The sequence below is a fragment of the Canis aureus genome, chromosome 23 (assembly GCF_053574225.1).
Source record: "Canis aureus isolate CA01 chromosome 23, VMU_Caureus_v.1.0, whole genome shotgun sequence".
NCBI classification, from domain to species: Eukaryota; Metazoa; Chordata; class Mammalia; order Carnivora; family Canidae; genus Canis; species Canis aureus.
Window position 1 is genome coordinate 560070 of NC_135633.1, and position 72089 is coordinate 632158.

The 72089-nt window shown below is 46.9% G+C and overlaps 1 long non-coding RNA gene across 1 annotated transcript; it reads left to right on the plus strand.

Moving 5' to 3' along the window:
* The first annotated feature begins 38836 nt into the window (after positions 1-38836).
* Positions 38837-55591, plus strand: LOC144294487 (uncharacterized). The gene is made up of 3 exons (XR_013361847.1): positions 38837-40389; positions 41832-44806; positions 52204-55591. It is a non-coding gene; the product is annotated as an uncharacterized LOC144294487 (long non-coding RNA).
* The last annotated feature ends 16498 nt before the right edge of the window (positions 55592-72089 follow it).

The window sequence follows — 72089 nt, forward strand, 5'->3', positions numbered from 1 at the left end:
GTGCAGGCAGCCGACAGGGAAGGGGCGTGGTGAGGGGAGCAGCGCGCAGGGGCCCGTGCGTGGAGCCCCGTCCTGGGCTTGCACACCCCGCCCTGGGCTTGCACATCCCGTCCTGGGCTTGCACACCCTGCCCTGGGCTTGCACATCCCTTCCTGGGCTTGCACATCTAGCCCTGGGCTTGTACACCCTGCCCTGGCCTTGCACACCCTGCCCTGGGCTCGCACATCCCATCCTGGGCTTGCACAACCCGCCCTGGGCTTGCACACCCTGCCCTGGGCTTGCACACCCCGCCCTGGGCTTGCACACTGCATCTTGGGTGGGCTTGGCGTCCCCCTGGTTTTGGCCTTCGTCCCTACCAGTCGCGGTTGCGGCAGCACAGGTCCTGCGGCTCCTCTGAGGGTCATCCTTTCAGGCGCCCACATTTGGGCCCAGGCACTCACGGCGCACGACACTCTCTGAGCCGCGGGTCCCGCATCCCTACGGGGGCTGAAGCAAGCAGGCACGGGAGGACGCATCGCCCCGGAGCCCAGGGCACCACCCGTCCCCCGCCTGCGCACCTGGGGGGCTCCTCCACGTCGGGGCACCTCGCAGACATGCTGTCAACTTGTTTGCCGACAGCGGGAGTGATGCTAAGTGTGCGTGTGTCGGAGGAATGCACACAACTCTGCGAGATTCTTATGGTGTCACCGGGGGTTCAATGTCTACACAGCCTCCGGCAGGGACGGTGAGTTCTGTGCACCCACCGTCTGTAGGCTGCGCGTCGGGTGGGACCGGGTCCAGGAGGCCTCGGGTCACCAAGGGGACTGCTCCCCCACCTCGGGTCGGGGGTCGGGGCACGGGAGCTGTTGGGCACCGCAGCCATCGGGCACCGAGGGGGCTCCTTAGTGCCCCCCGCGGGTGTCCTCCAGGGGCTGAGGGGACCCAGGGCCACACCGCAGCCACTTGGCACCGCTTGCTCAAGGCCACTCCTCAGTGTGAGCCCTTAAGACCCCAGTAGGGATCCTTTGCAATGGGCCAGTGTTTGATGAGTTAATTTGATGAGTTTATTGTTTTTTAAGATTTTATGTATGTATCCATGAGCGTCACAGAGAGAGGCAGAGGGAGCAGCAGGCTCCACGCAGGGAGCCCGATGCGGGACTCGATCCCGGGACCCCGGGGTCACGCCCTGGGCTGAAGGCGGCGCTAACCGCTGAGCCCCCTGGGCTGCCCGGGCAGCAGGAATCTGGAGGAGAGGAAGCGGTGACCACAGACCCGCCGGTCCCCCTGCCGTGTGCTTCCCCGAGAGGGCGCGGCGGTGGGCTCCAGGACGGCGGGGTTCCCGGCGCCCCGGTCATTCTCCTGCTGGACTTAGTGGCGGAAAAGAGCAGTCACGCCGCTCACTGCATCCTGTGGATCCGGGATGTAAAAGGCGCGTGGAACTAGGTTGCTTCTGGCCCGAGATGTCTGGAGCCCCCCCCCGCCAAGGGCCCCAAGCCTCAAGGGAGCCCGACGGCTGGGGCTGTCTGCGTGGCCTCTGGCAGGTCCGGGGACCTGGGCCTCGGCGGGGCCCTCGGGTGCAGCGCTGGCCTGGTGGGTGCCCGGCCTCCCCCGAGCGCCCGGCCTCTGTCCCGTCAGCACGGTCAGACGACATTAGAACCAGAAGGGAGGCCCACAGTGCACGGCGGCGGCCTCGTGTCTAAAAGACGCGGCACAGCCTGGACCGAGGACCTCCACTCACAGCAAGTTGTCGCCTTGTTTGTAAGGAGCTTTCCGGTCCGTCGGGGGGCACGTTGGTAGGAACGTCAGTACAGATCCGGGGACCGTGCTGGGGCGTCGGGGCCGGCGGCTCTCAGAGGCCTGAGAAGCGTGACCTGAGCTTAGAAAGATGAGAGCGGCTCCGGGGGCAGGAGCGGGGAGGCCCTGCGGCTGGAGGCTGCGCCCCCCTCCCCGTGTACTGCGGGGCACTTTATTTCCTCAGTATTCTCTAAAATACGCCTACAGCGGAGCAGCTACGACACGATGATGTTGCTTAGGAAGCGCGGCGGCGGCTCCAACCTCGTCGCGCTGGGACATCTTCGACGTGAAGAACCACGAACGATGTCGACAGACTCTCGTCGCCCTTTGCAAAAGAAAATGCAAACAAAACACCCAGATTTCCTGCTTTGAGGACTTATTTTGGTTCTAGGTTCTGGCGGCTTTGATTGCACCGGTTTGGTTTTTGAGGCAAATTGATCAAAAACTGTTGTTTCTGCTTTGTTAACCTAGATTGTGCTTCGCCTAAGGAATTTCCGTCCCGACTGATCGACGGGCTGTCGCGGGGCCGCTGCGGGGGAGGATCGGCCAGGTGGGAGCACACCCAGGAGACCCCAGCACGCCTCCGCCCCTGCCCCTGGAGGAGGTGGAAGGAAGGGAACTGGTCTCTGCCTTGGACATACGTGGCCTATTTACGACTCCTCGCCTCCGCGTCTGTGGCTAGTGTCGCAAGGGTCCCAGACGTGGCCCCAAATCCATCTTAAAGCCCCACCAGCCCCCGGTCATGGTAGTGCGCCCGGTGTTCATGCCACCAAGGCGACGTCTTCCGTAGGCCCCTAGCAAAGTACCTGGGAGAACACCCTAATGTCTGCTTCCACTCACACACGAGTGACAGCTGTTTTCAGCTTTGCTGGAGGTCACCGATGGGCCATCAGAGAGCGATTTGGAGCGAACTTGCCCGAACCTCGCGCCCGTTCCCGTGGATGCTTTCGCCAAACGCTTAGAGAGAGACGACGGCATCGAGCTAATGCATTTTCCGGGAAACGAGCTGGGATCGTACTTGGTCATAAGACCCCCGAGTCCCGGTAAGCGCGAGTGAAAGACTGAGCTACCCGGCTACGACACAGCTGATTGGGAAGGATGTCCAGCTCCGCCGGAAGTCCAACAACCCCATAATCCGAGCCCCGGACAGGTGAGGGCGAGGCTTGCCGGGTGTTTCGGAGCCAAGGTCCCGCGAGTGGCTCATTGCGCAAACGGATGCCTTTCCAGAGCCTGCTCTGCGGGAAGGAAGCCTCGCCCCAGCCTGTGTCACGTAGGGGCCGCCCGGGGATGAGGGTCCGCATCACGGAATTTTGGAGAATGTGTGGTTAAGTTCAAGTCAACTGGTTTCTGTGTTGCGAGACAGGGACAGGCCCCAAGGTGCGCTAACGCGCGTCCTAACTCTACAGAGCAGCGTTTCCCATTTCCCAAACCTCCTGAACCATAACCCCCCTCTCCCTGCCGGGTGACGTCCCGCCCATGTGGCTCCCCGGGGACCGCTGACCCGTTACTCAGCTGACTCAGGTCACGCTTAGCTGACGGCGGGCGTCGTGCACCCCTTGCCGCGCTCTCCCCACTGAAAGCCCACAGGATGGTAGAGGACACCCCCCCCCCCCGTTACACGCCTTAGGCTCGCTCGGTAGGGGGCCCTCAGGGGTACTTGCTCGGAACCGGGCTCGGAACCCCCCTGGGCGGGGAGACCGGGTCGGGGAAGGCGAGCAGCTGGCCTGGGGCAGCGGGAGGGCCACCTCCAGGGTGAACACACGCTCCTGCCACGGCTGCCAAGGGGCTTCTGGTGCTTTCCATGCTGAGAGCTCCCTGAGCCACCCTTGGAAACCCCAGGGGAACTGGCCTCGCTCGCGCCAAGCTCACGTCGGTCCGCTTGGAGGGGGCTACGAAACTGCCGGGGCCGGCGGCTCCTGACACCTGCCACAGAGCGGCCGGACCCACCGGGCTCGGGGGACACGACCAATACTCCCGGGCGTGGAGAAGAGGGAGCAGCAGCTCTGGGAGGCGTTGATCGCCGCCCACAGGCTCCCGGGGAGCCCCGGCCCAGCTGGCCACGAGCCGCCCCCAGAACCCAAGGGCCCCCCAAGGGCGCGGGTCACTGCGGGGAGCAGCAGGGCCACCTGGTGTCAGCCCGCGGGCTCCCCGACGGCACTCCCTGTCCGAAACACTGAGGCCACCGCGGCCCGGGCGCTGGCAGGCAGCCCGAGAGTTCAGGACCCTTGGGAGGCGTCAAGATCCAGGAGGATTTAGCAGATCCTTGACTATAATGAAAAATGTTTGGAAAAAGGTCCGTGTCCACCATCCGGTTACAGGAATCACAGTAAAGAAATCAGCCCGGAAAACACTTTGCGGTCAACGAAAAAGACACAGAAGGAGGGGGTGTTCTCTTACAGAAGGGAAAGCCCTATTAAATCCCAGGGCGCGTGGCCACTGGACCCTTGAAACACGGCCACGGGACGGTGAAACGAGAGCTTTAGTCTAATGTGATCGTAAGTAATTTGAATTCACGGTAAACGCGAGTGGCTGCGAAGGGCAAGTGTCTGCGTGGACGGAGGGCGGAGGAGTGAGGCTTGCCTTCCCCTCGGCGCAGGTCCTGGTGGCTTCACCCTACACTGAAATCCTAAGGAGCAAGTGCTGGCTCCCTCGAGGTGGGAACGTGCAGTCCCACGGGGGCAGGAGGGAGAAACAGGGCTTGCAAGGTCGGGGGGGGGGGTCGGGGAGCGGCGCCCCAGGACCTGGGGACACCTGAGGCTGCCCCAGCAAATCGCCCACCGCGGCCGAGTTCTGAACCGGATGAGAAACCGGGACAAAGATGAAGTGATTAGCAGCAAAGCATCCCGGGCCTCAGCACCTTCCTCCCCGGTGAGCTGCCGCCGCCAGGTGTGCCGAGCATCCTGGGGACACGGGCCAGTCACGGCGGTGCCCCCGTCCTCGTTCTCGGGGCGGGTGACCTCGGGGTGGGGGAGGGTGACCATGGGCTCAGGGCAGGTGACCTCAGGGTCGGGGCAGGTGATCTCGGGGTCGGGGAGGGTGACCTCGGGGTCAGGGAGGGTGACCTTGGGGTCGGGGTGGGTGACCTCAGGGTGGGCGAGGTGACCTCGGGGTCGGGGAGAGTGACCTCGCAGTCGGGGCAGGTGACCATGGGGTCGGGGTGGGTGACCTCGGGGTCAGGGAGGGTGACCGCAGGGTGGGGGCAGGTGACCTCAGGGTTGGGGCAGGTGATCTCGGGGTTGGGAAGAGTGACCTCGGGGTCAGGGAGGGTGACCACAGGGTGGGGGCAGGTGACCTCGGGTTGGGGCAGGTGATCTCGGGGTTGGGAAGGGTGACCTCGGGGTCAAGGAGGGTGACCTCGGGGTCAGGGAGGGTGACCGCGGGGTTGGGGAGGGTGACCTCGGGGTGGGGGGATGACCTTGGGGTTGGGGCGGGTGACCTCGGGGTTGGGAAAGGTGACCTTGGGGTGGGGGCGGGTGACCTCAGGGTCAGGGAGGGTGACCGTGGGGTGGGGGTGGGTGACCTTGAGGTGGGGGAGGTGACCAAGGGGTGGGGGCGGGTGACCTCGGGCCTAGGGCGGGTGACTGCGTGCTCAGGGAGGGTGACTGCAGGGTTGGGGCCGGTGACCGTGGGTGACCTCCCACAGCAGGGAGGACATATGCTCTGCAGGTGGCCCCCAGGAAGGGTGAGGCTGGGGCAGCTCCACAATCGTGCAAACAGATGCCTGTGTCCTCCGGGGGGGAGTAAGTCTAGTTCGTAGGTGGCTGCAGGCCCTCCAGGCCCAGCTCCCCCCAGGACACAGCAGGTGGTGGCCGTGACTGTCGTCGAGCCACCAGCTGATGACGCCTCGGGCCCCGCGGTCGCTGCTCTCTCTGGAGCCCTGGCAGCCGTCTCTCTGCTACGTCCTGCTCGTTCTTCTTACGGGTTGTGTTTATTTTTTGGTGAGCGACAGAGAGGACCGAGGGGGGCACCGAGGCAGGGGCAGGAGGGGGGGGAGGAGCAGGCTCCCCGCGGCCCATGCGGGGCTCGATCCGACCCGGGTCACGCCCTGGGCCGCAGGCAGACGCTCCAGCGCCGAGCCCCCGTGTCCCTGGGCTGCGCCCTTCTTCCCACTCGTTCCAAACCTGCTCGTGGGACTTCCCGCCCGTTGGTGCACCGGGTCTTCCCCAGAGTCCGCCCCATGCCAGCCACGTGCCTCTGGGGCCCCCCAGCACGTGCTCGTCCATGTGAGCAGCTCAGCAGGGTCGTGTCCTCAGCGCGGAGGCAGGTGCACTCGGCGGGGCGCTGCCGGGGCCCACCCCACGGCCTGGGAGTGGGGGCCTCCGTCCAGGCGGCCTCGCCCACTCTCAGCCTCGGCCTCCGCTTGCCCACAGCCTGGACCTGGATTCCACGGGACACGATTCCCTGAGACGCGGCTGGAAAAGCCTGGATGCCACGGGCACGGCGTCTGCTGGCCGGGTGACAGTGCTGCCCAGGCTCGGGCAGGCGGGAGGCAGCCGTCCTGTTGGGGGGAGCCCTGCGCGCCCTTGGGTCCGGGACCCGGGACCACGACATCTCCATCAACCCAGCAGAGCCCTTGTCACAGCGCTTGGCCCCAGCGTCGCGGACACCACGCCGCGTGTTCCGGTGTCCGATGTTTGTCCGGCGCCCTGTCCCCGGGCGGTGAGTGGCCGCGGACAAGTCCCCGTGGGCCCCCGGGCACTGCAGGATCGCCCACGTGAGCACTGCATCGTGCAGCACGACAGCCCACGGCCTGCTGGAGAAAGAAAACAGCGTATTTTCCTTTTCTCTGCTCCTCGCCTGCCTCTAATACTGTATAAAAGCAAAACGTTTAAAGATCACCCGACGTACCAGCTCCCGTAGTGCAGACGTGGGCAGCTTGGCTCCTGGCTGTCCTGCGGGCGTCGCGGAGGCGAGCAGATCTTCTCTGCGTGGCTCACGGGCCTCTGGTGTGGGGACCGTGGACATCTGTCCCTGGATGCTGAGACCTGGTTCTCCCGTCGGTTCCCCTGAGCTCGGAACGGTGTCCGGCACACCAAGGGCCGTGAGGTACGCCGGGGTCTCTGGGGGGTGGGCTCCCGGGTGAAGAGGGGTTTACAGGAGCCTTTAGTTCTGGTAACACCGTTTTATGTCGCGTGTTTCCTTGGTGGCCCGGCCGAGGAGCCGCCCCAGGACGCGCACCTCAAGTCCTTCGTTCCCATCAGAGCCTCTTTCCCGGATCCGACGTCTGAGCAGCTGGGCACGAGTGTGCTTCATGGTCCCGGGCCGAGCGATGCAGGGGCTTCCGTGCGGCCACCACGGCACAGGCCTGGGCCACCGCGTTCACCCAGAGGGCGGGTTAAGGTCGCGGCCACCGCCTGCCCCCCTCCCTGACTCCAAGCTCTTAGGCCTGGTGCGGGTTCGGGCCGCCGGCTCCCATGAAGGGACAGAGCGGAGTCTCCGCAGGCGGCCCGGCAGGTGCGGCTACTGTTCACATGCGTGTGTGGCTGTCGCCCAGAGCATGGACACATGTGCCCGGGCACGCCCGCGTCACTGGGGAGCACCTGGTCGACACTCGGAGCACCTCCTGTCGGGCCGGGACTGCGAGCCCTGGGCTCCCGGCATCTGTTTCTGTGAGTTCATTTTTGTCTTGTATTTGTTATTTTTAGATTCCACATATGAGTGAGATCCTGCAGCATTTGCCTTTCTCTGTCTGACTCGGCTTGGTCGATCATGGAGGATCCACATTGTCACAAATGGCAGGATTTCCTCTCTTTTTATAATGGCTAATATTCCATTGTATCTCTCTCTCTCTCTCTCTCTCTATCTGTATTTCTCTATCTCTATGTCTCTCTATCTCTCTATCTATCTCTGTCTATCTCTGTCTCTCTCTCTATGACTATCTCTATCTCTCTATCTCTATCTCTCTATCTCTATCTCTATCTCTCTATCTCTATCATCTCTCTATCTCCATCTCTATCTCTATCTCTATCTCTCTCTATCTCTATCTCTCTATCTCTATTATCTCTATCTCTCTCTCTCTCTCTATCTCTATGTCTATCTCTCTATCCCTATATCTAGCTCTATCTTTCTATCTCTCTCTCTCTATCTCTGTTTCTCTATCTCTGTCTGTCTCTCTCTCTCCATCTCTATCTCTATATCTATCTCTCTATCTCTATCTCTCTCTCTATGTCTATCTCTATCTCTCTATCTCTATCATCTCTATCTCTATCTCTCTATCTCTATCTCTATCTCCTCTATGTCTATCTCTATCTCTCTATCTCTATGTCTATCTCTCTATCCCTATATCTAGCTCTATCTCTCTATCTCTCTCTCTATCTCTGTTTCTCTATCTCTGTCTATCTCTCTCTCTCTCCATCTCTATCTCTATATCTATCTCTCTATCTCTCTCTATCTCTATTTCTCTATTTCTATCTCTATTTCTATGTCTATCTCTATCTCTCTATCTCTATGTCTATCTCTCTATCCCTATATCTAGCTCTATCTCTCTATCTCTCTCTCTATCTCTGTTTCTCTATCTCTGTCTATCTCTCTCTCTCTCCATCTCTATCTCTATATCTATCTCTCTATCTCTCTATCTCTATTTCTCTATTTCTATCTCTATCTCTCTCTATGTCTATCTCTATCTCTCTATATCATCTCTATCTCTATCTCTCTATCTCTATCTCTATCTCTCTCTCTATCTCTCTATGTCTATTTCTATCTGTCTATCTCTATGTCTATCTCTCTATCCCTATATCTAGCTCTATCTCTCTCTCTCTCTCTATCATCTTTATTTCTATCTCTATCTCTATCCCTATCTCTATCTCTCTATCTCTATCTCTATCTCTATCTCTATCTCTATCACTATCTCTATCTCTATCTCTATCACATTTTCTTTACCCCTTTATCCATTGACACACGCTTCCGTTGTCCGCACGTCCTGGCTATTGTGAGTAGCGCTACAGTGAACGTCGTTCGCATCACGAGCATAAACGCATCTTGGAGGCGGTGGACTTCTCTCCTTCCCATGTACGCCCAGAAGTGACATCGATGGATCACATGGTAGTTCAGTTTTATTTTTCAAGAGATCTTTATGTTGTTTTCCTTGTGGCCGCCGCAGTTTACATTCCCACCCGCAGGACACCACAGTCCGTGCATTCTCGCCAGCGCCTATCTCTTACCTGTTTGATAAGAGCCTTTCTAACAGGCGAGGGGATGTGTCATTGTGGTTTTGACTTGCATTTCTCTGACGGTGGGTGACTTTTCATCTCTTTATGTACCAGCTGGACATGTGTATGTCTTGTTTGGGAAAATGTCTATTTAGGTCCTTGGCTCATTTTTTTATTGGATAATTTAGGAGGATTTGTTATTTGTTTTTGCGTCAAGTTGTAGGAGTAAAATTTAGATGTTGATCCCTTATCAGATAAGTGGTCTGCAGATCCCTTCTCTGACTCTATAGGTTACTCCTGCATTCTACTGACCATTATTCTGTTGTGCAGAAGCTTTTTAGCTTCCTGTAGCCCCCACTTGTTTATTTTCTATTTTGTTGCTTGTGCTTTAGGTGTTATATTACAAAAAAAAATCATGACAAGACCAGTGTCAAGGACCAGACCCCGTATGTTTTCTTCTGGGAATTTTGTGATTTTAGGTCTTACATTTAAGTCTTTAGTTCATTTTGTGTCAGTCAGTTCTGGTGGGTGGTGTAGAATACAAGTCCAGGCTCATTCTTCTGCATGTGAATATCCAGTTTTTTCCAAAACTATTTATGGAAGAAACTAACTTTTCCCCTTGAGTATTCGCAGCTCCCTCATCCTTGACTGTATACATGTAAGTTTATTTCTGGGCTCTTGATTCTGTGTCTGTTTTTATGCTAGTATCATGCTGTTTTAGTCACTATAGTTTTGTGAAACAGTTGAAATTAGGAAGTGTGATGCTCTAGCTTTGTTTTTCTTTCTCAGGTTCCCTTTGGTTGTTCAGGGTCTTTCATGGTTCTATATGAATTTCAAATTTTTTTCTCTTGTTTTTTTTTTAAGACACCACTGAATTTTGATAGGGATTACATTGATAGTATGGACATTTTGACATTGATTCTTCTGATTCATGAACGTAGGGTATCTTTCCCTTTTTTCGTGTCTTCTTCGATTCCTTTCATAATGTCTTACTGTTTTCAGTGTACGGATCTTTTACCTCGTTGGTTAAATTTGTTCATAAGTATTTTATCATTTTTGATGCTATTGTGAATGAGATTATTTTCTTTGTTTCTTTTTCAGACAGTTTGTTTTAGTATATAGAAATGCAGCTGAGTTTTGTATGTTGATTTTATATCACGAAATTTTACTAAATTTGTTTATTCTAACAGTTTTAGGGTGAAGTCTTTAGGACTTTCTATATAAAAGATCATGTCATGTACAAAGAGAGAAAATTTTATTTCTTTTATTCTGATTTGGATTTTTTTTTTAAATTCCAGAGTAGTAAGCATTTGATTTGGATGATTTTTCAAAAATTATTTCTTGCCTGATTATTCTGGCCAGGATTTCCAGGACTATGTTCAATGAGAGGTGATAAAAGTACGTATCCTTGTCTGGTTCCTGATCTTAGAAAAAGAGCTTTCAGTTTTTTACCATTAATATGATGTAAACTGTGGGCTTGTCATATGTGACTTTTACTATGTCAATGTAAATTCCTTCTATATCCAATTAATTGAGAATTTTTAAATTTTATTTTATTTATTTTTTTGAGAATTTTTATCATGAAAAACTGTTGAGTTCTGTTAACGTTTTATCTGCATCTCCTGAGAAAAATATTTCTTGAGATCCATGTACTGGAAAATATATTAGCTCTAGTACATTTATTATTATAATTATTGTTGTTTTATTAAAGTATAGTTGACACACAATGTTATGTTGTTCCAGGTTATGCGTGCTAGTATTTAACTAGATCCCAAAGGTTATAAGGAAGACTTCTACTGAGTCTGAGTTGTAGAAAAATAAAGATATGTTAAGGGCTTTCTGAGAATAAATCAGTTTTAATGTAGACCGGGGGGGGGGGGGGAGGTGCAATAGAGATTTTTTAAGAAAATGACAACTGCCTACAATAACAGAAGGTTTTGTTGAAGCGATTTTGGTAGATATATTTTAGGGAGAAAAGACCACTAAAGTCCAGGAAAATTCTTTTTTTTTTTTCCAGGAAAATTCTTATTGATATTTCCAAGTGAGCAATGAGTGCAGGTAGTATTTACAGACACATGTGACTCCTAATACTGTGCCCACTGGTATTATAAAATATACATGCTTGTGTTATGAGTAAGTAGCTCAAGAATGTAGAAAATTCTGAAGTTGTACCTTTCGTAGATAACATGCAGTTCATAAAAGAGTTGGTATCTTTAAAAGTAATTTAAGGCATGAAGCACTTTCAGCGTGTACACTTTTGAAAGAAGTCATAGATTTGGGAGAACAGCTAGTCAAGGGAAAAAGCAGATGTAGGGAGGGCCTAGAAAATACCGCTATTCTCTCTGGGCTCCTAACTCTTTTTAAGAGAACTGTTTCTCTGAAAAGTCAATTGGCAAATAAGTTACTGGCCTGTCAGCAACCTCTTTGACATAGGATGTAGCAAGTCCTTACTAGCCAAGTCTCCGAGACAAGGGAAACAAAAGCTCAAATGAACTATTGGGGGCACCTGGGTGGTTCAGCGGTTGAGCATCTGCCTTCAGCCCAGGGCGTGATCCTGGAGACCTGGGATCAAGTCCCAGGTCGGGCTCCCTGCATGGAGCCTGCTTCTCCCTCTGCCTGTGTCTCTGCCTCTCTCTCTCTCTCTCTCTCTCTCTCTCATGAATAAATAAATAAAATCTTTAAAAAAAAGACAGGGACTTAATACTGCTTACTCTAATATTTGTTCTCTGAAGATCAGCTTCTAGGACCTTCTAGGTCCATAGGAAATGTGGACCTCATAAGGAAATTTATGGTACACCACTTTTCTGAACGATCATGGAAATGTGTAGAAAACACGACTGCCTCCTTCCTCCCCACAGCGGTCATATCCACGTGCTTAATATTTACAAAGCTCTAAAAACGGACTCTCTATGGCATAAAAGCATGCAAAGATAAAGGAAGAGAGAAGACACAACCTTGGAAATAGGAAGATTTTTTTGTACTTAATAATCTGAAGCTATGTTAATGACAGATAAAACCATATAACATCTGGGCTTAATTGCTCAGAAAAGTATTTCCAAGTACTCTTTCTTATGTATACTTAGAAGAGGAGTAAGAGTCGTAAGCTGAATTATTGCTACTTTGCCTAACACGGGAGGGGAGTCTCGTCTTAGATTCTGGACCATCCATTGCTTTTTAAGTTCCTCCTTGCCATTGCTTTAAATTCTATATATTGTTCTTATTCCAAATGTGTATGACACAGCTTCAATATCAGTACATTTCCTTCAAACCAAATATACTGCACTCTTGTGTTTGCCCGATGAGAAAATAATTGGCTTTAAGGGAGAAAAGGAGCTGCTGGTTAAGTCCTTTCCCGGGCTGGCCACCAGGTCTCTATCCCACCTAAGTGCGGTGAGCTAAGTTTCATTGATCAAATTCATTTAATATCAAATAAAGTACATTCATTAAAATGCAGCCACCTAAGGAGCCTCGGTGTCCACCGACATATGATAGATAAGGAAGCTGTGGTCTCTGTATACAATGGAATATTCCTCAGCCATCAGAAACGACAAATACCCACCATTTGCTTTGATGTGGATGGACCTGGAGGGTATGATGCTGAGTGAAGTAAGTCAATTGGAGAAGGACAAACATTATATGGTCTCATTCATTCAGGGAATATAAAAAATAGTGAAAGGGAATAAAAGGGAAAGGAGAGAAAATGAGTGGGAAATATCAGAAAGGGAGACAGCACATGAGAGACTCCTAACTCTGGGAAATGAACTAGGGGTGGTGGAAGGGGAGGTGGGCGGGGGGTGAGGGTGACTGGGTGACAGGCACTGAGGGGGGCACTTGATGGGTTGAGCACTGGGTGATATGCTATATGTTGGCAAATTGAACACCAGTAAAAAATAAATATATAAAAAATAAAAAAATAAAAAAATAAAATGCAGCCACCTTCAGTTTCACTTTATTGAACTCCCACACAGCCAAATGCAGCAGAAAAATGACAAAGAAGAAATAGTGTCCCTGGTACCCCGCCTTCTGTGAAGAAGCCGTGAGAATGCCCCTGTGCCTTGATTTTCTCAACACTATTAAGAATGGAGTAGATTTGCTGATTCCTTTTGGTTCTAGTCTACAGGGATTGATCATTCTCAGGATGCTTCCTGGCATTTGTATTAAAGGTAGACCAATAAAATAATTTTTTTTAATTGGCTGCTTGCATTTCTATTTGGTTTTAAAGACATGTTAGAACTATCCCTGTTACGGGGGTTGCCTTTTATTATTGCAATTGGCTTTTGGAGAGCATTGATTATATTCTGTGATTCAATATAGATATATATTCATGCGCGTGTTTATCTCTCCATAGGTGAATCTGGCAGAAAAATACTCTCTTAAAATGCAGAATCGGTACATTACTGCAGCATCATTTACATCAATCTGAGCTGTCCCAAATTTATCCAAATTAAATCTAAACCCAGACATTGAAATGATATCATGGTAACTAACCCTTAATCACAATGCAGACAATTTTGCTAAGGGAGTCATGGCTATTATTGAGAGAGAATATTGATATTGATAAATTGGGAATTAAGGAAGCCTGCCTTCTACAGACCTTCTGTACCCTCACTTGGTGTAGCAGTAGCCGGCACTCCAGGTGGCATTGACGCTTATGCAGAAGCGACACTCCTCCTTCTCCACCGTGATGGTGACGTTGGTCAGCTCACAGCCCACGCCGCAGGCCGCCCTCCAGCAGCAGAGGAGGAAGCAAAACCGGACCGACCTCACCCTGGACTGGGAAGCAGACAATTAGAAACTCAAAGTACTTTAACTGTCATAGACTTTGACCCAATCAGGTTGAACTAAAATAAACCTCCCCAGACTCCACAATCACATCCGAGTTTAGCAAGCCTGTTTTGGCAAAAGAAAAATATGTTACAGATGAGAACGCCTCATAGAATTCTTTAAGTGGAGGTGTATTTTTTAGGGATTATAATTCCACCAGGGGGATATAAAATCAATACACAGAACTCGGTTGAATTTCTATACAGCAACAATGAGACAGAAGAAAGAGATCCTATGTACAGTTGCAACCTAAACCGTAAGATACCCAGGAATAAGCCTAACCAAAGAGGCAAAGGACCCGTACTCAGAAAACTATAGAACATTCATGAAAGAAATTAAGGAAGACACAAAGAAATGAAAAAACATTCCATGCTTATGAATTAGAAGAACAAATACTGTTAAAATGTCTATGCTACCCAGAGCAATCTATCTCTACATTCAATGCAATTTCTATCGAAATATTATCAACTTTTTTCACCAGAGCTGGAACAAATAATCCTAAAATTTTTATGGAACTGAAAGAGACCCGGAAGAGACCCCGAATAGCCGAGGAAATGTTGAAAAAGAAAACCAAAGCTGGCGGCATCACAATTCTGGGCTTCAAGCTGTATTACAAAGCTGTGATCATCAAATGTGGTACAAAAACAGACACACAGATCAATGGAACTCAGAAATGGGCCCTCAACAATGTGGTCAACTAATCTTTGACAAAGTAGGAAAGACCATCCACTGGAAAAAAGACAATCCCCTCAACAAATGGTGTTGGGAAAATTGGGCAGCCGCGTGCAGAGGACTGACGCTGGACCATTCTCTTACACCAGACACAAAATAGACAAACTGGGTGACAGGCCTACATGTGAGAGAGCAATCCATCAAAATCCTAGAGGAGAACACAGGCAGCAGTCTCTGTGACCCCAGCCACAGCGACGTCTTGCTAGACACATCTCCAAAGGCAAAAAAAAAAACAAAACAAAAACAATTGGGACTTAAGATAAAAAGCTTTTGCACAGGAGCATCTGGGTGGCTCAGTCGGTTAAGCTTCTGCCTTTGGCTCTTGGAGTCCTAGGATTGAGCCCCTGTATCAGGATCCCTGCTCAGTGGGGAGTCTGCTTCTCCCCCTGCCCCTCCCTCTGCTCCTCTCTCTCTTGTTCACTCTCTCTCTCTCTCTCATTCTCAAGTAAATAAAATCTTTAAAAAGCTTCTGCACAGCAAAGGAAACAGTCGACAAAAGCAAAAGAGAGCCCACAGAATGGGAGAAGATATTTGCAAATGACCTATGAGATAAAGGGTTAGGATCCAAGATCTATAAAGACCTTATCAAACTCAACACCCAAAGAACAGATAATCCAACCAAGAAATGGGCAGAAGACATGAACAGACAGTTCTCCAAAGAAGACCTACATGTGGCCAACAAGCATATGAGAAAACATCCACATCACCTGCCATCAGGGAAACACAAATCAAAACCACAATGAGATCCCACCTCACACCAGGGAGAATAGGGAACATTAACAAGGCAGGAAACCACAAATGTTGGAGAGGATGCGGAGAAAGGGGAACCCTCCTGCACTGTTGGTGGGAATGTGACCTGGTGCAGCCACTCTGGAAAACTGTGTGGAGGTTCCTCAAAGAGTTAAAAATACGACCCAGCAATTGCACTGCTGGGGATTTACCCCAACGATTCAGATGCAATGAAACGCCGGGACACCTGCACCCGATGTTTCTAGCAGCAATGTCCACAATAGCCAAACTGTGGAAGGAGCCTCGGTGTCCATCGACAGATGATGGATAAAGAAGATGTGGTCTATGGATACAATGAAGTATTAGTCATGAAAAAAAATGATATCTTGCCATTTGCAATAACATGGGTGGAACTAGAGGGTATGATGCTGAGTGAAGGAAGTCCGTCAGAGAAAGAGAATTATCATACAGTCTCGCTCATATGTGGAATTTAAGAAACAAAACAGAGGGTAATAGGGGAAGGGAGGGAAAATAAAACAAGATGAAATCAGAGATGGAGACAAACCATAAGAGACTTTTAATCATAGGAAACAAGTTGAAGATTGCTAGAGGAGAGGTGGGTGGGGGATGGGTCCTGGGTGACGGGCATGAAGGAGGGCACGTGATGGCATGAGCACTGGGTGTTATATAAGACTGATGAATCACTGAGTTCTACCTCTGAAACTAATAATACTCTATATGTTAATTAATTGAATTTAAATTAAAAAGAGAAGAAAAAAATAAAATGCCACAGGAGATTACCTTAAAATGAAAATGATTAGTCTGGAACAAGGCAATTGTCATTGTTAATGGCCCCTTCATTCTCAGTTTTAAGGATCATTTTTATTTTAATGAAGCAAATTTTGTGCATGAGAACTCATTTTTTGATTTTTGAGTTAACCTAAATATGGGCATATGATTTTGTTCACTTTTGATTAGTAGAGGAATATTTCAAAGACCCAGTTAATTGGTGTATAAAATTAGTTTCTCGCTATTCCTGTTTGTAATAGATACATAAATTTTGAGAAACCAAAGTGTCATAACTAGACTCCCCACAAGGCAGTAATGGAAAGCTCTTCCTTAAGAGTCTCAATTTGTTTTTTAGATCTTGAAAATCAATTATTTAAAAAATAACTGTCTCCAATTAGTAACTCTTGAATCAGAGACCTGTAGTATTGTCTTGGTTAAGGAATGTCATATTCAGGGATCCCTGGGTGGCGCAGCGGTTTAGCGCCTGCCTTTGGCCCAGGGCGCGATCCTGGAGACCCGGGATCGAATCCCACGTCGGGCTCCCGTTGCATGGAGCCTGCTTCTCCCTCTGCCTGTGTCTCTGCCTCTCTCTCTCTCTCTGTGTGACTATCATAAATAAATAAAAATTAAAAAAAAAAAAAAAGGAATGTCATATTCAGGCAAATCCCAAATACACCATTTACACAAAACCATGGATACCTAATACCTGGTCAGTTTGTTGGGTATTAAAATGTTCCAGGGCTTAACTAGTGCTTAAAGTGAAGAAGTTTTGAATAGAGTGATCAAATCTTTTTAAAAACTGTCTAAACACAATATATTCGGGAGAAGAACATTAAAAGAGATAATTTTTCAGAATCAAATTCTGTATGACAGCTTATCTACTCCTTTACTTTGTTGGTTTAAGCATGACTATAAATTTTTCTTTGGCGTCTTTCATTTCGTGAACTCAGAATCTCTTCCAAGTGTTGACTTTGGCTATGATGAGAATGGCGGGTCAGAAAGATGAATAAAACATTCCTCGGGCACCTGGGTGGCTCAGTTGGTTAATCATCTATCTTCAGCTCAGAGCATGACCCCGGGTCCTGGGATTGAGTCTTACATCGGGCTCCCTGCATGGAGCCTGCTTCTCCCTCTGCCTGAGTCTCTGCCTCTCTCTCTCTCTCTCATGAATAAATAAATAGGATCTTAAGAAATTCTTCAAAGAGTAGATTGAAATTTCATGACCTACATCACCAACCTTATAACTCTTTGGGCTCTTGCCCCAACAGTCTCACTAATCCCAACCCCACTAACCAATTTAGTGACAGATCATTATTCTATCTTTAATTCCCTAAATGTGCCATTGATCCTTTTTCCCTCATATCTACCCTGGAGCCAAAACTAAAGAGAGGGAACAGTGTGCACAGATTCTTCATCCTTCGTGACCCGTGTCAGGTGCCGTTCCGTCTGTAACACTAACGAGAGCAGAGCAATGCTATAAAGGAGAGCCTCCTCCGCCTCCTCTCTGACTGCCTGGGCCTCTGGCCTACGCTCTGGTGCGAGTCGTTTCCTTGTCTGTCTCCATGGCCTGTCTGTGTGTCTCTCTCTTCAAATAATGCATTTAAAGGTAGGAGTCAAAACTTATTGATGCAGATTTCCTTAGCAGTTAGCAAAGGCTGTATGTAGTAGGCATATGATAAATGTTAGTTAATACATGAAAGTGAAACTATAAGTATTTAGTACGCCATGAGACGTGGACACAGATGGACATATATTACTAATGCACTATTCTAGTTTTCTAAATATATTTCTTAATTTAATTTTACTGGGTTTACTTTTCTCTCTTTTTTTCCAACTTTTTAATTTTTTATATTTTTTAAAGATTTTATTTATTTATTCATGAGAATATACAGAGAGGAGAGAAAGAGGCAGAGACACAGGCAGAGGGAGAAGCAGGCTCCACGCAGGGAACCCGATGTGGGACTCGACCCTGAGTCTCCAGGATCATGCTCTGGGCTGAAGGCAGCGCTAAACCACTGAGCCACCCAGGCTGCCCCCCAACTTTTTTAAAATGGAAGTTTAGATAATTTATCTTACACCTATTTTCTTTTATAATATAAGCATTTAAACCTGCAAAATTACTGTTAAGTCGCTTTGGATTCATTCTCAAATCTTAATTTATGTTGAGTTGTCATTATCATTCAATTAAAAGTATTTTCTAATTCTTCTCTTGTGTTATTCCTCAACCCATGGGTCATTTGAAAGCATGTTGTTGAATTTCCAAATTCTGGCTATTTTCAAAGATTTTTTTTGTTATGGATTACTTAATTCACTGTGTTTAGAACACATACTTTATATGATTTATATCATTTAAAATATTTTTGAGATATAGTTTTTAGCCCAGCCTATGCATTATTTTGTTGAACTTTTCTATGCATTTATAAAGAATGCACATTCTGCTCTTGTGGGGTGGAGTGTTCTACGAATGTTTGTTAACTTCATTGATAGTGTTGCTTGACTCTATATCCATTCTCACTTTCTGTCTGCTTGTTCTAGTGATTCCTGAGAGAAATGTTGAAATTTCCAACTATCGTTTTATCTGTTTATCTTTTGAGTGTATTCGGATTTTTTTTTTTGATTTTTTAAATATATTTTGAAGCTCCATTATTAGGTGCATGCATATTTTGGATTTTTATTTTTGATGAATTGACCATTTTATTTTATGCAGCGTTCCTCTTTGTGTATAGTGATGTTCCTTGTCTTGAGTTCTACTTCATCTGATATTAATGTGGTCACTCTAATTGTGTGATTAGCGTTTGCAAGATCTATCATTTTCCATCCTGTGTCTATTTATTTATTTATTTATTTATTTATTTATTTATTTATTTATTTATTTATTTATTTTTGTGTGTGTCCTTACATTTAAAGTGCATTTCATCCAGGCAGCATATAGTTCGGTCTTTCTTTTATTCATTTATTAGAGGGGGTGGGGCATGAACAGAAGGAGGAGCAGAGGGAGAGGAGGAAGCAGACTTCCCGCTGAGCAGGAAGCCCAACCACATGGGGCTGGATCCTGGAACTCCAGGATCATGACCTGAGCCAAAGGCAGACGGGTAACAGACTGAGCCACCCAGGTGCCCCTTGAGTCTTCCTTTTTAAAAAATAAACAACAAAAAACACATCTAATCAGATAATGTTTGCCTTTTTGTTGTGGTGCTCATCTTTGCATTTAATATAATTTTGATATTCTTGGGTTTATATTAACCATATTGTATTTGTCTTGTCTATCTTCATTTTCCTATTTTTCCTGCCCTCTTTTGAATTTGTTATTTTTTAGTGTTTGTTTTATCTCCATAACTGGCTTATCAGCTTTATTTATTTATTTATTTACTTACTTGCTTATTTACTCTCAAGTTTAAAAGACGTATTTTTATCTCAAATAATATTATTCCACTTCACATATAATGACAGTATCCTATAACATTATATTTCCATTTTTTTCCACCTTCATCCTTCGTGCAAATTGTTGTCATTTATTTTCCTTTGACTGGAAAAAAAAGTCTTTGTTTACCCACATTACCTTTTCAACATATATTATTTTCCTTCTGCCTAATGAACATCCTTTAACATTCTTTGTCATGCACATTTTCCAGCAATACATTCTGCCAATTTTAACTTTACTAAAAGTTTCCTAATTCAGTTTAAATGTTCAAAGGGTATTTTTCCTAGTTATAGAATTCTGTGTTAGTAAGTTTGTTGGTTGGTGTTTTATTTGAGCACTTCGTCTTCATTGTTTGCCTTGTTTCTGGTTAAATTCTAACCCCCTCTATGTAATATGTCTTGTTTCCTCTGACTGCTTTTAAGATTTTATTTTTATCATTAATTTTCAGCATGCCTTGTTGAATTTATGCGAATTCATGACATGCGTGGTGTGAGTTGCCTTGAGTTTATCCTGCTTGGATTTGAGTGAGTTTCTTGGAGGTACAGGTTTATAGTCTTCATTACATTTGAGAAAATGTATGGCTAATTGCCAAATACTGCTAATCACTGCCTTGAATAAACAATTCAGTTATTCTTTGGCCTTTGTCTCTTGGCATTCTGAAATATCTGTCATATTTATTTTAAAAAGAATCAAAAGCAAGGTTTAGAAAGAGATCAGTCTCAATTTTGATAGGGTCAAAGATGAGCATTTTTAATATAATATAATATAATATAATATAATATAATATAATATAATATAATATAATTTTATATAGTATAATAATAATTTTCTTAATGTCATGCTCCTCTGCTACATACTGAGAAACTAATAGGAACAAAGAAGACACTCAGTAGGTGTTGGCAATTTTTGTTTTTGTTTAGCGAGTGAGTAACGTGCCTTTTTCATTCAAAGAATGAGACAGTATGAATTTCTCAGAAATACTGCAATGAATGAGGAGATAGTCAAGCCAGGGGAAGGTGAGGTTTCACAGAAGCAAACCACACAAGACATATTGTCAGAGGTTTCCTCAAATCTCAGTCCAGACTCCAGTAAAGGTGTCTAACTAGGAGTGTGGGACAAGGACAGCAGGGAGCCCTGCCCACCCAGGCTGCATGACTTAACAGAAAAGCAGATTTTTGGAACCCGACTATATTAGTCTGCTAGGGATGCCATAACAAAGTACTACAAACTGGGCAACTTAAACAACAGAAATGTATTGTCTCACAGCTCTGGAAGCTAGAAGTGCAAAATCAAACTATCAAGAGCTGGTTCCTTCTAAGGACAATGAGCAAGAATCTATCCCAGGCTTCTGCCCTAGATTCTGGGGGTTTGCTGGAGATCTTTGGAGTCCTTGGCTTGTGGACTATCCCCACGATCTCTGCCTTCATGTTCACATAGCATTCTTCCTGTGCACATGTCTGTGTCCAGATTTCCCCTTTAATAAGGACATCAGTCATGTTTGATTAGGGATCTGCGCCACTCCACTGTAACCTCATCTTAACTAATCCTATCTCTGATGACCCTGTTACCAAATAAGGTCATATTCTGATGTAGAAAGGGTTAGAACCTCAATCTAGGACTTTTGGGGGCACACGGTTCAACCCATAGCACCAACAGATCTGAATTGAATTCTTTTTCTCTTAAGTGTGACATGTTTTCACATCTGAAAAAGGGGTTAATAGTGCTTTCCCTTCAGGGAAATTGTAAAGATTAAATGAGATAATGTTGGCAATGCACTTAGCTTGGACCTGACGTGTCATAAGCACTTAATATATGGTGGCTTTTACTGTTTTATGCTAAGTGCTCATTGATTGATTGAATATATTGCATTCCTGAATATAACTGAGAAAGAGGTTCATTTTTCATTTGATTCCCTTGTCCATTAGCAATAGATCTGGCCTCTGTGAAATCTTTGCCAGTTTCCCTCTCAGATTGTTTTCTGGAGAGGCAGGAAGATAACTACTGAGTCTCAAGTGCTTAAATAATTAAGCCAAAGCAAGAGAAAGTTGATAATAAACACTTTTCTGTGCATTCTAATTGCAGAGTAATATCATGTAGACAGTTAACCCTGGAGGCTTTATCGATTTAACTGAAAACTAATCAACTAACAACTCAGAAATACTGTTGGAAGCACTTCTCCAGAGAGCCACTGTAATTAGCAGCTGGCACCCTTCTGAGCAGTGGAGCTGCCACCCTGGTTGCGTTGGGTCAAGTAATTTTTCAGCCGAGTGATCATCCCAGAGGACATCGTTTCCCTTAATATAACTCCCTGAATTTCACTGGCCACAGCAAATTAGTCCCATCTTTACTCCTCAGAATGGTCAAGACTTTAACCTGAGCCTTCCTTCTCTTAGAATGTGAAGGGCATACACTTAGAAATTCAGAATGTTTAAAAGAGCAGTGTGATCATCGTGACTGTTCAACGTGGTCAAGTTAGAGTCTCAGTTGCCTGGACCTGCTTCTCCCGAGTGTAACTGAGACTGGTTTTTAGTTTGTTCATTTATTTCTTCCATGATTTTCTGGACAGACTGTCTTTCATGAATAAAAAGAATGCCTTGTTTTCACTTCTGGTTTTTGTATGGAGGGATTTTCCTTAGGACCCGTACTAGCCTATCTCAGAATCTTTACTATTGTACCTTTGCAGGGATGGAGGGTTTTACCCGATTATAAACTTGGAAAGAAATGCTGGGTCTGCGTGGCCTTGCTCCGCCTTTCTTTCTCTGAGACACAGACTTGCCTACAGAGGACGTTCCTCAACTGTTCCTTTTCTTTTGTAAGGGAAGGTGAGCTTCGATGTCAGTAGGTGTCCCCTTAATTCTGGGGGTTAGTCAGTAGGCCAACGTTGCTTCTCACAACACTGTGCTCCAATTTAATTTCCACCAGTCAGGAGGGGGACATGTAGGATTCCTTCTGATACCCTCTTGGTTCTATTTCTCAAAATTTTGAGGACTCAGGAAGGGATGTGGGGTGTGGTTTATTTGGGTCTTATAGGAGACAATGTTGGCCAGCCTCTGAGAGTTATCAACAAAGTTGGTCTATTTATACGCTGAATTGACATAATCTGATCGAGAACAATTCCCATGTATCTCCCATTACAATTTCAACCGGGAATTAGAGAATGTCTACTTAGAAAGAACAAGTCCAACAAGGCAATTGAATATTAGACACTCAAGATCCTTAGAAAAAACAGGATGAAGAAGTAATATTTATGAGTAGTGACTTATTAAATGCCAGATTCCTGTGGTGAGCATGTTATTCACATAATTTCATTTAATATTGAAAAGGCTGTGGAACCTAGTAAAAAGAAAAGATGTCTCTTTACCTTGGTTTGTAAGAAACGGGGGGGAAAGCTAATCCTTTGTCATTAAACACAGTCTTGTAAAGAGTCTGGTAACACTAAGTGGACCATCTCTAGGCGCAGAACCGAGTTTTTCTAGTTTCTTTCTTAGGTGAATGACTCTTCTAATACTAATCCCAAACTTGACCTGGTGAGTTGCTCATGGTTTAGTGATGGAAAAAATGTCAGAAATGATGAAATCCTAGTACTGAATTCTTTTTACAGAGGAGGAACAGATCCAGAGGTCAAGGAACTTGCCCAAGGTCACATTCCTGCAACGGTAGAGCTGGGATGAGAAGTGAGGTCTTCGAGACCCACGCTAGTGCTTCTTCTACTCTGTCCTGTTGTCCTCCTACCAGGCGGTTATTGATAGCAATCAACCACTTCCACCACTTACTCTATTTTTAGGGCTATCTTCTGGAGGTGAATGGGAAAATGTCTGCATCCAAAAATAGCACTCTAAGGTGTGCCCTTCACTTAGTGACTATTTATTTCTCAGTAGCTTACAACATTCCCACCATTGCAAAGAATTAGCATCTACTCCCTTTCCTTTAGGATGCCAGGCAGCACAAAACTACCTGAGGGCAGCTGCAACTTGTCTTTTTGACAAGATAGATAGTATCTCAGCAGAATAATATTCTGTAGCATGGATCACTGGGGCAGGATATATGATAATAATTGGGATGCTCATCATGCACCCCATTATACTTTTAAGTCCGCTGAGATTTACCTTTTTCTGATTATCCTGTTTTTTTTTTTTTTTTTTTTTTTTTCTGATTACCCTGTCTTGTTGGCAATTTGTTGAAATTCTCCAATGGTGTAATCATTTCTTTGGTGCTCTGCCTTTGGTATATTTAAGAAATTTAGTGCACATATGTAGCTGCTGACAGTTATTTTGGAATGATTCAAGAATCATTTGGAAGTAAGTCCCAACATAAAGGCCACCTTCTCTGGGAGTGTTAGGAGGCTGTTCTTGATTTCCCCAGACGGGACCAGGGCTCACCTTTGGCCTTCCATGGACCTTGCATTTCCCTCTATCAGAGCCCTTAGCACTTTTGCAGTGTTGCTGTTGATGAGTTTTTCCTCTTTCTTGAAAAGTGGGTTCCTTTAAGGTGAAGTTTTTAAAGTTAGGTGGACATGGGTTCAAGTTCTCATTCTGCCACTTACCTGCAGTGCATCTTTGGGTAAGTTACGTAAACTATTTAAATCTTAGCTAGCTCATATGTAAAATGGGCATAATCATATCCTTCAGAGAGAATTTTCGAGTATTAAGTGAAGACCTGGGTGTCAAATGCACGGCATAGGATTGTAGAAAGGAAGCATTCAAGGAATGCAAGCCAGTATTTACGTCGTTGTTCTTGTCCTGGCATACTTATGAAATTTCCCTTTCATTCTCCAGATTGTCCTCATTTAACTAATAAATTACGTGGTTTCCTTTATATGACATAATCTGTTAAAGACATAAACTCCATTACTGTCCACGAAAACACTTATCTAGATGTACAGACCATAAATAAACGTTTTAATACCCACTCAGGTAAATAATTTCTTTCAAATTAATGTATTTGGCTGACTGAATTTTTGCCCATGCGTGTTTTATTCCTAATTCGAGGTGAAGACTTATGTGGTGGCTTGTTTTGGTGGCCAAATCCCCTCCATACCCAGAAGGTTATACACATCACATACACAAATCTAGAGCATGGCAAACTAAGTGGAAACAATAGGCAGCGAGGTCTGACACATTTAAGTGCTATGCCATGGAGCTCTCATTCTTATACAAAGAGTAAGTCACATTGAACATGACACTAATGAAAGGGAGTTAATTTTATCTCTCTTCATGGCCTAGGAAAGATTATGCAGATACATGACCATCGTGGTTCCTCTTTTTATTTCCAAGCAAGGCCATATAAATACGTCCCAAAGACAATGAATCTGGTTCACTTTGAAATCTTATAAAATGTTTTTTTTTAAGTATATATATCAACATATATATGTGTTGATTAAATACATATATTTATAATCAACATTTTTATTTATTTATTTTTTAACATTTTTAATATGAGTCAACATTTCTATGTCTATTTTACAACTTTTTAAAAAAAATAAAACACTTTAAAAAAATTATTAACAACCCAGGGCAAAGCACAATGCCTGTCACATGTTAAGTGCTCAAAGTGAATGCATGTTGAGTAAACAAATGACCCTCTTGTATTCTGATGTTATTTCCCATATTTACCTAATATTATAGTTATGTTGACCCATCTCACTCTCTTTCTTCTGGGAACTTCTAGTCCAGGAGACCTTGATTCCGTCCTCACCAGATAGAGAAGTAGATGTGAGATCAGTGATACAGATGCAACGCAGGCTTGGTCTGGCCTCTGTCCGGCTTCTCCCCGGATACCTGTGACAAAGCCAGTTCAGGCAGCTTCCGGAGATGTTTATTAACACCCGGGAGGACCAGACTGCAGCCGCAGGGGTCAGGATAAGTCCCGGAGCGTGTTCCTGAGCTTGCGCACACATGCACATGGTTCCTTCCGAGAACTAAATGGCTCGGGCCTGATCTTCTCTGGTTCACACTGAAGCGGCTATGCTAGTTGTTAAAATACGGACGCACTTTTTCTCCAGCGTAAATAGTTCTGCCCTTAGCCCCCTGAATAACCCCACACAGGTGTCCTGCCACAGCAGACCCTCTCTAGGACCCCCTGGAGCTCCCCACGTCCAGCAGCTGAAGGCTTACCGGCACCATTCGGGTTGCTCTGGTGCTAGCTTGCCGGCTGCTCCCGGTTTAAGCACCACCGCCTCTCCTGGGAGGAACCTGCCTGCTCTCTGAACTCCTTTTGGTCTTGGAGATCTCTCCGTCTTCCCCTGCCGGCCGGGTTTTGGTCTTGCCAGCTCCACGTCGGGAACCTGGTCCCACCCTTCCTCACGGTACCCAACATCCTTGTCTTTCTCTGTCCGACCCGTACCTGCTGCTGCCCACATATGGCCTGTCTGCCAGGAGCTGAAGCTTCCTCCCGATCCAAGCTCCTCTCAAAGCTCCTGTGAATGGGTGAGCTGTGGGCCCCCCTCTTACAGCAGACTTGCTGGGCTTCCTTAGTAGAGCAGATGTGTCCTGTATTTTATGATAGCAACTTGCATTCTACGCTGACTTCATCAGGACATTCTAAGGATCCTGATTTAAACCCTTTTCCCCAAAAAAGTGCAAAAGTATAATAGGACTATTTTTTCAAATCACATTGAGTATCTTTTTTTTTTTTTTTTTTTTTTTTTTTGCACCCTTAAAACCTGGCAGCTCTTCCTGCCCTGAGGACAATAATTTTACCTTTATTTCTTTGTGTTGCTCTTACTTCCTCATTCTTTTTCTCTATCTGGGTCAAGGTCTTTTTCCTTCATCTACGATGATCACCTAGCCTGCAGGCCACTAGCTGGTCAGCACCAATCTCCTGCTACTTAGGACACAAATAATATTTACTGAGTGAATGAATGAATGAATGAATGGATGAATAAAAGAAAAGAATTTGCTCCATAGAATCCTCTTTCTCTTTAAGATCCGATTCAGAATGCAACAGGGCTTTGAGTCCGAAAAACACAAAACTATGATAGAAGCTGAGCCCAGTTCTGGGGAAGCCAAGCTGCTCTACAATGCTGCTGTTCTCTAGATTTTTTTGTTGTTGTTGTTGTTTTGGTTTTTTTTTTTTTAGCGATTAGTAAAGTGCCAGTCTGTCTCAGATGCGCTAAAGAGAACCAAGAGAAGATGTTTTTGTCCACACTTGAGCCAATGTGTTAAAGGAACAGTTGGCACACTTGGAGTGGGGGCTGCGATTAAAGTGATTAATATTTATTGAGCAACGACCATGTACTTTTTAAGATATGATCTCATCTTATCCTCACAGTAACCTTGCAAAGTACACTCGGGATAATCATGGTCAACCAGGCTATATCGAATCTTTGAGTTATTAAATAGCAGAACTCGAATGAAAGCCTAGGCCTCTCCACACGACACCATTCTGTCCCTCGCTGCTGAAAGCATCACGGGGGCGGCAGCAGCAGGGATCAAAGCCAGAGAACCCAAGGGGAGGGCAGCGCTCTAAGACACCCAGGCCCACTCGTTCTCTAACTCCTCTCTCTCTCTCTCTCTCTCTCCCCTTCATGCCTTCCATTCATTCTAAACCATTTCTGGCCTAGTTCTAGACTTTCAGGATACCAATGAGCTGGTGAACGAGGTAAACCCTGTCCCTGACCCTCCTGGTGAATGAGGTAAACCCTGTCCCTGACCCTCCTACAGTGCTATCCCAGGAGAGATTATAGAGATTGAAGAAGTAATTTCAAGCTTGATGTAATTATTAAAGTTACTCTGGAAGCATGTAAGGAGATACTGGAAGATGGCAGTTGTTGGCGGGGTGGGGATCACCAAGGGCCTTGTGAAGATAGCAATGTGTGGGTTGAAATGTGAAGGATAAGAATAATGTAGCTATGCCAAGAGTTAGGGGAACAGTTGTTTCAGGCAGGAGAAACTGCTAGAGGATGAAGATGGGATGCATTCAAACGTGTAATGAGATGGCTTGTCATCCCAAAGGGAAAGCCAGAGGATCCCAGTTTAATGTCATTAAGGGAGGGAGCCCGTCGCAGGAGGGAGAGGTCATGAGTGCTCAGGAAAAGCTATCATCTGGAGAAATATTTGGACAGAAAATGGAGCAGCCACACAGGCTGGTTTGATTACAAATAGTTGAAGGAGGCAGAGGCAGAAAGTAAGGATAATGACACAAGCTAATGAAGGGCTGAGGAGGGACGCTTACGGTTGAATCATTTGATAAAATCTCCATCTGCAGCGGCAGCTCTGACTTTGCTGGTTTTGAAATTGCATTTGGAATGAGGATACAGTAAAATGGTAAGAGAGCCACTCTGCGCTGGCAAGGAATATACCGAGTGGCAGTTGGGAATGTGATCAAATCCAGTCTCCCCAGTTTTCCAATTATAAACCGTTTCCCAAAAGTGTAGGTAGGCAGGCTGATTAAAGTACATGCTCCAAAATAGCCAAACGCTTCCTCCAATGTCGAAAATCCAAGCAAGTCCTCCATCACAGAACACTTTCCGTATTAAATATTAATCAAAATAATTTCATTTTGCAGACTCAATACTTAAAATATCAATTTAGATGATGGATCATAGTCTTTGAAGCTGGAAAAAAAAAAAAAAGCGCAAATGGATCTCTCTCTCCACTCCTTGCATTTGCAGACAAGGTAACTGGAACCTGAAAAGGGTAAGTGAGTGCTCGCCATCACCACGCTAGGTTTGGTAGTTAAACCAGAATATTGCATTTTCTTTGATAAAAATAAAGAAAAGTAGGTTGCTGCTGAGCTTCCGCTTTAACTGAGCTGTCCACTGATGGGATATAGAACTTTTCCCAATATTTTGTCCCTTGACAAATATTTATTTTTCTGCCTTTTACCTCTACTGAAATCTCCATACTGAAGTGATTATGTTAGGAGTTAGTTGGACATTTAGGTAGTCAGGGTCAGGGGCCCCATCAAGGGGAGCTGGAGTAGGGACAGCTAAGACAAGGCGGCACGAACATCCTGTCTTGCAGCTTGGACAGGACCACACTAGCATTCTGTTTTGAAGCCTTTGCAGAAGTCACTTGTGCAAAACATCCTAAAATAAAACAATTAACCACAAAGCATTTGTCACTATCATGGGCAAGAGGCATGAAAGACGTAAGCCTCCAAGATGTCGGTCAAAGAAGACCATCAGCACGGAGGCATTAGCTTAATAGGTAGACAGATACGTGGCCAAAGCCCTGAGGGCATGACTCAGCATGCTCTGATCGCTTCAGAGACTTTCACAAACTAGCTGGAGAGCCAGGCTTTTTTTTTTTTTTTTTTAAGATTTATTTATTCATGAGAGACTCAGAGAGAGAGGCAGAGACACAGGCCGAGGGAGAAGCAGGCTCCATGCAGGGAGCCCGATGCGGAACTCAATCCCAGGACCCCGGGGTCACGCCCTGAACCAAAGGCAGATGCCCCACCGCTGAGCCACCCAAGCATCCCGAGAGCCAGTTCTTGTCTCACAGAGTTGAAGAATGAATCTTGTGGACAAGAGGGAGTGAGTAAAGTGATAGAGTTTTATTAAGCAAGAGTAGAGAGAAAGGTCTCAGGAGTAAGAGGGGTCCTGACAGGGTCACCACCAAGGGCTTTTAGGGTTTGTCTTTTATTGAAAACCAGGGAACTTGAATCCTTCTAGCATCTCTATTGATATTGCCCTTGAGCAAGGACTGATGGTAACACTTTAACGGCTTACTGCCTTTTAAGGGTCCTGTAATTTTTGTTGGTCACAAGTAGCTGTTCTAAGAAGAACCCACCTCCGACACCCAGTGCAAGGTGGTCTGGTTTGTTCCCTTACCTCTGGTTTCCTTACACCTCCACATTTTTGGGATTTCCGAGTCTGATCCCATATCCTCCTACCTACCTCCTCCTACCCAGCCCTGCCTACACCTTATTCATGAGGAGAAGAGAGTGTTTATACACATGGCAAGTGGAATTAACTGTGGATCATGGAATATCCAGAACCACGTGCTCTCCTGTGTGTCATGGCAATATGCCCCTTAAGCTTGAAAATCATGAGATAATAGCCTGCTTCCCCCTCTTTTACATTCAACCCAGATCAAGTTCCTGTTTTGACCTCAGTTCTCTGCTGGGTACAAAGTGTTGTGGCGGAGGCAGGGTTTAGAGACACACTCTAGTCTTGGGGATTTTACCGTTCTGATCATTCTGGGAATGACTGTACTGTCATTGTACTGACGCGGGAGAGCGAGGTTCTTGTCTCACAGGGTTGGAGAACAAATCTCGCAGACAAAGAAGAGTGAGTAAAGCGATAGAAGCAAGGATACAGGGAAAGCTCTGGGGCGTGAGCGGGGTCCCGACAGAGTCGCCAACGTGGGCCTCCACGGACAGTCTTTTATTTAGAACTGAGCTAAGCTTGCGGCCTTATCATTCGTGTGATGTCTTGGCTTGAGGGAGGCCTGGTGATCACGTCTTCAATGGCTTCCCTTTCCGACTGGTTACTCTTCGTTGGTCACAGACGACGGTCATCAAAGAAATATCTTCCCTACACCTAGGGCAGGTTTCCATGTCTCTGGTTTCCTTACATCTCAGCATTTTGGGGATTTTGTGAGCTTGATTCCATGTCTCCCTACTTATCTCTCCCTACCTAGCTTTGCCCGTCCTTTATTCAATATTGCGGGAAAAGGGGGCAATTAAAATTGCTAGTAGAGTTGGAATCAATATTTCTGGCGTGCGTCTTGAGGATAAAGAGAAATGAGACAACCAACACCGGGCACCTAGAGCTATTTCTCCCTTTGTCAGGTTAGGAGAATGCTGAAAACCAGATGGATGAAGCCAGTCAGAGGGGTCCGCTGGGCTCTGACTTGAAGTTAGGGGGATGCTGAAGAACCTAGTCAGAGCTTTCCCTATCTTCAGGATTCATGTTAGTCCATTTCTTTAGTAAGATGAGAGCAAGGGAGAGAAAAAGTGGGATATATGTGCTACACACCGGTTATAGGGGGCCAATGGCCCAGAACCCATTAGTAAATCCTAAGTAACTTCTCCGTACTGAGCCTACTGCGGATACTTCCCATCCACCAGGGCATTCATTTCCCCTCTGAGGCTCAGAATCTTTTTCAACCCCATTTTTTTTATCTAAACACTAACAAATGATGGGAGTTAGCGCGTGAGATGAAACTGAGTTCCAATCCTTGTGCCAAGTTGTATGGCGCGGAGCAAAGGGGCATCAGTAGTGCTTGGAGCATCCGGGGTGGCCCAACAGAAGAGATGCCACGAGCTGGGCATTGAAGGGTGAGTACATTCTGGGTAAGAGGAGAGTAATCTTGGGAAAGAGTGTTAGAGGAATGGCGCATAGAGGCGGCGATGAGCGTAGCTATTTCTGGGAGATGCAAGATGCTGACCTGGAGAGAGGAACAGGTCTGAGTAAGGAGTAGGAGGAAATGTAGTTGGACAAGACGAGTGAGTCAGGTTATGCCAAACATTCTGAATTTGTGGTAGGAAACCAGGCGGGTGCCTGGGATGCCGGGCTTAATGGCACGAAGCTGGATTCTTCTATCTTCTGCATCCAGGTGGTACGTCCATCCGTGAGAAAACAAGGCCGAGAAAGGCAAATAGCACGTTACTGTTATTATGAAAATAGCTTTGGCCTCATGAATCCCCTGAAATGGTCTCAGGGGCAGCCAGAGAATGGTGGTTCTTGACCCTGCTAAGGGGATTGGAAGGAGGAGGAGGTAAAACAAGGGTGGTGACATAAATCGACGTACGTGTTAAGCGATTACCTTGGCTGATGGACTGTGAGGGGCTCGAGGGCAGGAGTCCCTCGGGCAGAAGCGGCAGGCGTACCTGGGGGTTTCATCCTCATCCGGGGGCCGCCGCGCTGGAAGGGGCCGGAGGCGGGCCTGGCTGCAGGGAAGAGACCTCTTAAGCGAAAAATCAGTGGTTCGTTCCTGTGTCAAACGCTTCCCTTCCTGTTGTGATGGAAAAGAAGAAAAGAAGATCAACAGCAAATTTTTTTTTCCTAAAAATTAGGTAACCCATTAGTCTACTGTCTTAACACAGTGAATATTTTGCTTTTTATTTAAAAAAATATGTTATTTATTTATTCATAGAAACACAGAGAGAGAATGAGAGGCAGAGACCCAGGCAGAGGGAGAAGCAGGCTCCATGCAGGGAGCCTGATGTGGGACTCGATCCCAGGACCCCGGGGTCACGTCCTGGGCCGAAGGCAGGCGCCAAACAGCTGAGCCCCCCGGGCTGCCCTTGCTTTTTTATATTAGCTGACATTGCATAGATATTTTTATAAGATTGCAATCAATGTATGCTTTGCTCTGTCGTATGCTATTGTAACCTATCACACGCACACACGATTGTCCGTGCTTCTATATAATTTAGTTGTTTTTTTTTTTTTATAATTTAGTTTTGAAGGCCTGATTTCTTGTATCTTTTTACTATGTCCTGATTTATAAAAACTCTGTCTTCAAGGGTCAACATTTCCATTATTTACATTGTTTCCTCTTCTAGACAATGCTGTTAGGATTCTCACAAAGGGGGCACCTGGGCGGCTCAGCAGGTGAGCGTCCGCCTTTGGCCCAGGTTGTGACCCCAGGGTCCCGGGATCAAGTCCCATGTCGGGCTCCCTGCATGGAGCCTGCGTCTCCCTCTGCCTGGGTCTCTGCCTCTCTCTCTCTCTCTGTGTGTCTCTCATGAATAAATAAATAAAATATTTTTTAAAGAAAAGGATTCTCACAAATGTATGTTTTCAGTTGTTTTAAACCATTCTGTGTTTAGGATAGATTCTTAGATATGGAACAAAGGAATCAAAAAGTATTGCTTTTTTCTGAACTTTCCAACTTGGGTAAACGTTCCTCTAGGTATTAAGGAGTATCCACTTCAGCAAGAGAAATACACGAGTTACCTCCATGGCCCCAAACCTTGGAGTCATTCTTGGGGAAAAAGGGTGAAGGGTTTATAGATGCTTTTTGTTCCAGCCTTGTGATGTGTCTATGAATTTGGAAATAGTTAGATATCAAAAATCAAACAAATCTTTCTCCTGAGGCCAAAAGGTGAGACATAAACGCTAAGAACATAGAGACACTCAGAGCATGGACGAGCGTCTCTATTTCACATCTTCCATCTAATCCTTCAGTAAATCCTCTCAGTTTACTTGTCAAAATGAAATCGAGCCAGAATCTGCTGCTCTCCACTGTCTTTATCATTAACAGCCGCTCCTACTGGATCTTTCGGTGGCCCGCCCACCAGTCTCCTTGCTTTAGCCCTGAATCTACCCTCGTGACAGAAGCTGGAGTCATTCATTCATTCATTCATTCATTCATTTTAAAATATTTATTTATTTTTAGTGGTGGGGGGGCAGGAACAAAGAGAGAGGGAGACAGAGAGAGAATCTCAGACTCTTCATTGAGCACACACCTGACTCGGGGCTCGATCCCGTGACCCTGAGGTCGTGACCTGAGCTGAAACCAAGAGTCAGACACTAGACCAGCTGAGCCACCCAGGTGCCCTCGGAGTGATTATTTGAAAGGAGAAGCTAAATCCCGTCAGCCTTCTGTTTAAAATCCTCTAAGGGCTTCCCTTTTTACTTTCTTTCTTTCAGGTTTGATTGATTTTATGTTTTTTTTACAGCTTTCATTGATTTGTTTGAGAGAGAAAGACAAAGAGGGAGAACAGCAGGCGGAGAGGGAGAAGCAGACTCTGCCGGGCGGGGAGCCTGACGCGGGGCTGGATCCCAGGACCCCGGGATCGTGACCCGGACCGAGGGCAGACTCTGAACCAACTGAACCACCCAGGCGTCCCCGAGTTTCCCATTTTAATCAGAATCAAAGCCAAAGCTTTTGAAGCCTACAAGTAGAGTGATCGTGTAGTGTATGATCCAGGGTGGAGCTATCTGGGGACGAAACAAGGTGCTGTTAGTAATTCCGTCCAGATAACAGCGTGAATGCACGCCGCCAGCTGCCTAGGCACGGTCTTCTGAGGCCCCATCTGTGCTTTGCTGTCACCTCCTCATCTTGTCTCTATCACCCTCTGCCCCGGCCCGCCCCCCGGGGCCACACAGACGCTCCTAGCTGACCCCCCAACCACCACCTCTGAGGCTCCTCGTCCACACAGCCTCAAGCTCATTCTTCGGGCCCCGTCAGGTCTCCTTGCAAACGCGGCTGTATTAGACGTGCTCTTCCAACTATTCCTGTGAGGTAGCCCCCGCCCTCACGCTCCCAGCTGCTCCATCTTCCTCTCGGCGCTTCCCGGCCTGTGATACACTTGCTTCTCGCTGCGTTTGGTCGCTTTCCACTAGAGCGAGCGTTCTCTCCACTGTCTATTCCCAACACTTAAGCAGGGCCTGGCACACGTGGGCTCAATGATCCTTCGTTGAAATAGTGAAGGAATGTGAGACGGTGAGCTGTGTCTGTGTCTCTCATGAATAAATTAATGGAATCTTAAAAAAAGATTTTATTTATTCATTCATGAGACACACAGAGAGAGAGAGAGAGGGGCAGAGACCCAGGCAGAGGGAGAAGCAGGCTCCACCCAGGGAGCCCGATGTGGGACTCGATCCCAGCACCCTGGGGTCACGCCCTGGGCCGAAGGCAGATGCTCCACCGCTGAGCCCCCCGGGCTGCCTCCTCCCTGAATCTTTTCGGTGTAAAATCTGCCTGCCAAGCATACTTCAGTAACAAGCACACCTCTTTTTAGTCCTTCAATTAATTTTTTTCGAGACAGGTTAAGTGTTTCCTAGAGCACCAGCCAGCATTGCCTTTTAGCCTCTTTGCTTCTCTCCCTGCCCTCCTGCCTCATGCCTCTTATGTCATAGAGGAAAGCAATGCTCTGACGTGTCACGCGACGCCGTCTTCGTCACATTGTTCTTGTCCTGAATATCCTTAGACGCTTCTAGTGGTCCTTTGATTCTTTAAAGTACAACTCAAGCAACTCCACCAAATGCCCCTTTTGACTCACTTAAGCCGAGTTCACCGTGCCTTCCTTCGTGCCGTCAATGTCCTTTATTACATGTCTGACACACTCACCATATTCTATTGCAAATGTTTCTAAAATATCTTCCCCATTAGACAATGTAAGGACAAGGACTTTAAGGGCAAGGACTACACAGTATCCCCTTTGCTTGACAGCACCCGGCACAAACTAGACGATACAAGGTCAGAGAAACTAGAAATGAAGTGTCGAGGTGGCTTCAGGGTCTAGGAATCATAGAGACGTTCTGGCAAAAGACATGATCTCACGTTGATACCTCGAAACTGATGTACCTGAAATATGCTGTGTCTCGGTCATGCTCTTTGATGCTGAGAAGGGGATGGAATAAGGAAGGACTTACCTTTTACATGGTCCTTGATTTCCTTAGCATGTAGAACCCTCGCCCTTATTGATCGGACATTTTTGTTTTTTATTCTCCAAAGAGTTTTTATTTGCCATTGTTTTTCCTTCGTACTTCAACAGGTGATGCTTTACTTCCTCGATTGATAAAGAGCTTTTACCTGTTAACCCTTGCAGGATGAGATGGTGCATCTAATCCCGAGAAACAAAAAGCCTAGCACATGCAACACGGTTGGCAATATCCCGTGGGAAAGACAGTGGGACATTGTGGTGACGCAAGGGATGTGTGGCCAGACAGAAGCAAGCGCTGGCTTTATAATTTTCTTATAAAATGTGTGACTTTGGGAACCTTTGAACTTTACTCACCTATTAAACAGAATAATTTCAGTTATATAAGGCAGTTATGAGAATGTGGTAGGTATAGTGCTCAACACATAAGCCATTGAGGATGTGGCTACACCATCATATTTAGGGAGCCTGGATTTAATGGGAAGGCAAGGATCGTGCCTGAAATACTTGGAAAACAATCCTGGCAGGGTGCGACTGAGAAAGTCTATTTGTGGGATTCAAGGGTCAGGAAAACTTCCCAAAACAAAGGACTAATTTCTTGAGAAGGAGGAAAAGGACCTCAAAAGGTGAGCAGGAAGGGACTAGACCGGAGGAGATGGAGCCTTCTCAGGAGCCAGGGGTAGTCTACAGGGGTTGGATGAGTAGTCATGCACTGCAGGATCTTGAGGCCTCGTCCAGTCTCTGGAAACAGTGTGTTGCTGCTGTTCTGCTCCTTCCCCTGGTGAGGACAGCTAAGGCCAGCAGTGCAGAGTACTGGACCAAAGACCGAACAAGTGCAGAGAGTCCTAGACTCCCAGCCTTTCCTGGTTCCCTCAAGGCTCCCCGTGGAGCTTCCCGGGCCCAGCGCATCAGAGCTGCACACTCTTCCAGCTGTCAGGCCAGAGAGAGGATATTTGCAGCTAAGGATCTGTGAAGCTTCCCTTCAGCCCGGCCTGGTTGACGTGCAGAGCCAGGCTGCGCTCACGCTCTCTGTGGTCAGCTACAGGAGGCCTTCGGGGAAAGTGAGGCATGGGAGAGCTTCCTTCAATTCCTGCTCAAAAGCAGCGGTGACAACTCATACGTGCGGATGGAACAATATAGCATTTGGCTGCTCTCTGCAAGGTTGCAAAGGAGGGATGCCCGAAAGCCTTCCTCAGCGCAGGTCAGTGGTAGCTCACCAAGTTGATCCGCAGCTCTGCCATCTGAGGCTTGACTGGAGGTGGATGTTCTCAACCATAACCACTTGCAAATCGGCCGTTTGTGATCCTCTTCCTCAGCCATCCGCCCTCTCCAAGAGCACCAGGCAGCTCATCTCCAGGTTTGAAATGTAGGGACTTTCTCAGATTCCTTGCGTGAGGTGCCTCAGCTTTTCTCTCCTTCGAATTTCTCTTTTGGAAGCTGTTGGTTGCTTTTCTTACAGTTACTTGAAGATGGGGAATGTGTGTTGTTTATCTTCCTAACCTGCCCATCACTGTCACTTCCATGTACGAATATTTGAACTGTTAGATGGCTTTGCTCCTCCCACATGAGTCAGGGAGTGCAACAGCAAGTCATGTTGCTTGGTCTTCCTAATTTGTGCTCATCACACATTTCTGATGGGCCTTTTCTTCCAAGCACAAGCTTATGTCTTTAATTGCTATCACTGTCAACGCAGACAGCCCTGATGGCCACAACATCATCCCTAATTTTGGAAGAGCAATACCCTTGCTTGTTTCTGGTTTCTTGTAGAAACCTTGAGCCATCAGGACTTACCGAGCTGAAGGAGAGTTTTAAAGCCAATAGAATTGCAATCTCCTATCAGGGAGGTTGAGTGACGCAGTGACTTTGGCCGGGTCATTTGTTTTTATGCTTTTGGAGATGATCAAACAAAGCACTGGGGAATATTTGCCTGGGAGGTTTGCCCATAAGGGGCAAATGAAAATATTTTTGTGAAAATGCTCTGTGGTATGTCAAGTGCTGTAAAGGTTGGTTCAGTGGGAAATTGCTGCTCTCCCTGTGTCTTAAGATGGAGAAAATTCAATAGAGGAAATGCAGGAGCATAAACTGTTCAAAGATGTTAACACAGAGGAGCCCGGGGGGCAGGGTCGGTCAAGCATCCAGCTCCCGGTTTTGGTTTCAGTCCTGGTCTCCGGGTCCTGGGACTCAGCTCGGCGTCGGGCTCCGCACTCAGCACAGAGTCTGCGTAAGACTCTCCCTCTGCCCATCCTCCTCCTGCGTGCGTGCTTTCTCTCTAAAATAAATAAATAAATCTTAAAATATATATTATTTTTGTTAAATATGACTTGATTTTGGGCAGGAAACCATGTTGTTAGTCTCCATCAGCGGTGTCTAAAGTATTTTCTATGGCTACGTGAATGGGAATTACAGAAGAAAGCATTCCTCGGTTGTATAAACTTGGAAGATACTGAATTGAAGTTCTTCATCAAGATTCTATTCTTAGGGGCATCCCCGGTGGCGCAGCAGTTTAGCACCACCTGCAGCCTGAGGTGTGATCCTGGAGACCCGGGATCAAGTCCCGCATCGGGTTCCCTGCGGGGAGCCTGCTTCTCCCTCTGCCTGTGTCTCTGCCTCTCTCATGAATAAATAAACAAAATCTTAAAAAAAAAAAAAAGATTCTATTCTTAGAACTTCTGAGACCTTAGAATATGCCAATTTTATTGAGAAATTAAAAAAAATGTGTGTATTGTATATCCTAAACATATATAAATATGGTTTTCCCTCCCCACTTCTCTTTTTCCCCAGAGCATCTTGGGTTAGGATTCCATAGAACATGATTTTATTTATTTATTTATTTATTTATTTATTTATTTATTTATTAGAACATGATTTTAAAAATGCTGCTCCAGAGGACATGCAGAGCTTTTTTGTGTGACCCACATATTGAGCTGAAAGACAGCCCTGGACTAACCGTGTGGTGGCCACAAGTGTACCTGTCACAGACACTATGTTCCTGAGATGGGACCCGGATGCTTGGTCAGGCCTCCAGTTGATTTGGCCGAGGAGGCCCTCATCGGGGCCGTCAGTACCCTCAGCAAGAGGGGGGCTAACGGGGAGATCCAGATGGTCATGCCTCGGTGTGGACTGGACGGGGTAGAGAGAATTTCTAGGCTTTTCTACGAGAACTCCAGTGCCACCGTAGAAATCAGTCCTGCTAACTCTGCCTGGCATTCGCCTCCCATCGCTTGCCTTTCTGCGCTAGATCTAGGAGACGACTTAAAAGAATGTGATTTCATGGAATTCTGTTGGGGCAACACTTTCTTGTCATTCATGTTTGCTGTCAGAATCTGCAAGATACATAGACCAATGGAAGCCGCAGATCTTGGGCTCTAAATTAAAGGCCAAGCGTAACATTCAGGTTAGGGCAGCTTCGGCCGTCATCTGACCGGAGGGCTTCCCTGCGAGACAGGCTGAGAGCGGCGACAAGTCTGCAGAAGAGCCACAGACTGGCAGCTCACTGGCTGCATCTAGTGCGCGGAGACTCCCGCCTAGGCCACGCGGTGTGTTTAAAACGAGGTAATTATATTCACTTGAGGTTTCTACTGTCTCTCAGAAGTGTAAGCAGGGCTTCATCACTGCGTGACAAGCATCAGCGAGAGCTGGGCGACAGCTGCCCAGGTTAGACGGCTGTGCGCGTCCAGGTTGCCAGAGCCGCTACCTCTCTTTGTTTTTGACCCGAGCTGCTTAACTCAAATTTTATTTATTTATTTATTTTTTTTTTCTTAATTTTTTTTTTAAACTTTTTTTTTTAAATTTTTATTTATTTATGATAGTTACACACAGAGAGAGAGAGAGAGGCACAGAGACACAGGCAGAGGGAGAAGCAGGCTCCATGCACCAGGAGTCCGACATGGGATTCGATCCCGGGTCTCCAGGATCGCGCCCTGGGCCAAAGGCAGGCACCAAACCGCTGCGCCACCCAGGGATCCCTCAAATTTTATTTTTTAACCTGCCTGGCCCTGGCCGACTTTGTAGCGGGGGCCCCGCGGGCAGTGTTCTTCCGCAGAGCCACTGAGCCCCGAGGGCCCTTCTCACCATCCTGCTGCCCTGCGAGGAGCGTGGGGTGGAGGCCACGCTCCCTGAGTGCGTCAGGCCGCACGCTTGGGAAGGCAACGGCTCTCTCGTCCTCGTTGTCCTTTCCAGCCAGCGGGGGACATAGCGCCCCTTACGTGGACGTGGACGACACTCAGAAGTTTGTTGAATGACAAAAGGGCGAAAGATGTAAAGAAAGAAATAAGGAATGAAACACAGAGATAGAAGGAAAGGGCAAAATAGCGACGCACAGAAAGAGAGAAAAGGAAAAGACAGGAAGGAAGGGAAACTGGAAGAAGGAAGGAAAGAAAAGAGAAAGGAGGGAAGAAGGGAGGTGCAGAGCAAGCAAAAGGGACATAAAATGACAATATATGCGTTTCCAGAGGCAGATGATGAGGAAGAGAGTAAGCGGGTTAAGAAGCCAGAGGCCCGTCGACCCCTCGCCGTGTAGGGAGGCCGTGGCTCTGTCCTTGAGCTTGGTGGCAAAGGGTCACAAGTGTGTGCTGTCTGCTCCTGAGTTCATGGCGTCTTTTTCTTTCCCGTGGCTGCTGAGGTAGGGATGTCCTGACATCAGCGACGTCCAGGCAGGCGCACCTGGTGGACCCGTCAGTTAAGCACCTGACCCTGGATTTTGGCTCAGGTCATGGCCTCAGGGTCGTGAGTTCGAGCCCTGGGTCAGGGAGTCTGCTTGTCCCACTTCTGCCCCCTGCTTCCACTGCCTCTCAAATAAATAAATTAAACCTTTTCTCCACGTCCTCCTCCTCCTCCTCCTCCACGTCCTCCTCCTCCTCCTCCTCCTCCTCCTCCTCCTCCTTCTTCTTCTTCTTCTTCTTCTTCTTCTTCTTCTTCTTCTTCTTCTTCTTCTTCTTCTAGATTGTCCAGAGCTAAAAGCAAAGCAAAAACCCAAAGAGGTATTTTTAAGTGGAAGAAAGGTTTTAAATGGCAAGGTCCACGTGATTATATGCAACCTCGTACTGGCTTTGTTTCCCCGAGTGTCCTAGAACGATGAGGCTCGAGGTACTAAGGACAAGGATCTACTTGTCCATTTGACGTGGGGGCACATCATCTGGAAAGCTCTGAAGCCCCTCTCCTGCCTCTTGCCCCTTTGACCGCACAATCCCACCGCTTGTGTACAGCGTGCCGTTTTGCTCATCCAAAAATACAAAGATGCATCTTAAAGGATGTTTTTTGAAGGATAGTTTGTCATTGTTATTTGCTGCCATTTCTGAAAGAAAAAAAAAAAAAAGAACTCAATCGGGGTCCGGGTAAATAGCGTGTGATCTGTGCACAGAATTCATGATGTGCAGCCGCTCGACAGTGAGGTAGATCGTAAGAGTTGGTATTTGGCACCTATCGCCCAAAACGCAGTCTATGAAGAAACAAGGGTCTTATTGGCGTGGATCTCTCGACGTGGTTACACACGGAACCGTACGCGGAGCACGTCGGGGTGAGAAGGGGCACGAAGGCTCCCTTTCCATCCTAGATTTCTCTATACTCTTTGTGTTTCTTTTAAAGCCAGAACTCGCATTGATTTTACGATGAAAAGGGAAACTCCAGGTCTTACGGCTCTTTCTCAGTGTTCTGGCGGGAGGAAGATAAATGTGAAGAAATGGAGTCTTCAAGGTACGTGGAGCTTTCTCTGTGGTGTCTCCCTCTCGGTTTTACTACATTTTCCCTATAAAGTCATCGCTGTGCGGCTACTGGGGAAAACGAGTCTACAGAGTCAAAAAACCGCGGTCAAGCCCGTCCTAGGTTTACATGGGAGACCTCGAGTTATTCCACGGCTCGGGCTCCGTGTGTCGGGGGTGGGGGGGGCGCGTCCAGCAAAGAGCCGGTGGGACGCAGGTCTGTCTGGCCAGGCAGAAGGCCCGCGATCTGGGGACCATGGCGAGGAGAGGCCCAGGGGGCCGGCGAGGGCGCGCACCCCGCAAAGACGAGCCGACTCTAAGATTGTTGGGCCTGAAACCTCGATTCCCTCTTCTGCGGCTTCACGGGAGGGAAGTCACCCTGCTGAGGACAGCTCCGTCCTTGCCTCTGCGGGGACCGAGGCAGCTCGGGGGAAGGCCCCGCGAGGCGACGCCAGGTCCCTGGAGTGAGGCCGCAGGCTCCCAGGGAAGTCGGGGACACAGGCCGCTCTGGGGGAGTCCATGCCTCGGCCTGGCCCGGTGTCCTCGCTGGCCGCAGGGCAGGGGGCGGAGAGGCCCTCTCGCTGGGGGGCGGCCACTGAGCCCGCCGGGGCACATGGGAGCCCTCGGGGCGCCAGAGGTCGGGGAGCCGGAGGAGCGGTGAAGACGGGAGAGCGGGCCTGGACCCCAGCGACGGGCGGGACACGGGGTCCAGACGGTGACCCGCGATGGCCTGTGCGCTCGGGAAGCGGAGGGTGGGAGGGCTGAGCGGGCCGGGCAGGCGGCCTGGCCAGGAGGAGCGTGTGCCGGGGCTGAGGGGGCTGAGGGGGCTCAGGGGACTGAAAGGGGTTGAGGGGGGCTGAGGGGGCCAAGGGGGCTGAGGGGGGCTGAAGGGGCTGAGGGGGCCAAGGGGACTGAGGGGGGCTGAGGGGGGTGAGGGGGCATAGGGGACTGAGGGGGCTGACGGGGGCTGAGGGGGCTGAGGGGGCTGAGGGGACTGAGGGGGCTGAGGGGGCTGAGGGGGGCTGAAAGGGGTTGAGGGGGGCTGAGGGGGGCTGAAGGGGAGCTGAGGGTCTGAGGAGGCTGAGGGGGCAGGAGGGCTGAGGGGGCTGAGGGGGGCTGAGGGGGCTGAGGGGGGCCAAGGGGGGTTCAGGGGAATGAAAGGGGCTGAGGAGGCCTGAGGGAGGCTGAGGGGGCAGGAGGGCTGAGGGGCTCAGGGGACTGAGGAGCTGAGGGGGCCTGAGGGGGGCTGAGGGGGCTGAGGGGGCAGGAGGTTGAGGGGGCTGAGGAGCTGAGGGGGCTGAGGAGGGCTGAGGGGGCTGAGGAGGCTGAGGGGACTGAGGAGCTGAGGGGCCTGAGGGGGGCTGAGGGGGCTGAGGGGCCTGAGGGGGCTGAGGGGCTGAGGGGGCGCCCGGCCGACACTAGCACCTTCTGTGGCAGGTACAGCCTCTGTCTCACACCCCAGGCCCCGCAGCCGCGCACCTTCCTGTGGAGGAGCAACCGCCCCGAGGGAAGCGCCCTTCCCGCCGCCCCATGGCCCAGGACGCTGAGCCCCGCGCCCCGGTGGGGACCGGGGGGGCCCTCCTCAGGCGCCAGGTGCCCCCGAGCCGACGGCAGGAAAGCCAGGCGGTGGCCGTGCAGCAGTCGCGGGGCTCGGGGCTCCCTCCGCTTAGCGAGTCACGAGACAAGAGCGCTCGGACCAACGACCTGACCTCCAGAGGGAAAAGTCGAGAACACGCAAGGCCCTCCGCCCCGCAGCCCCTGGTGACCCTGGTGACCCTGGTGACCCTGGTGACCGGCGCCCGCAGGCAGAGGCCGAGGTCCTCCGGGAGCGCCCGGCTGCCCTGCCGCAGGCCTTTGCCAGAGGGAAAGCAACCGTGGCTGAGAGGCCGAGGCCTCCGGGTCCTGGGGGTCCTCCCGAGCACAGGAGAGTCCTCTTGACACCCCGGCCCCGCCCCCCGCACTCAGCCACCCTCCAGGACGCTGGCAGCAGCGCTTCCTGCCGGGCCCGGCCCGAAAACCACCGCGTTCCACCGGCGTCTCCAGATTCTCTCCGCCTGCGGCTCCGGAGCTCGGCCTCGGCCGAGACCACGTCAGCGTCACTATGAAGTGATGGAACCGGCTTTTGAGCCACTTTTATTGGTCCCGGAGCCGGTGGTGTCTCTCCTACAGCCTTGGTTCAGCTGCCTTCCCCCGCGGCACCCTAAGGCGCCATGACCATTACCATCGCGGGCGCGCGTGCGCTTTGCCGTTCCAAGAATCTCTCCCTCTTCCCTCCTAGTCTCCCTGCCCAAGCTTCCCAAGTCCAGCATCTAAAAATACGGTGACCCACAAAGCAGCCCTGAGGGCTGCGGGCTGAGGGGCGCCCGCACAGAGGAGACTCACGGGTGGTTGTAACGGCGACACCCAAATGTTCCTGTTCGCGACCAGAGGGGCTCTGGCACCTGGGAGATGGAGCAGCTGGCTGGCGGCCCGGGCGGCGGGAGCCCAGGCTTCGAGTGTCCACTAGATGGCTCTGCGGAGAATGCTGTGAGATCCGGTGGCTTTCTCGGGAGAGCGGCCGCGTCCCGGTGGAGGGAAGGGCGCCCCCAGGGAGGCTGGGCCCATTCTCCTGAGGCCCCTCGCCCCGCCTCTCCTCAGAGCTCCCCGTTCCGAGGCAGCCCCTGAGCCCGCCGTCGGGAAGCGGGTCTGAGCGAGTCATTACTCAGGATCCACCCTTACGAAGATTGCCAGTGACTGATCTTCCCATCCTCTCCTTCGTGGGAGGTTCGCTCCCTAACGAAGCTTATTCGCCATGAAGAGTGTCTGTCCTCAGCCCTGTCCTAGGTCACGGGAAGCCCCCTGGCCTGGGTTGCTCTTGGAAACTCGGGGAACTGTCCCAAAGTCAGTAACTGGCTCTCCACCCCCCTTTAGGGAAGGACAGGGTGACCCGACCCTGTGCCCTTTGCCAGGGAGCCAGGTCGACTCTGGAGCCAAACTGCGAAGTCTGACAGACCCCGGGGTCAGATAAAACTGTTGCCGTTGGGGCGGCTGGGGGGTCAGGTCAGTCAGGGCAGCCGGGTCAGTCAGGGAGGCTAGGGGGCCGGGTCAGTCAGGGCAGCTGGGTCAGTGAGGGCGCTGGGGGGTCAGGTCAGTCAGGGCAGCTGGGTCAGTGAGGGCACTGGGGGGTCAGGTCAGTCAGGGCAGCTGGGTCAGTCAGGGCGGCTGGGGGGTCAGGTCAGTCAGGGGCCAGGTCAGTCGGGCAGCTGGGGGGCCGGGTCAGTCAGGGCGGCTGGATTCCGCCGTCAAAGCTCCGTGCGCACTGGTTGGTCATCTAACGTGGGGAACACGTCCGTGTGCCTGGCCCCTCAGGACGGTTAGTGCAATGACTGTCTCCCTCACTGCGGAGTCCGCAGAGCGTGGTGTGTGCAGGTCTGAGGCGTACGTGGTGGCAAGTGCATGTGCGCCAAGGGGGAGTGTGTGTTGTGGCTCTTTCCGGGCAGCTGCGTGAGGAGCCCGTGCCACCTGGTGAGGCCCATCGTGCATGTTCATAGGGTACCTGCCGCTTTGGAGGACGTGAGGGGCTCGCAGGGTGGAGGGGACACGTCCGTTGTCTGGTAACGGGCCGGGCAGTGCCCGCTGGACCGCATGGACGGGCTCCGACAGAAAACGCTTGCCTGGCGTGACCGACAGGGCGCCCACACGCGATTGTTGCTGGAACTGTTACATTGCGTCGTCATCTCTTGGGTTTTTGATTAAAATGACAATTGGAGACACGACTTCCCGATTCTGTCTGAATCCGAGTTCTGGACCGGTCGGCTCGGAAGCCCCTGCTGTCACGTTTTGGTTCCGTTGTGTTAATTGCCGTGTGGTGGTGACGCGAGCCGCGGCGGCCGGCGGACCGCATGGTCTTACGAAGCCACCTGCCATTTCGGAGCCTCCTCTGTGACACGAGGACCTGGTTCCCTGAACAGCGCGGCCGGCAGCTTGGGCCAGGCCCTCGGCGGTCTCGGCGCGTGCCCAGCCCGTGCAGCCCTCTCGGCCCGCACGCGGCTGACTCCAGGCACTGGCTTGTAAGCCGAGGATATGGCGACAGGTGATGAGACGTCACCTTCCTCATCGCCCTCAAGGACGCTGGCTTCCGTCCCGCCGCCCGCCCACCGCCTGTCCCCTTGGCTCCGACGGAGCCGACGTGGCCAAGAACGGAAGGGGGCCTCACCCCAAACTCCCAGAGGACTAAGTCCCTCCGAAAACTGTGCAGGCGCCGCGGAGACAGACCCTCGCCCCGAGTCTTCGGCTGAGGCCTCGGCCTTACCACCGCCCCCGATGCCGCTACTGCAGCCCCGTGAGAGGCCCCGAGGAAGTGGGGGTGAGCCACGCCTCAACTCCTGATGTGCAGATGCGGAGACATAAACGTTCACTGTTTGAGCTCAGAGGTTTGTATTTTATTTCATTTTTTTAAGATTTTATTCATTTATTTGAGGGAGAGCGAGAGGGAGCACGGGGTGGGGGGAACTTGCCGCCGAGTGGAGAGCCCGAAGCGGGGCTCGATCCCGGGACCCCAAGATGATGGCCTGAAGGGAAGGCAGACGCTCAGGAGACTGAGCCCTAACCCTGAGTTACGGGTTTGAGCCTCTCCGTCCCACAGTCCGGGGCCTCCATCCTTCTCGGGGGCCGGGGGGGCTGGTATGACTTGAAAAGGAGTGTGTTGGGGGCAGAATCTGTTACCAGCAGCGGGCCACGACGCAAGTGGCTTTCCGGCTGATCCACGGCCTGCCGTGGCTGGCCCCTGGGGCCGCTGTCCCGAGCCGCGTCCCCGCCTGTCTCCCCGTCGGCCTCAAAGGCCCGAAGCACCCGCAGCACCGAAATGCCGCCCTCTTTAGGGCGCCCGAGCGGAAATCTGTGGTAAGGTCTGCAGCTGTCACGGCGCAGGAGGGCCTTACCTGTGCGCCGCGGGCCGTCGGGGCTCTCGGAACCCTCGGGGCCTCATCCCGAACGTGAGGGGCTGCACTGGAGCGGGGCTCTCCCAGGGGGACCCAGGTCAGCAGCGTCAACACTGGCCGGGAACACGGTAGACATGCGAGTTCTCGACTCACCGCAGATCTGCCCAATCCGAAACTCTGGAGGTGCGGCCCCGGATTTAGGTTTTAGCCAGCGGTCTGGCTAATTCTGACACATATGAAAGTTCGAGAACCCCTGGGCTCCAAATCCTCTAATCCCTTACAGCTCCATCAACACTGATCTTAGTAATTACGGGAAGCGTTTGTTGATCATGTGCAGGAATCGTAAAAGGACGTTATAGTCACTATCACAGCGCCCTATGAAGCAGATACTCGTTATCTTCATCCCAGTAATATCTCTAATATCTTGGCTTCTTAAGGGCAGGGGTGATTTTTTTTTTTTTTTTTTTGAATCTCTGAACTTCTTTAAACCTTGCGTAGGATTCACAGTTCCTTTTTAGGTGTGTGTTTCTGTGTATTTGAGTTAGTCGGTCCTCAGTGTTTACAATGAATGAATGGGCAAACGAATTTATGAATAAAAACATAGGAACGTAGGAACGCATAGCTGCGGTCGTTAAGTACAGAGGCCCTTTAGAAGGTGGTGAGATGAAAGCGGGCACAGGTCGGGTGTTCTCATATCCTCTTAACTCGGTATTAAGAGGACGCCAGTCTGCTTCCCGCTGAGGCTGGTCTTGATCAGAAGGTAGCCAATCTCTTGGTTCCTACTGATTTCAGTTCACGGGCATCAACAATGGAAGAACCCAATATGCGATTTATTCATGTTCTCTGGAGAGGGACCCCGGGGAAGAAATTATTTTACAGAAATAAATTCATATCTCGAGGGAATAAAGATTTGAAATGGTATTTCAGACATATTCATGAGAGTAAGTCCTGTGACTTCTAGAAACTAGAGGAGGGACCCTGAGGCCATGGTGGGCTCCGTGGCTCACTCCTTAGACCTTGTGGTTGACTTTGTAAGGCTACGTGGGGTGGTCTCCGCATCCTCCCCAGATCCGGTCTTTTTGTCCATTAAAGGGAACGGCAGCATGTCTGGCGCTCGCAGGCATCTCAGTGATCACGTCTACATCTGGGACTTCCTCCGACCTCGGCAGCATGTCGCACATTACTTCGGGTTACTGTGACGTTACCCCGTGCGTGTGCGCGTGTGCGTGTGCGCGTGTGCACACTTCTTTCTTTCTTCTTCTTTCCTCCGTAGCAATGGTAAACACTGTTCCAAGCTCATTGCAGATCTTTCCTCAGAATTATCCTGTAGGGAAGGTCCAGTTGCTGTAGGGATGTTGCTGACGAGAACACGATGAAGTGACAGCACCTTGCTTCACGTCACAGTGCGGAGTTGGGATTCCGGCCCATTCCGTCTGACGCTAAGCCCAAGGCTTTTAACTGTTATTTTAAATGCTAATCTGACTAGGTCAGAATTTGGGATTCTGATTGGGTCCATTTAATAGTGGGTGTGGTCACTGCCTCAGAATAGGCTAGAAACCCATGAACTTGTGTGACCCTCTTATTCTCCTTGTTTCCATGCAGCAGATGTTAAAGTTAAGTCTACATGACTACAGGCTTGGTCTATCCTCCCTCCCTCCCTCCCTCCCTCCCTCCCTCCCTCCCTCCTGTAGGAAACTCTCATCCACTCAGTCTTGAGGAGCTAACGGTAAGTTTGGCTTTAGAAGAGCTTCCTCTTGGGAAGCCTTCCTCTTGGGTTTAAGTTTCAAGCTGAGGCCCAGGTTACTAGATGGGTTTACGCGGGGTATTAGGAACCAAGCCCAGTTATAAATAAGATGCGTATATGTTTCATATAACAAGTTACTCCAAACTTGGTAGTTTCAAACAATATGAATTTACCTCCTTACAGGAGTTCAGAAGTACAAAGTAAGCTTCACTGGGATGAAATCAAAGTGTCAGTGGGGCCGGACTCCTCGGAACGGCACCGTTTTCTTTTCTGGCTACTAGAGGCCACCTGCACGCCTTAGTTCATGGACCTTTCTCCATCTTCAAAGCCAGCAATGCAGTATCTTTAAGTCTCCCCTTTGCTTCTCACCCTTTGCTTCTATAATCATATCTCCTTTCTCCGTCTCTGGCCCTCCTGCCTCCCTCTTTTAAGGACATTTATAATTGCATTTGATTAACCCGGATGGCACAAGACACTTCCTCCATCTCAAGATCCTTAAATGGATCACATTTTAAAGTTTCTTTTGCTATTAAGGTACCATATTCACAGGCTCTGGGGATTAACATATGGACATCTCTGGTGGGTCATTTAATCTGTCCACTATCGTTTGCCCTCTGGTCCTCAAAGATTCATGTCCATCCCTCATACAATGTATACTCACCCTATCCCAACAACCCCGAAAGTTTCATTCATTACATCATTAACTCAAAGTAAAAAAAAGAAAAAAAAAACTCATCTTAAACTTCTTAATTAAAAAGTCCCACATCTCGTAATCAAAATCAACATGACTCATGCAATCTATCCTTGGGCAACGTTTCTCATCATCTATGGACCTATAAAACCGGGGAACAAATTCTCTGCTCCCGAAATATAATGGTGGTACAGACATAGGATATCACTTGCAGACACGTTCAGGAAGGGAGCAAATGGAAAGGAAGAGGAGTCACTGTTGCCAAGAAAATTAGAAATGAAGCAGGAAAAGTCCACTGGGTTTCAAGGCCTAAGGATGATCTGTGACTTGAGACTTTAGTTGCAAGTCTGAGTCATCTTTCCTTCTTCATGAAGGGTCGCATATATTTGCAGCGGAGTGATTTTATTAGTCTGTAGGATTCTGGAAGTCAACAGCCTTCTTTCATTTTATCTTTTCCCTCTCCCTTTCTGTCTAAGATGGAAGGGTTTCTGCTGGTATGAAGCTCTCAGGATCTTTGTGGGTGCCCTGTGACTGTCCTGGGGATTCCCTCCACTAGACGGGAGGCTCCTCCACAGAGAGATCCTGGACAAACCCATCTCTATTCCTAACTTCTGCTTAAATGGCGAAGGAGACCTATGAGGCATATGCATGATCCCCCTTAAGGTCCCTCTGTGTAATTGAATATTGTGGTCATTTGCTCCTTCTGAGGTGGTAGCAAGGCTGCCCAGTCACATCACTGGCTTTCTTTCCAGAGCCGGCTTTCCTGACAGTGCATCTCCTCATTCTAGCAATTCTTGAATCTAGATAGAATTTCCCAAATCATCAAGTCTCAGTTCCTTCTAATAATTCTTCTCTCAACCTATGTCTGTCTTCTCATATTTTATTATCAGCATCGAGAAGAAAGCACTCTAGACCTTCGACAATTTGCGTGAAAGTTCCCTCAAGTTAAAGACCCAAGTTCACTGCTTAGAGCTCTACTTTCCACATTACTGTAGGACAAGTCCAGTGAGCTTTCTGCCATTATATAAAAATGGCAGCTTTCTGACTTTTCCTATAGTTCTTACATAACCCTCGTTACCTTCCGAGCCCTCCCTGGGAGTGTCTTCAATGTCTGTTTTTCTACCAACAGCCTTTTTATGAAGGTTTAAATATTTTCTAAGGTGATGAAGTTCTTTTTTATACCAGAGTCCTCATTTCCTTTGGAATCCTCACATCCATATTAAAAAAAAAAAAAAAAAGATTTGTTTACTCATTTGAGAGAGAGAATGCACACAGGGCAGAGGGAAGGGAGAGGGACAAGCAGACTCCGTGCTGAGCAAGGAACCTGACTCAAGGCTCAATCCCAGGAGCCTGAGATCATGATCTGAGCTGAAACCAAGACTTGGACACTTACCCGATTAACCCACCCAGGTGCCCGACATCCATATTTCTTCTAACAGTCTGTTCAAGGCAATATACATGTTTTCTATCATTCTGCTCAAAATTCCTCCAGCTTTGGCTTATTTCCCAATTCCAAAGCCATTTCTATGTGTTTGGTTATTTGTTACACCAACACTCCTCTAACATGTACCAAAATCTGTATCAGTCAGGGTTAAACCAGAAAATAAGGAATCAGTAGCAGATGTATTTTGAGACTTATTGCAAGAAATTGGCTTAAGCAACTGTGGTGACTGGCCAAGTCCAAAATCTATAGAACAGGCTGTAAGGAAGGGCAGGCTGAACTCTCGGGCACAGCTGAAGCTGGTGTCCGCAGTTGGAATTTCTAATCTGGGAGATCTCAGCTCTGCTCTCAAGGCCTGTTAATTGATTGAATCAGGGTTACCCAGATTAGTTAGGAAAAAACCCATTTATTTAAGGCAAACTGATTATGGGCTCTAATCACATCTAAAGATGTCTTCATAGCAACTTCGAGACCATGGTGGGGATTACAGCCTAACCAAACTGACACGTAAAACTGACCGTCACACGATGGTGCCTGAATTCCCATTTGTCATTGTCCCTTGTTCGCAATATATCTTTTAGAGCCTTGAAGAAGACGAACAAATGTCTGGACCAAAAAGCAAGATGAGAACATTTCCTATGTCCCCTAATCACGATATCATCAACACCCCCACCATTAACACTAAGCAATATATTTAACGCAAGGATACTTAGAGCGATTAGAAAACAACATAAAATAACGTATATTTCGTGGTTATATTATATGGGAACGACTAAATGTTTCACGTGAGTTCATAGGAAGAGTTAACTGTTGATTAAATTAAGAAGGGAAGGATCGAGAAAGTAGAATATGACGTAGCAGGGCTTGATTACAAGGTAGAAGGAAGCAGATACGGCTTATCAAGCAAGGGCATAGTTGGGAGAAAACACTGAGGACACTGCGCTCCCTCACCCTTATCCTCAGGACCACGGAGATGGGCCGTGCATATTCTGGGGAAGCCTGGGCCGCAGAGTTGATATCTGAAGTAACGTGTAAGGAAGAGTCCTGATGGAAACAGTCGACAAGAAAGGTGAATCTGGCAGACGTGGACACAATGGACGCGAAAGGGCAGCGGTTCCTGTACCACTGGGGTGGCAGGAGGAGTCAGAGGCCATACAGATGGGGTGGGGGTGCGAATGCACAATAGGAGGCAGATGCCAATGGCACTTTGAAGCAAGATACAGAAGGCATGTGATCGAGCGAACGCTGGGGATGAAGAGTTGGCATAAGGAGAAATCGATGCCAACTATTTTGTATTGATCATATGTTGGATTGGGATTTTATGCTAATGCAATCAAGAGCCCACGAATCCTGCCTTCAGCCATCCAGGTTTCCTGCTTCCGAGGCCACTAAGTAAGATACTAAAGCCACTAAGAAAGGACGAAAGAGGAAGCAGAGTAATACTATTATTAGCAGACTTCTGCTTGTAATTCCAGCACAAAATAGCAGTAAGCTAGGATGAACCACGTGGAAAACTTTGTAAGGCACCAGAAGCAGCCTATATATAGCTTAGATCCAAAGCAGGCCAAACAGCTTTCTGTGTTTATTAAGTTCAGCCTGGATAGGCGGCCCTCCACTGCCGGCGTGGAGAGACCGATGCAGAGTGCACCCCGTGCCAGGGCAAAGTGCTGATGTCTCCAGGCGTGAATGAAAAGAAGATATTCACAAAGGGGAGAAAAAAGGGTTGCGCCGAGCATCTCTGAGCCTTCGCCCTTTTGGCCTAAATAAAGGAAACGGACTTGCAGCTTCAAAAGCAGTAAATGTTATTCCATCTGAAACTCCAGTCCTAGAAAATGTGGCAAACTCATCCCCGACCTTAACCAATCCCAGTATTTTTTGGTAGGTGGCGTTTCTTTCTTGCCTTTTTTCCCCCCGTTCTGTCCTGAGAGATAACTAAGGTCTAGGGGCGCCATGAGAGCCTGCCTTTCTACAACAGGTACATCATTGTAAGGCTGGTTAGTTGGCAAGATAGTGGCAACATTGAGAAAAGGGATGGAGGAGGGAATTCTACTTGGAGTGAGAGGTTGGCATAGCAGACAACGTGTATGCCCAAGATGACGTAGCGCCTCACACTCAATGACGCTTCAGTGAGGGGACCACGTGGAACCACTTCGTGTCCTGCAAGGTCAGCAGGAGAAAATAGTAGAGTCCAAGAGGAATGGCCTGCTGTGAAGAGAGCAGGCCAAAGAGAGCTATGGCTTTAGGCCATAGTCCATCCTGGTGACTCAGCAGGCCGGGCGCTGGTGGCGTATGCACCCCTACCTCACTCCTCTCTGCCCTCGAATCTCTGTCGGTGTCCCTATTGGCCACTGACCATAAAACGCCTGCTCATGGGGTTCATATAAGTCAGCCTGTGTGGGCACAGCGGAAGGTGGAGGAGAGTTCAGAGGGGCAACCAGGTGTCGCGTGGCTAGCCTGGGAGCTAAGTGGCGAGTGAGCTGACGGTTGGAAATGGCTCTCAGCTTGTAAGAAGAGCAGGCGTAGGAACAGGGACTTGGGATACAATTTACGGACTGTTCAATCAGGAAGAAAAGACCGCATTTTTACTGAATATTTATTACGTGCCAGGCGCGGTGCTAGGCACGTTCATGTTCCCTCATTTATTCTTCACAATAACTCACTAAAAAGAAGAATTGACATTCTGAGAGATTTGCTAGTTCATGGGCCTCATACTGGCAGCTCAAGAGCTCAGCATCTGTGTTTTCTCCGGCCTGCAGGGTGCTTTAAAAGTCAGAGGATTTCACATAAAAACACAGGTTTCTGGCTTCCCTGGAAAAATCAGAAGATCTGGCATTCGCAAGCTTACAGTCCTGCAGGCTGGAATGGTGCAGTGACTTTCCTCTTGAGATTGGACACGGACTTTGGCACATTCTCCGTCCCTGCCTGTTTGTGTTGTAACGTCCAGATGAATTGGTTGAGATTATCTGCCAATTATTTTAATTTGCGACTCTGATCTACGCCCTCTTATTTTACAGATGAATACATTAATTCATGGAGAGATTGGACGACTTGTTCAAAACTTCACAGCCAGGTAACGCCACAGTCGGCCCTAGAACTTGTCTTAGGTTTCTGCATCAAGCTCTCTGTGGAATGTAAAAGCTGATTACTATGAATTTTACGGTGATCAAGGCACTGTGGTGCTGGCTTAAAAACAGACAAATACACCATCAGAACAAAATAGAATCCAGAAATAAAACCACACATGCATGGTCAACTGATTTTCAACAAACATGCCAAGGCAATTTAACGGGGGAGAGGAAAATCTTTTCAACAAATGGTGCTCGGATAACTGGGCTAAATGCATGGAAAAAGTAACATCTACCCCTACGTCTCACTATACACACAAATTAATTCAAGATGGATCATGAGATGTAAAAGCTAAAATTATAAATTTTCCAGAAGAAAACAGCGGAGCCTGCCTTTGCGACTTGGAAAAAAAAAAACAACACAATAATTTATTGGAGAGGACACAAAATGTACCCACCATAAAGTAAAACAAGTATTTAGAAGGATGGTTGCGCTTCTCGCATGAGATAACGTAAGAGGGTCAGGAGTGCTGAGCCTGGAAACATGAGAAAGTAGAGACGTTGAAGAAGCAGCAGCAAGAGATAAATAGAAAGGGTTGGCAGAAATACGGCGAGAGGTTAGGATATTCGGAATCTTCCCCAAGGCTCCAATAGCCGCCTAGGTAATTTGGGCCTATAAAGTTTATTTGGAAACTTACTAAAAGCCCCTTCTCGGAGGCTTCAGGGAACTAATGATTCCCATTACAGAAGCGATTTCTTTTGGAAACTTTGGACCCCCTCAACGCTTTGTTTGATTCTCTGTCTGTGGGATGCTCTGAAGCCCCGTATGTTTCTCCGCAGTCTTAGTCATACCAGGATTTCTGGCCTTGACCCTCAAACTCTGTTACGGCCATAGCTCCACACAGCGTTGGTTTAAAACAACCCTGCGTTGATGACGTAGCGGAACCCGCGCTCGGAAACACCCGCAGTCTTCTTTCCTGATTGGATCGATGGGTGCGGTACAGAGAAGGGTGAGGACAGAGTGAACGCGCTGGGTTCCCATTTCCCCCTTGCCATTTGGGTGCCGGGTCTTCTCAGCTACATAAGCAGACATTGGATTTCCTGATGGTGAGACTTTCCTCTCTTCCCTCCTAAAATGTTCACTTTGGTGAATTGTTGTATCCGTATATTTTTAAAGATTTATTTATTTATTTGAGGGGGGAGAATGCATGCGTGTGTAAATGGGGACGGGCGGCAGGAGAGGGAAAGGGGGGAATCCTCAAGCAGAGCTCATTGTGGGGCTCCACCCTGGACCCGGAGATCATGACCTGACCGAGATCAGGAGTTGGCTGCTTAGCCCACTAAGCCACTCAGGCGCCTCAGAATTATTGTGTTCTTGATTCCTTTGTGGTGACCATTCATCTTCCTCTATCATATACGTGATTAAGAGTAGAGTTCTTCCAAAGGAACAAATGAAAAACCAGACAAATACAGAGAACAAACCGGTGGTTGCCCGAAGGCAGGCAGGAGAGGGGATGGGTGAAATAAAGGGTATGAACGGGTACAAACTTCCCATTATAAAATAAGTAAGTCCTGCAGATAAAAGAGCACAGCACAGGCAATATAGTCAATAATGTTGTAACGAGGTGGTAGGGTGACAGCCGGTGACTACGCTCGTCGTGCTGAGTGGTGAGTAATGCGTAGACTCGTCAAATCAATATGTTGTGCACCTGAAGCCAATACCACATTGTGTGTTAATGATACTTCAATAAAAAAAAATCAATTAAAAAAAAAAAAAGAGTAGAGTTCCTTCTGGATTATAGAGCTCTGCTTCTGAAAAAGTGTATTAATGAAGACTTATTTCATTTTATTTTTTTGTTCTATTGCTTCCAAAATTCAGTAGTGTTTTCCGACAGAACAAATCTACCGTTTCCACTTATAAGCCGTCTTCGGTTTCCTTTTTTTTTTTTTTTAATTTATTTTTTTAATAATAAATTTATTTTTTATTGGTGTTCAATTTGCCAACATACAGAATAACACCCCGTCTTCGGTTTCCTTAATAGAGTCTCGTGTTCTGGTCCTCAATCTGCTGTCTCTTTCTGTTCCTTGGAGGTCATCACTTCCGTGTTTATTATGCCCTGAAGACTTCTTTCCATGTCTTCTTTGCCCTGAAATTTAGTGAACATTCAAATTCTGGTAGCAAGACAATGACCACCGTCTAATCTCCTTTTCAACTTCATTTCCCTTTTTAATTACCTCTTTGAAGATAGAAATATATCTGAAAAAAAAATTAAAAATAAAAGAAAAAAACAAAACAAAAAAACAAAAAAAGAGAAATGTATCTGAGTTCCATGGAGAAACTGAACAGCCGGGGAGGAGTTCAGCTCCTAGGGGAGGAGGGACGTAGGGACACAGTGTAGCACACTGGGCATGTGCCCGCTCCCCACTCAGCCTCGTAGGCCGCTCACCTGCTGTCTTCACCAAGTGGCTCAAGGCTACGGCCACGTAGAACATGTCTTCTGAATAACAACCGAGAAGGTGCAAAGTGAACTAGGCGGTGTCAGCCTTTCTTCCTTGTAGAACACGTTGAGGGATACGTGACCTGAATGAGCAAGGACCATGGATGCAACACAGGGACATGTCAATGCTGGAACTTTCTGTGGGACGGGCTTTTGTTGAGGCTTGCGTCTTCTATCTGCGCTCTTCTGTGGAGCTGCTAGTACTGTTTTCATTTGAAATCAACCCAGGATGTCAAGGAAAACGGAGAAAATGCTTAGGAAGAGCATGTGAACTCCAACCGAAGCGGACTAAGCAGTGAACACAGCTCTGCACACCCCCCTCCGAGTTCCTCCAGGTTCTCCCCTCCCTCATCGACATCGGACTCGTTTTCCTAAGGCACAGTGTGGGGTTCCCCAGCTTTGATAAGGTGATGTGTTACAGTTCTTTTTTATATTATATATATATATATATTTTTTTTTTTTTAAATATTAAGGTAGTATCACAGATAATTTGGGAAACGAGAAATCATTAACAAGCAAAAAAGTATTATCCATGAGTTTGCAGCGGTTTCCGGGCTGTGTCCTTTGGACACGTTTTGCCATTTTGTCATGCGAGCTGCCGCGAGGTTTGGGATTATCCTTGTTTTACAGACGGGGCTGAGAAAATCAGATAATGTGCCTGGGGTCTGCCGCTGGGCAAGTACAGTACTAGCATCACAAGCAAGTCTGTGGGGGGCGCCTGGGGGCTCAGTGGTTGAGCGTCTGCCTTTAGGGCGTGATCCTAGGGTCCTGGAGTTTGAGTTCCCCATTGGGCTCCCTGCATGGAGCCTGCTTCTCCCTCTGCCTGTGTCTCTGCCTCTCTCTCTGTGTCTCTCATGAATAAATAGATAAAATCTGTTTTATTTTTCTTTTTTTTTAAGCAAGTCTTCCGGACCCTGCAGCACACATCCGTTCTGTTCTTGCTGGGCTTCCTCGTGGCTTATTGGTCTGAGAGCAAGTGAATACCCTGACCGAGCTGAGTTCTACGCTTATCAGTGAGGACAGTTAGAGACGTGAAGCTGACTTCCTGGGGATGACAGCAGGGGCACTGAACTTTTTCTGAGCAGGGGGTGTGATGACACGATGGAAAGAACATTCTGGAGAGATGAATGGCCCATGGTGTGACACCAGATGGCCTGGGGGAAGGGCGACTAGGTGCAAGGACAGTAGCCCGGGAGCCTACTGCTGGGATCCAGGCGTGACGCCATGAGGGTCTCAGCTGAGCCTTTTATCACTTTTCACAGTTTTCACTTTCTCTTTCGAGGTCACCACAGTTTTCACAAGGACAGTACCGCAGTGTCGCTCCGAGACTTACCATTTTGGATTACCTTGGTTCCATTTTTTCCCCTAATAGGTTCTCTGGCCTCAGGGTGACTGCAAGTGAAATATGGTCTCTTAGCCACTCTTTTTTAAACTCCCCGATCCCATTCATCCTTGGAGCTTGTTTAGTCGCTAATTAGAACACAAGAGATGCTTCCTACACAGGCCGAGGCCTAGGCCTCCGCCCGTGAGCCCTTGGCCGGGGGAGGTGAAGTATTCGGGCTGCAACCTGGTGTCTGTCCTGCCCTAGGAACTGCAGACGGGCTGGGCTCCATTCAGGGGGGTCTGGGCCCGGGCAGCCTCCTGTCGGCACCCCAACCGCCCCCCGGAGGACGCCCCTCCCACAGCTCTCACACACGCTGTGGTCTAGGAGCCCTGCTGACCTGCCCCAGCGGCGCTTGGCGGTCGGCTGGAGCCCCAAGAGACACGTTTCCTGTCCGATTCGATCAGTGCCCATTGTTTACTGTCCTGTTTAGCCGAGCATCACCTGAAACTCTGAGGTATTGCAGGGCAGCGGCCAAGTCAGCCCGTCTACGGGCTGCAGCCACCAAGTGCTGTGTCCGGCCTCATCCTGTGTGGAGCCCACAAGCCAGAAGGCCGGCACCTCGGGGGAAACAGGAATGTTAGGTTGAAAGTGTCTTAAACACTTGGGAAGGTGAAGGCCCACCCACCTGCGTCCCCCCGGGGAAGGTGAAGGCCCACCCACCTGCGTTTCCCCGGGGAAGGTGAAGGCCACCCACCTGTGTCTCCCCTGGGAAAGGTGAAGGCCACCCACCTGCGTCTCCCCTGGGGAAGGTGAAGGCCCACCCACCTGTGTCTCCCCGGGGAAGGTGAAGGCCACCCACCTGCGTCTCCCTAATGAAGGCTGAAGGCCCACCCACCTGCCTCTCCCCTGGGGACGGTGAAGGCCCACCCACCTGTGTCTCCCCGGGGAAGGTGAAGGCCACCCACCTGCATCTCCCTAAAGAAGGCTGAAGGCCCACCCACCTGCGTCTCCCCTGGGGAAGGTGAAGGCCCACCCACCTGCGTCTCCCCTGGGGAAGGTGAAGGCCCACCCACCTGTGTCTCCCCTGGGAAAGATGAAGGCCACCCACCTGCGTCTCCCCTGGGGAAGGTGAAGGCCCACCCACCTGTGTCTCCCCGGGGAAGGTGAAGGCCACCCACCTGCATCTCCCTAAAGAAGGCTGAAGGCCCACCCACCTGTGTCTCCCTGGGGAAGGTGAAGGCCACCCACCTGTGTCTCCCTAATGAAGGCTGAAGGCCCACCCACCTGTCTCTCCCCTGGGGAAGGTGAAGGCCCACCCACCTGTGTCTCCCCTGGGGACGGTGAAGGCCCACCCACCTGTGTCTCCCCCTGGGAAGGCGGAGGCCCAACCACCTGCGTCTCCCTAATGAAGGCTGAAGGCCCACCCACCTGCGTCTCCCCTTGCTGGTCACACAGCCTCCCTTTCTTGTCACCATGAAGTGCTGATGCTTTTTCGAGGTAGAATCCTATATGGTAATAAGACTCAGGGAAATTTGAAGAAGCAAACAGTAACCTTTGAAACTGATATAGAAAAGCAAAATGCCCCCCTGTTGGTCACCCGCTCCACGCCCCATACTTAGCCTCTAAGAACTCATAAACCTCCCTTCTTGCAAGTAGCCTTTTCCTTCTCCTTCTTCATGGATTCCATGCCTTCCCACACGGCTGACCTCCGGCATAATTATAGAGCCCCCAAGTGTGGTAACAGGGCATTATGTCCTAATTTATCAAATTCTGGAGACACTGAAAGAATTCCGTATTTGCCAATTCCTTGCCCTTTGTATTATGAAGGAAGACAGTGAGGTTAGCTCCCTCTAGAGGTGTCCACTTGCAAATGTTGGTGAGCCTCGGGGTGAGCTGGGGATTGGAAGCTACTAGAATTGGAGCCCCTGAAGGCCGACCCCTCATCTTCAAGGACTTTGGGGAATCCCATGGTGGCATCTCACAGGCATGGGTTCAAAAAACGAATTAGCAGTAGGAGAAGATGCAAAAGGAAAGGAAAGGAAGACTGAAGGCAAAAGTACCCCTCATTCCCTGTCCAATTTTATAGGGTCTGGTTTGCCCTCCAGTGTCAACGTCTCCCTATGCAAAATTTATCCCAATGGGGATTAAGTAGAAGGTTTTGGGAAACCATTTTGTTAAGTCTTCAGGAGGATGGACTTTCATCCTTGGATCTAGGGCTTAGTTAGAGAATGTGCATTTTCCACGATGAAGGTCTAGGTGTAGAAACGCAGACACAGGCTGATGAACGCTTTATGCATGAAATTATCCAACTTGGAAAAAGGCACCTTGATCCCTTCATTTCTGGAAAAGGAGGTTCGTTCGATTCCCCAACATTCCCAGCGCGATCTGCTCAAGCAATTACGATGACCAGGTCATCACCCTCTGACTAAGGCTCCTCGCCAGTCTCAGTCATGTCCTGGCTCTGTTCCCTTCCAAATGTATACTTCGGAGAGGCCCAAATATAATGAGAATAGTAAGGGGAAGTAAAATTTTTGAAAGGAAAACCCCGAGGGTATGTCCCAAGCATGTAAAAATGGGCAAAGTGAGCAAGTGACTTAGCCTTTGAGACATTTTCACTGCTTTTTGTTTTCACTTTATAGGCTCTTGGGTCTTGGTGTCAGTCATGTTGTCCTTGTGGGAGTTTCCCTTCTTATTTGCGCTGAAATATGACTTGACTTCCCATCAGTAGAAGGAACTTCAGTAGGGTTAGATTATAGGTAGAAACTAGTCTAGGCTCAGAGGGAATGGATTTCATGATTGATATGAAATTCCTGTCGTGAGTACAGGGCAGGGGTAGAGGAAGCTCAGATGCCAAATGCTCACCATCCCAGAACATCTTGCCCTCTTCTAAGTGACCTCTGGTGCATGCACACCTAGTTTTATATCCAGATTCTTCATTCAGTTTGTTCCCTAAACTCACTGGGATCCCCCCGAGTAATAGGAACGGCAACCACCTATACAGTGCCTACTATGCATTATTATGATCATTTTGTGTACATTTGCTCTTCACCACAACCCTTTGAAATGAGTTTATCACCTGTTTTAAAGGTGAGGAAACCGAGGCACAGAAAGTTCAAGAAAATTGTCTGAGGTCATAATTGGTATGTGGTTGACTCAGAATTTAAACCCAGGCAGCGTGGATCTAGGGGCCCTGCATGTAACCACTACTCCATGGTATTTCTTTAATTAATGTGACAGGTATTCTGATCTCTCCAAGGGACCCATCCCCTCACACACTTCAACCTTAATAACTCTCTCCTCCCCCCTTCCCTTTTCCTCCTCCTCCTCCTCCTCCTCTCTGTCTCCCTTTCCCTCTCCTCTCTCCCCCCTTTCCTCCCTCCCCCCCTTTTCTTTTTAAAAAGACGCGGAAAAAAAAAGATATGCAAACTCTAAGACCTCTCAATAATTGATTTCATTCTCCCTATTAGACTTCCATTAACACTACTTTCTAAGGCTCATGTTCTAATATTAAAGTGCATAAATAATAAGTTTATAAATTATATGAGCAAAACAGGAAATGGTCTAAGAAGGTTAGACTCAGAATCCTTGGTAGAGAGAAGAGAGGAAAAGAGGGGTAAGACAAAAGAGCAGCGTCAAGGCAAAGTAATTTGGGTAAGTAGTAGAATATCATCATTTCTAGAATTTAGGTTATAAATTTAGGTTATAAAATTAATGACTTGAGCCATCAAGTATTTTGTGTCTATTACATGTATCTCAGGCACAGAACTGAGCACTAGAGATAAACAGGTGGTTAAAGCATAATCTCTTTATCCAAGAGCTGTATGTTTATCACGAGAAAATAAATAAGTGGGAACAAACTGAGCTTTATGGGTTAGCCTCCTGGGCCTGGTTTCTCTCTGCTCCCGCCCACTCTTCCCCGGGGAGGAGGAGTGACTTTCTGATGTGGAACCGCGTGTGTGTGGCTTAGCCCCTTCTAGGATCTTCTTGGTGTGTGTCTGCCGGGAAGAAGTCTGCCTCCCGTCTGCTGCCTGGGCCGTGGGTCAGGCTGGTGGGGGAGACCTGGCCCCTGTGATGAAGCATGTGGCTTCCCAGCTCCGTCTGGGACGAGCTGTGTGAGGTGGCTCCTTAGGGACAGGAGCAATAAGCCCGTTTTTGCCACACACACACACGCCATGTGTTCTAATTGGATTTTAAATAGCAATGAAGCTAACATTTTAGTCACCATCTGTACCCGTATTCCTGACTTTCAATTATATTTGAACTCACAGAGGCCTATTTCTTGACTATCCTCGAGCCTGTGGACACATAACGCTCCTGGTGTTTTAGAGCACCCAACAGTCCCTCAACAACCCCATTCTAGAAGTGGGTGGAGGACATTGATTCAACCCTGGCCCGGCAGCGTCCTCATTGCCAAGGAGAAGTGAGTAATAGTTTATGATTCATGGACTGATTGGTAATCACTACCAGGATTACCAGAAATTCGTCTGGAATGTTTTGTAAAGCTTTAAAAAAAAAAAAAAAAGAAAACCCTTTAGCATGTGTTTCACTGTTTTTAGTAGCTTGTCAACACCCTAGAAACTGAGGTTCTAGCTGACAAAACTCTGAGGGTGAAATGTGTACTGAATTAGGGTAACATCCAGAGACCGAATCCCAGGTACATTGTGGAGGTGGGAAGGGCTCTTAAACTTTTCTCACCGATCTGTCTTTTCTTTGTAAGCTCATTTGTCAGTCAGGAGGCGGTGGGGTAACAAAGGAGGAGCAGGGGGGATTTCTCAGTGGTTATGATGCCCCAAATACCTATGCCGTGGCCTTCCAATCCTGTGTCCTCTTGTCTACATCTCCAGAGGGTAAACGCTGAAAGGGCAGGCATTGTGACCCGCTCACCGTTGTGTTGGCCCTCACGAAATAATTATGGAGAGGAAGGAAGATGCTGATTTACTTTGAAGCATCCTCAACCAGGATGGAAACAGGTATCCAAAGAAGACAGGAACAGAAGAAATAACCAGAACTTTGGAAAATAGACACCAAGCGACAGAGGATGAAATGTATGGGTATGGAGTGGACCATACTGGAATGTACCAGATGGTGTGTTCCATAAGTGGAATCTAATTCATTTTCTTTACCAGTTCAAGTCCTGGTGTTTGCATATTGATACGATATTATAGAATGAGAAGACGATGGCCAGCAGGAACAAATTAGTTCCAGCAACGTTATTAGTAGAGATGATTCCAGATGACTAAATATACCAAACAAGAGCTTCCAGGAACGCAACATATAGGTTTGGACACGGGTATATGGCTGTGGGATTTGGGAACTTGAGAAAACTTTGGAGGATGACATTAAAAAAGAAAAAAACAAGCTCAAGATGGAGTCATTTGCCTCTCAAGGCAGTTTCAACCTATCGCAGGAGTGCAGCCTTTTAAAAATCAATCTGAAATTTCCTGATCTGCACTAGTGAGGTTATCTGTGTGATTTAAAATAATAATAATAATAATAAAAACCCAAACCAAAAAACAAAAACAAAACAAAACAAAACAAAAAACCAACAAAACCCCCCTAACATTTCCTTCCCCTGCAAAAGATTTCCCAGCTTGAACAATCCTTCCCTGTCCTCCCTGCCCATCTCCTCCTTTCCCTTTCTCTCCTCTCCCCTCTCTTCTCTTCTTTCCTTTCCTTTCCTTTCCTTTTGCTAAGAACTTCCTTGCCCCACCCTCCTGCCTATACAGTCCTATCATTTCTTACAGCTCTGTAAACTCACTCACCATTCTTGCTAGGTGGGACGCTACCCAATTCATGAATGACTTTATAAAGCCAATTAGATCTTCAGATTTATTTGATTGAATTTTGTTTTTTAACAGTTGTTTTTTTTTTTAACCAGTCCTATCTACAGGATACCGGACCTGTAGAGAGGGATGAAAAACTTAGGCTTTCTTAGCATGAAGAAAACAAAGTGAGTAAAAATTCAATAATGACTCTATAACACATGATGATTTATTCTGTGGGGCTGCAGAACCCACAATGTAGACATGGCTTGATATGTTACTCTACAAACACTTCTCAACATTTACCCTGGAAGGATTTAAATAAAATATTTTCACATCTATTTTGTGATGCACATTATTGACTAAATTAAAGAAAGAAATGGAAACTTGTACCATATGGAATTTGATTTTGTGTGGAGCAGTCGAAATGATTGGTTGACTTAGTTGATTAGGAAAGGACATAATTGAGCATGGGTGCTGGGCTACTATGACCCAGGCAGATAGTAAGAGCTTGATGCAGGTGGTAAGAAGGATTGGGTGATGACCAGAATGTTAAAGAAAAGACTGTCACCCAATGTGAAAATAGAAAAATTAATGGAAAATGAAAAATAATGAAAACAAAAAATTAAACCCTACCCAGAGGGTAGGATTGTTAACATATAAAAGACGACATGTTCTAGAAACTAAAGTTTCTAATGGTCATCAATGGCTGCTAATGATGTCGTAGAAACTGTAGGCTTCTCAAGCCTTCGCATCTTGAGGGTTATTTCCCCCAAACAAATTGATAATCCCAGCAACTCCAAAATCTAATTATTAGGAAGGTGAGCCACTTTTACTCCCTTGCGGCCTTGAGCAGTTACTGCTTCTTTGAGTGTACATTGTTGAGGCCTCTCCTCGTCCTCCGGCAATGCTCCCTCCTCACTGTCTCAGCCTGTTCCCTAACAAGGGTCAACATTCACTGAGTTTGCAACGTGACATGTAGGCCTGTGCTAAGCTCCTGTGCTCATCGGTCCATTAGTCTTCATCTAATGCATTTTATGGATTAGGAAAGTGAACCTCAGAAAGGCTAAGAATTCATTCGAAGAGACAAAATTATCAAGGAGCTGAGCTGGATTCAAACTTAAATCCATTTGACTCAGGATCTGTATTTCTAAAACACCAAATTATGCCACTCCCATCCTTGGCCTCTCGCCGGCGCTAATCTTACTGCCCTCACCCAACCACCGCAGATTGTGGAGGAAGCTGAAGGAGATGGACAGGCACCCACGGTGTCTGTTGCACTAAGCATCTGGTCAAGCATCATCCGAGCTTTTGGTCTTGCCAATCTATTGGCTGCAAAACGATATTATTGTGATTTTAATTCTCATTTCTCTGATTACTAATGAAGCTGATCCTTCTTGTTGTATTTGTTGGCCATTGTTTGTGTTTCATGTAAGGTGCCTATTTGTATCTTTGGCTTATATTTTATTAGGTGTTTTTAACTTTTTTTCTTATTTATTGGTAGGACTTCTTTGGTCATTCTGAATATGTGGCACAGAAAAGCTAAGCTGTTGATCAAACCTATTTTTCTTCCATAAAGGGCATCCAGCTAGACTGTGCTCATCCTCCTTTGCAGTTAGATGAGGTTATGTGCCTGACTTATGATGGATGGAATGTGAGAAGAAGCAAGGCACACCGCTCGTCAGGCCTGTCCCAGAAAAGCCTTCCCTGTGATCTATTCTTTGTCTTCCCCCATCTGCCAGTTGGGCACTGATGATACGTGGATCTTAGCAGCCAAGTGGTGAAGATAGCAGAGCCTTCTGCAGACCAGGGCCCCAAATTACTGAGTTAAGGAAAACTTTCCCATGCACAGACTAGAATTTATATGAGTAAGAAATTAACGTCTTTTGCAGTGATCTACCTTGCTTGATTTCAAGATTTACCGGCCAAAGTCATAGTTGATCTTCATAGAGGATACTGACCTGTTTCAAATTACATGAGGTACAAGTACCCTGGATTGGAACATATGGCTATGTGCATGGCAAGCACGGTCTTATTAATATTAAAAATTCACTTTACCCACTCAGTCATGGACAGAACTGGAAAACTACGGGCCTAGTTCATAGGAACAGGATATAACTCAAGGCATCTATCGTGGCTCAGAATGTGGATCAAAATACAGCTGACCCTTGATCGATCAGGGGTTAGGGACCCCAACACTCCACACAGTAGAAAACCCACATGTAACTTTTGACTCTTCAAGAACTTAGCTACTTATAGCCTACTGTTGACCAGACGCCGTAGCAATAACATAAACAGTTAACTAACACGTATTTTGTAAGTTATATACATTATTTACTGTATTCTTATAATTAAGTGAACTAGATAAAAAGTGTTAAGAAAACATAAGGAAGATAAAATACATTTATAGTACTGTATTTGTTGAAAAAATCTGTGTATGAATGTACTTTGCTGTTCAAACCACTTTGTTCAAGGCTCAACCACGCATGCATTTTCTAGGCAGACAAATGCCAAGAGGACCCTAGAAGAGGGTAAGCCACACAGAATGCAGGTCCAAATTGAAAAATCACTCCTCTTTCCAGGAGGAGAGCGGGCAGAGAGAAGCCAGGACCAGGGGCTAATCCTGATGGAGATACGTCTTCCTGGAACATGAAATCTGGAATGGAGGACTCTCCTCCACATGGAACGTGGATCTTAAAGGGTTACCAGCTGCCACTGTGATCACAAAGACTGTGCCTGTACACATAGCTAGTGGGAGTTGGACTTCCTCATTTTAAGGAGTAAGGATTAACTCTTTACTATTCAAGGATTAACTCTTTATTATCCTTTACCCTCAAAAAGGAAGAAAAATATTGATGAGCTGCAATGTAGGACTGGATGTTTAGAATACCTAAGTAGGAAAGGCCTGAAAGATGGGAGAAAGTCCTGCTTAGCAAGCACTGTAGTGAGGCTAGTTATCTGAAAATAGAAGATACTTGTAATACAAGATACTTAAGGAATTGGGGGATCTGAGCCTATATCATGGCTTTAATTTAGTTGATTTCTCCACTAAATAATTTTTTTCTGAGATTATGTAAAGCATTTAAAAGACCAATATAGATAGGAAAGTAAAAAAAAATTTTTTTTTTAAGAGCAGGGCATTATTAAACTAAGGTCATTAACGACGATGGTAGTTAGGGGTATGCCCTTTGAAGTCACACACAACTGGATTCAAACCTGAATTTTGTCACTTACTATTTGGAAAAGTTGGATATTGGAAAAGTTACTTTCTTTCAGTTTCTGTAACATGGGAGTGACATGGTACATACACTATACATACATTATACACTATACGTGGTACACACAATTATTTCAAGACTCAAGTGAGGTTTAAAGAGTACAATATACTTAGCACAATATCTAGACCTGGTAGGAACTTGATAAATGGTGGTCATTATTACTTCCAGTCACAGGTCGGCTCAAATGAGGTAATGCATATGAAAAATACTTTGTAAATGAAAATACTCTGGCTCTCTGCTCTTGGAGCACTTTTTCCTACCTCTATAAAAGCACTTGTCACTCTTTCACATTATGGTTGTTCCCAGCTATTGGGTCTGGAAGTCTGATACAGACTGTGATTCAAGGGGAGGGAGCTGGTCTAAGTGTCAGGGCCCATGAGCACCATTGAGGACATCCAGGAGAAAGGAGGAGAGAGGGGCAAAAATAGGCACTAGAACTAATGAGACTATATCATTGATTACATTCCAAAATGAGAAGTGGCATTGCCCTTGGACTAGGCCAACAAGAGCATGTAAAGATTTTTGAGTCATCAATGCAAAGAGCTTGGATCCCTAATTTTCGGCATGAACATAAAAGGAACCCTACTACACACCTTTGTCTACTTGTTTTCTTCTAACACCACGCATTCAAATATAGATGTCCAGTGTCCAGCCAGGCCCCAAATTGGGGTCACCATGTTAAATATTATTTTTTGTTCTTTATCTCTAGTATCTAGCCCCGTTCCCAGAATATGGTGAGGTAATAGTACATGCTAATTCAGTACATTAATTTAAAGATATAAGATGTTATGCGTTCACTTTGGCTAGACCCTTGTTTCTTAGATATTCCTCAGGGGACCCTGCATTGCAAGGATAACAGAAACAAGCAGAGGGCTATAGTGATATGTCACTTCCACCATCAGAATGATGGAGAGATATATGTGATGATGAGAAAAAGAGCTCTTCTAAGATGGAATTGGCTCTCATACGAGGGAATGAGCTGTGGACAGGATGGGAAGGAGCGGGAGGTGGGGCGGGCATTAAGCAGAAACTGCATGACCACCTGAGGGCAATGCAGGGATGCCTGCACTGAGGCAGAGTCGGACCATAGCATCGTCCTCACCCCAGGCTAGAGCAGAACTACCTGTGGATGGGAGTTTTTTTAAAAAAAATCATTTCTGGGCTTTCTCTTCAGAAATTTTTATTTAATGGATTTGAATTGCATCTAGGCATCTCTCAGTTTTAATTAACATATAGTAAAGGCACCCATTAAAGTGTAAATGTGGATGAGTTCTGACAGGCATAAGGCACATACCCATCATGATCAAGGTCGAACATTTGCATGACTCCAAACACAACTCTGAAAACGTCCCTTAGATTCTTTGTGGTCACTTGTTCCCTTCTCGGTTCCAGGCCTCCAGTGAGCTGATGTTTGTCACAATAATAAGTTTGTGTGATCTAGATTTGATATGTGGCATCTGTAGTATGAACTCATGAGTCTGGCTTCTTTTCTTCGGCTCTTTTTTTTTTTTTTTTTTGAGGTCCATTCATATTTCCAGATGAATCAAATGGTTTGTTCTTTTTATTGCTGTGTAACATTCTGTTGTATAGGTAATCCACAGTTTCTTATATGCATTCACTCAGTGATAGGTAGATGGCTTGTTTTGAATTTTTGCCTATTATGAATAAAATTGCTTTTAATATTTCTATGCAAGTCTTTGTGTGGACATTTTTATTTCCCTTGGTGAAAAACCTAGGACTAGAATTATTGCATTGTATGGTAATATCTCTATAACTTTAAAGACTGTCAGATTGTTTTCCAAAGTGGTCGCACCAGTTACGGTTCTTGCCAACAGTACGTGGCAATTACAGTTGCTCTACATTCTTGCCAATACGTGGCCTTGTCAGTCTTCCTAATATTATGTAATTTAATTAACTGTGCAGTAGAATCTTATTGTAGTTCTAATTTTTGTTTTTCTTATGACTAATCATATTTTTGTGTGCCATTTAGCCATTTGCATATTCTTTTTTCTGATGTGTTTGTTCAATCTTTTGCCCATTTTTTGTCTTCTTAAGTTTTAAAAGTTCTTTATGTATTCTGCATACAAATCCTTAGTCAGGTGTATTTTAAAAAAAAATATTTTATTTATTTATTCATGAGAGACATAAAGAAAGAGGCAGAGACACAGGCAATGTGGGCACACTCCGAGCCGGGACACTCAGGACCCCTGGGGCACACTCTGAGCCAAAGGCAGACACTTAACCACCGAGCCACCCGGGCATCCCTGTCAGATGTAAGTATTATAAAATTTTATCCCTGTAAGCATCTTGCCTTTTAAATTTTCTTAAAAGTGTTTATAATAGGCTGAATCAAGTCCTCCCAATACTTACATGTTGAAGCTAACTCCCAGTATTTCAGAAAGTGACAATATTTGGAGATACAATCTTTAGAGAAGTGATTAAGATGAAACAGGGGGGATGCCTTCCACCCACGGTGTGACTCCGGGGTCCCAGGATCAAGTCCCGCATTGGGGTCCCTACAGGGAGCCTGGTTCTCCCTCCGCCTGTGTCTCTGCCTCTCTCTCTCTCTCTGTGTCTCTCATGAATAAATAAATAAATAAGTAAATAAAATCTTTATAAAAAAAAGATGAAACAGGGTGGATAGTATTCCAATCTGACTGGTGTCCTCACAAAGAGAGGAAATCTGGACATGCAAGGAGACACCAGGAACACATGGGTACAAAGGGAAGACCATGTAAGGAGACAGAAGGTGGCCATCTGCAAGCCAAGAGAGGTCTCAAAAGAAACCAAACCTGCTGACGCCTCGATCTTGGCCTTCTAGCCTCCAGAACTGTGAGAAATAAATTTCTGTTGTTTAAGCCACCCAGACGTTTGTTATAGCATTTTTTTTTTTTTGGCAGAACTAGCAAACTAGTTGAAGACCTGGGACATCTTTTGAAACAAATATTTTCAGTTTTGATGAAGTCCAATGTATTGCTTTATTTGTTTATGGCCTGTGTTTGTTATGCCCTATCTGAGAAATCTTTTTATACCTTAAATTTGTAAAGATTTTCTCTTGTGTTATTTTCTAAAAAGTTTTATAGTTTTAGCTTCTACATTTTAGGTTCATAATTGATTGAGAATTAATTTTTATATATGGTATGAGGTAAAGTTGGATTTCATTTTCCATTTCAAATGGTTATCCAGCTGCTCTAGCACCATGTGTTGTAAAGACTGACTTTTCCCTGTTCAATTACCTTGGAAATTAATTGACCATACATGTGTAGGTCCATTTATTGGCTCTGTTCTGTTGCATTGGTCTATAAACAAGGCTGAGTTTTTTTTTTTTTAAATAAGCTCCATAAGTGATTCTAATGCACAGCTAAATTTTGAAACCTCTAGAATGGAAGATCTCTAAGAAACCTAATTCTTCAAGTCTGTGGGAACTCACTCAAGAAGTAACTGCCTCTGAGTCAGTACTAGAAAGGCAGAAATTGATAAAATAAGTGATCTCCAAGAATCTTAAAGTATTTGTCTTTTTCCTTGGCACTTGAAGTCTCCCTGAATTTAATGCAGGTACTGATTAAAAGAGATTCTCATGTTAAGAAATGTCATCTAGTTAGTAAAAATCAAGTGGGGAGCATTCTTTCTGAGGAGCATCTGTTAAATGGCCTTAGCACTCATTCATAAGCATCTATTAAGTTGTGTTATATTGATACAATGCTAAAATGGATATTACTAGACATAGAAATATTTTCTTCCATTTAATGTAAAGCAAGGAGCAAAAGAAGTCCAAGGGATAGAGGGAGACGAACAGAGGAAATAGGAGAAATCCTAGCTCCGTGTTGATCAGAGAGTATATTTTTAATGGACACAGCATCCCCACTGTGTGGAATAGTTTCCAACACATATTTGATAATGGCTGGTTACATCAATTTGCTAAGAAAAGAGAGGAAAAGGGTTTAGAAAGTGTATAACAGAATCAGAGTAATGAGGTATCCGGTCAATAACACAAATATATAAAGGGTAGCAATTAAGTGATATAGTTAAGAGCAGAATCATTAGAATCAGAAGCTTCTAGGAATAAAGGGGAAAGGAGAAAAAATGGGTGGGAAATATCAGAAAGGGAGACAAACCATGAGAGACTCCTAACTCTGGGAAACGAACTAAGGGTGGTGGAAGGGGAGGTGGGCGGGGGGTGGGGGTGACTGGGTGACGGGCACTGAGGGGGTCACTTGACGGGATGAGCACTGGGTGTTATGCTATATGTTGGCAAATTGAACACCAATAAAAAAATAAAATTATTTTTAAAAAATTTTAAAAATAGCAAAAAAAAAAAGCTTCTAGGTTCAAATACTGAATATTTACCAACAGTGACCTTGGGAAAGGTATTTAATTTCTTTAAGCATTAGCTTCTTCTTTGAACATTGGGATACTGGGCATTTTTGTTGTTACAAGCACTAAACGAGCAAAGATTTATTTATTATTTCTCTTTGTAGCTATAAATTCCACCCCTTAAGGGAAAGGACTGTGTGCATGACCTTATTTTGGAGCATAGAGAAATGCTTACTTCATAAACATTTGATAAACGAGTGACAACATATGAAATACTTAATACTGTGTTTTGCATGTAATAAGCCCATAGTTAATAATAGCCCATGGTTAGTTTTCTTTTCATTCCGTTGCAGGAAGGACAATATTACAGTCACCTAATACCCCACCGGTGACAGCAGCTATCTATTATAGAAACAAACAATCCAATTAGGACTGTTGTAGTTAATGTAGGTACAATTCATTAACGGTCCACCTCCTGGTGGATATTCGTAGGGTCACCAGCTGTAACTGTGTCATAAGCAATTTTCATGCTGATATTTTAAATGGTCAATTATCGGTTCAAATGACATTTCTTTCAACAGGACACATTTCCATGGATGGCTGAACGCTGATGAATGCTTCCCAAATAGAATTAGCACCACATCTTGGTTGTCTCCATTATGAAATGTGCACGAAGAGAGACATCAGAGTCTCTTCCCCAATGTTTGTATGGCTCTAGTTTCCACAGTCATTAACAGAATTTAGAGCAAACAGCCCATTCTAAAAGGTTAAGTGGAAACAAGTCTGCTTGTGAATAATAATTGCTGGTGGATTCTGAAGCCTCCACAAGTTCTTGGACAATCTGGGCCCTCACTTTGTAATTATTTATTAGCCATTAAATAATCAGATCAGAGGTAGAGCTCGGAGGCTTTGCAAATTCATGTCACTCTTACCCGAAGGCACAAAACAGAGGCAGTGTGTCTTCTTCAACGAGGTAGTACAAACATATTTTCACAGAAATCAAGATATTGGCATTCCATTCATTTTTTAAAGTTAAATGTTTGAGGATCAGCCATCCCGGGAGGGCCACGTGTTAAACTCCATTATTCTAGCAATTTATGGTTTAGCATTTGCTGACGAAGACAATGTTTCTGAAAGACGGGGCCTGCTTCACTGGTTAGTGAGGTTGGGGACAACGGACAACGGGTTGGACAGACCCAAATGCTGTGACCGGAGGGCTGGCAAAACAACTGGGTAAAAATCTCAACCTGCTCTCTTCACTTTCCCTTATTTATTCTTCTCCATTTGGCTCAAGCCCCGGAAATACTTACCTTTATGTACATCTTGACTCAAGCTATTGAAATCTACTGAAATACAAATATGTTATCTTAAAGATGCTGGTAATTTAAAAATCAACAACTAATTATTCAATCACTAATAACACAATTTAGTTTAGTTTTTTTTTTTTTTAAGCATAGGTTTTGGGTGACTGGGTGGCACAGTGGGTTAACTGGATGACTCTTGGCGTAGGCTCAGGTCGTGATCGCAGGGTCATGAGGTCGAGCCCCACGTGGGCTCTGTGCTCAGTGCACAGTGTGCTTGAGACTCTCTCCCTCTCGCTCTGCTCCTCCCCGCCCCTGGCTCACTTGAGTACTCTCTCTCTCTCTCTCTAAAATAAATAAATAAAATCTTTCCAAAAACAGGCAATAGCTCAGGAATCACAAAGACACTCCGAGTCAGATCCTAATTTTGCTGCTTCCAAACGGGGCACACTAGCAAGAGACTCACCCTTTCTCCTGACACAGATTCTGAAATTGAGCTACTCCTGACAAGAGAAAACTTAAGTCCTTACTGAACAACCAAAGATCCTTTTTTTTTTTTCCAAAGATCCTTTTGATCGCTGATTCCACAAACTGTTCATGCCTTACGTACCAGGGAATATCGTGAGTCCTGAAAACTCTGAAATGTTGACTTCAGTCGTCTCTTAAAGGGTCACCTCCATGAACTTGGTTTCCGCATCATGCTCTTGGGTTTGCGGAATGCTCCGTGCTCCAGCCAGATGTTAGATGAGCTTGGGAAGATGCGATCCGTCATGTGCCTCCCTGTTTCCTGTAAAAGGAATCCACATAAAAACACGAAGTCTTTCAAAATCCAGCACAAGACACACTTTGTTTCTTCTAAGGAAGAACTATGCTTACTTTTTCCTGATGTTGAAAAATACATATTTATTTTTGTCTTTCATTTGGCTGCCACAGAGACCGAGTTAAATACCAGTTCTGTCTATTACATAAGTTCCTTACTTGGTCTTAACATTTCCCTTCTTATATTTTTATTATTTACCTAAATCCAACTATTTCTAGCTCATAATTCTTGTATTTTTTGAATTCTGCTTATAAGCATGAGATGAGGCAGGCAATACATAAATAACAAACAGAGTAAATTAATTCTATCTCGGTCATTAGAATAAAAAAAAAGAAATATTTTAACACTTACAGGAAACGGCAGACCAGGCTGTCAGTCAAGGTGTATCCGTTACCTGTTGCTGTGTAACAAACCACTACAACATGTAGTACCTTAAAATAACAACCATTTAAAAAATAATATTAATAGCCATTATATTCTTGCTCACGTATCTGTGCATTAGCTGAGCAGTTCGGCAGTGAGCTGCTGGATCAATTAA